The sequence below is a fragment of the Juglans regia genome, chromosome 8 (genome assembly GCF_001411555.2).
Source record: "Juglans regia cultivar Chandler chromosome 8, Walnut 2.0, whole genome shotgun sequence".
Classification (NCBI taxonomy): Eukaryota; Viridiplantae; Streptophyta; class Magnoliopsida; order Fagales; family Juglandaceae; genus Juglans; species Juglans regia.
Genome location: NC_049908.1, coordinates 26,515,200 through 26,576,147, shown reverse-complemented (window position 1 = coordinate 26,576,147; position 60,948 = coordinate 26,515,200). Strand labels below are relative to the sequence as shown.

The window sequence follows — 60,948 nt, the reverse complement described above, 5'->3', positions numbered from 1 at the left end:
TCCATCAGTCACCGCAAATTGTGGACTGTTCTAGTTATAAGAACTAAAACCAAAAAACAAAACAAAATCATCTCAAGGTTTCCTACACGTTTTCCTTCTTTTCATTATTGGACTTTTTTATGTCAGTGATAAAGCATGCTGGATTTCCAAGCTAGTGGAAAGTAACCCAAGATTCTGCAATGAAATAGCCCTAATAATTCTTGCAAGATAAACATGTTAGTTTTGTCATCTATATTATTTCAATTTCAGATTATGACAAATCAGATTAAACAGGCCTAATCTCTCTATGATTTCTTTTTCTTGTTCCTTTTTTGGGTAAGTAAGCCGCCTCTGAGAGTTAGTAGGGCTACAGGAACTATTAGGCCTGTTTCATTGGAGAATCTTGCTAGTTTTAAGGCATTCAAACAAACCAAGATCGGCTCCAAGAAAAGGAAAAACAATTTAAAAAAAAAAAAAAAAGAAGACAATCCAAGATCTGCTATGGGGTAAAGATTAGTGAAGAAAAAAAGGTATTTACCAACTGCAGAAAGAGTGCAATGGAAAGTATTGAGAAACCCCAAGTAAAACACCTAAATACATTCTAAGAGCGATAAATTAAAACAAGAAATCATGAACATTGTCCCCATTTAGTACAATAGCGGAAAACCAATAACAAACATATAAGCAACCCAAACCCAAAAAGATGCGAAAATGTAACTCAAAATTAAACACATAATCAATACATAACCCTATCCATAAATTAATAAATTGAGAGTGATGGGGGAGAGCCATGCTGAGTAAGAAACTAATCATGGCAGGAAGAACCTCTCAATCCGTCTGGGGGGCACCTATTACAGTTTCCCTTTTTGAATCCAACTTGCATTTAAAAAAAAATAGAAAGAAAACTTGGATGCTACCATTAAGTAGCAACCTTAATCAAATAGTAATATTAAACCATCATATCATGGTTTATTCGAGTGGTCATTAATCAGACAGATTCATCAAATAGTAATATTTTGAACAACTTGGTTTTTATAAGGAATATAAACTCCATTATACTGAATTTTTTACCAGGTTTTAATTGATCGGACTTCAACACAGGCTGACAAACTTTCAGAAAGATATCAAAATATAGATACTCGCAAGACAAGATGTGCATCTGAACATGACCACCATCCAGCACAGACTACCCTGTCATTTCTTTCCTTCATATTTATCGAATTCCTCCACCTTTCTTACCTGCTTGGAAGTCACATCTTGAGCTTGGTGGCCGGCCAGTCAAGAGTTCCAGAGATTAGCTAGATCCTTTTACTGGTCTTCTCCATGGCCCTGGGAGCTATGAAATAAACAGTACAAACTTCAGAGTATTACAGTGTACCCATCGATTGCAAATTTAATATCCGTAATGGAAAATAAGGCATAAAATTATTGTACATATCAAGTTAAATACACAAGTGAGAACTACGGATATGAATACTAAGTTGAAGCAGTCATTTCGTATTTGCTAGTCAAAATGCAAGAGTTAACCTTCACAACCAGAGAAAACTCAAAGGTCAGTCTCATTATTATTTTCAAAGGGCGACACTACTGCAACCATGCCTTCAAACACCAGACTTCAGTTCTAACTACTTTTAACAATGCACACACGCCACTGTTCATGGTGCAGAATCTACAAATCGATGAGTTAATCAGACACAATGTAGAAGCCATGAAGATATGATGGAGAATCTGACTCTTAAAATTTCTTAGGTTTATATTCAGAAACATTTCCATTTTAACATAATGGTTGGCACCAATACCTAAGTTAGTCATTCTACCCTTCAGCTTTCAAATCCTCTGAAGGGAAAATAAGTTCATTGCCAGATGTAAATCCTCCATTAGCATAACACTGACACTTCTACTGAGAGTTGAAAACATCCAATCACCAATCTGGAGGATTCATGTCCAAATTTCCATCTCTTTCAAACCCCCCACCCCCCCGGGCGCTTTTCAATTCCTCCAAAAGAAAAATAATACAAGTTGTTTATGTAAAAAATGTGTTGGGATGCGCTCATGATAAAACTTAGTCCAATTGAGTTATAAGTATTTTGGGTAGAGATTAGATTCAAACTGGATAAAAAGAATTGGAAAGTCGCAAATTCGCTAGACCTAATGAGATCAACCTAGTCGGAGTATAACAATCAACTTTTGATCCTGGCTGGATTAAGGTGGGCAATGGAAAGCTAACTCAAATACCGACAACTTCATTTTCGCACAGACTTCAAATCCCAATGTTTACCAAGCCAAAAGAGCTCGATATTGGCATTAGTGAAAATTAGAGGAAACACAATTTTACGTAGATTTGGAGTCTTTAATTGACCTAAGAGCAATCTTATTGGATTAGCCAAAGCTAACACAAGTTTTAGCTTTTGTGACATGAAAATGCGTTTGCTTATTTCATTCACATCTAATCCCCACATTGGATTATCTATTTATTCTTTATATAATATTAAATTAATATTTTTTATATTTTTTATTTATTTGTTTTTATCATATTTTACCATTCTACCAATTATATATTAATTAGTAATCATATTCTAATTAAATACATGGTTAATAATATTCATTTCACAGCATAGAACAAAAGTAATTTTATTTTAAGATTTGGTTCATCTACAGTAAAGAGCAAAGATGACTTTTATTTTGCATTTACTGTAGCATAAACTAACTGTTCATACACTTTGCATGATCCAACGCACACGATATTTTGTCCTAATAGTTCCCAACAGGCATTTTTTTTACCTTTGGCTAATCCATTGAGATTGCTCTAAACAAACCCAAAGTGTGTGTGTGTGTGTGTGTGTGTGTGTGTGTGTGTGTGTGGGTGTGTATTCAGGACTTCTAGGGTTAAGCGAGAGGCCACAACAGCTGATTTCATTGTATTCTTGAGAGAAAACCCTAGGGAGATTTATTGAGCCTGCTTGACACTTTCTCTCCACATACCTCAATCACTTCATTTTAATATTTGATGTCTTGTGAATCCATTAATGGGGGGGACAAGTTCGTTGGCTAGAGGTCTTTCCGAAGCTGCCAAGTTACAGAGATCGAGTAGGTACTCGTGGAGAAGCTATAGAAGAGGCTGGAGATCCGGAGTTGCCGAGATGCAGAAATCAAGTGGGTCACTTGTGCTGTTGAAAGCCATATTTAGATGCTTCAAGGGTTTGTAAGTGGTTCCAAATTGGTTGTAACAAACTGAACTTCTATGGTGGATTTTCAAGATTGTGGCTGAGCACCAGGAATGATTTTTCTTTTTAAGAGTTCTTCAAAAATTTCCCTTCATGACCAAAAATCTTGTGGTATTTGTGATTGCCTACATATATTCGTCTAATTTGTTAATTATTTTTCACTGCATATTGAAATTTTAAATTGTATATATCTGTTACTCAGGATCTCTGCCATTCGAGATTTTTCAGAAGGCAATACAGATTTCACTAGGCTAGCCATCAACAAGACCAACGATTACACATGATAATATTGAGCAATGAGAACCAATGTGCTATGCATACATGTGTGCATTCATAAAACATACATACCTAAGCCAATGGCATCAGAACCCCTCATGATTTTCAGCCTCTTGCACGATTCAATAAACATCCTGTAACAAACCAAGTTGCAGTCAGATTGGGAATACCACAACAGAAGAATATCAACATCCCAACAATAGAAGTAAACTTTCTTCAGGGCAAAGATTCATATGCAGTCATTTTCACGTAACAAAACATCTAACTTAGGCCAACAAATTCCTGTGCAATAGTTCAAATGTGTTAAGTGAAAAAACTATCTCAGCTGCCCCAGCCTAAAGTCATATCCGATGGTAAAATTACAGAGCAACCTGTATTTGAAATGACAAAATTATCAACCTTATGTACCTGCATTCTAATTCATCCAAATGATTCAACTTGTTGGAATAGGACTCTCAATCCACCTCATGACAAAATTCAGAGGCAATAAGCTTTTCCACATATATATTTGTTTAAATGAAGTGTAACTAAACTCTAAACTGTATGGGAATGGATGACAACTTGGGCAGTTAATAATAATTCTTCAAATTTGTTTCACCATGCAAAAACTGGAGATTTGAATAACATTATCACTCAAGTGTAAGAATTCATACGAATCTTATATTCTCTTACTGAATAGGAGTGAAGAAGAGGGTTGGATTGATATTGTGACTCTGATTTTACCATCATCATGTAACTTCCCTTTATCTCTAAAAAGCTGGTCCAAGAAGGATATATGTTGATAGTATTTTTAGCCTTTGTACAGGATCTCAAGTTCCATGTTGATAGGACACTGAGAAACCATACAACCACCATCTAGGATAAGGAAAGTTTATTGCATACCATACTCGCATCCCACTATGATAAAGTGGCATTACCCATCAACCTTTGAATTTTCCTTTGAAAAATATAAAGGATGATCCAAGGGTGATAAAAGTGTCATATTTTACATACTGGGAGGAAAGTGGAATGAGAGCGTGGTATGTAGTATTACTCCTAGGATAAAAACTAGACACTCAGTATTGGATAGATGGCTTCCCCTAAAATAACGAAATAAAGCACATAAAGCTTTTCCAAATATAAGGACCTATAATTGAACTCTAACAAAATGGTACACCCCTTTGACTGCTTTCATTTCTAGTAATCCTTGACATAGTTCAACAACACAAATTTTGTAACTTCTAATGATTGGGCATGTCAAGTTCACAGTGCTTCAACCGAAATCACATTTTAATTCTCCCCACCACATGTGGACGCACGCATACTAAAGGGGCTTTTTGACCTTAGGGAGAGGGAGGGGGAGGGGGAAGGGGCTATTGGCTGTGGCCCATCTGTTCTCTATAAGGCTCCACAACCAGCTTCTTAGAAAGATATGTATCCAAAGGTCATTCATGTTTGCCAACACATGAAAAAGGCAATGGAATATAGCACAAGGTTTGAGCATAGGTCTTTAGTTCTACACAAATAAAAACATTTTCTCAAGTTGATCATTAACAATTTTTTAACTCTTCACTAATTTATCTCAAAGGAAGCAATGAGAGAAACATAAGGCAGATAAGATGGATAGTACAAATGGATCAATACTTACACCCACGGTACATCCCCTACAAGCATCCAGTCACCATCTTTATCCTCGTATGTAAGCACATATTCTGATCCATGTAGAAGATCCCTTAACTTCCTCTCGCTCAGCATTTCCCTCCCCAGTGCTCCTTGGGATCCACATTGACCTAATGTCATAATAAAGATTTGTAATTGATCCCCATGGGAAAATGCAATGTTTTCCACTTCACAACAATAAGAATTCTCCCAATTTCAAAAATTGTACGATATAATTTTTTCAAAACTATGTTGCCATAACAATGAAGACTAAACAATATCTTACCAATGGTAAAACAGCTGAACATCTTCTCAAGAGCAGTTGACAGCTCTTGATATGTAGAATATGTTCTAAGATCTACCTTCCTCTGATAGGGAGCACTATCCATGCTGACCTTTACAAAAAGTGCACTGGGGCTGTTCTTTGGAGTGGTGGCCAATGAATTCTTCCTAAATGATCTAATTGGAGGCCAACCAACAACCTGAGCCCTGTCGTTGGTAGAAATTACAGACCAGTTATGAAAAATTAAAACATCCTTTTATTATAATAGTACTCTCTGTTACAACTAGGAATTGAGGACCATTTTTGTAGCATTCTTCACTTACTTGGGAGCTGGAGCGCTGCTGTTGTTTTTTGAAGCAGTTTTATGGTTGTGGCTAGTTCTATTCGTAGCACAAGGATCTTCCTGCAAAATCTTTCCAGAAAACTCCAATGTGTGTGAGCGAGCCCCAGAAGACATGGATGATGGCACTACCTTCATCCCTGAATTACCAGGAAACTTCCCTTGCCCCACAGATTGTGGAGGTTGGGAATCAGAAGTCGCATGAATCATCCAATTTCCTGCAGTATACACACAACCTTTAACATCTGAGAACCCATCTATAGTGTCGGAGAAACCTCGCTTATTTCCCGAAACAACATGCTTCTGTAACGACACGCAGATTCCTTCCTTTGAAGGATTTAAAGGAAACAGTGGCTTCTCATCGAGTTTCCCCGTGTTCAGCAAGCAAAGCTCAGGTGTTCGTTCGGGCGATTGGGATCCAGGAAGGCCAAGCCTCAGTTCCGTTGACTTCAAGTTCAGATTGTTCTTTTTCTCTTCTGACAAGCTCGAGACTGCAGAGCAATCCACTGAAGAACAATCTGACAAACCCATGTAATTACGTTCCTTTAGTCCTGAACCATTTTGGGAGATACAATCCACAGTGGGTGAAGAAGAGACATTGCTCTGCTCTCCCTCGTCGGCAGTCAGCAGGGGAGGAGACATCAGCCTCAAATACTTTCAACTGTTTTGGAAGTGAAAATTATACCTTAAATGAACCTACATTCACCAAAACGCCGTTAACCAAAACATGAAAACCCAATTGTAGTTACCCAGAAAAGAAAGACAAGGTTTGCTCTGAAAATTGACTTGGAAATCTAGAATTGAACTATCTAGCCTATTGATTATGACCTCATGTTAACATTTCGGACATTTCAACTGTGTAGAAAAAATAATTTTTATTACATTAAAACATTTACTAATAGAATATTTGATTATAATATTAAAAGAACTACAAGAGGTGGCAGACTCTTACCTCTCCCGAGGCAGCAGCTCCTCCAACCCAAGGGGTGGTGGATGGTAATCTCAATATTGGGGAGGGACTGGCGGTGGTCCTTATTCTTTCTTTGCAATGTTTAATTAAATTAAAAATAAAAGAAAACGTTTTTTTATTTAAAAAATATCTGTTGTGATTTAAAAAAATAATAATTATACAGCATTAGTATGGACATGGTGTTTCGATCAGTTTACTAACATTAGAGTGACAGGGGGACTGATTTAATCAATGGTAAAAATCCAATGAGAAAAAGTTAATTGTGTAGTTCAATGACCAGTTTTCCTATTAAACAAACCATATAGGCTATTTTAGTATTTAAGCATAACTTAAAAGATTAAAATTAACAAAGGAATGGAAACTCTGAATTTCTGCATACCTTAGGATTATTTTAGCTTTCAACCCCAACTTGAAAATCAATTAAGGGTCTGAAATTCAAAATTTCTGCACAACAAAATGAGAATCTGCTGAGCACACATCCCCAAAGTTCTTCTCATAATTTGTGATACTTTATCATATACATAGGATTAAACCATGGGCCACACCAATCAAATTACTGCTTTTAAATTTTATGTCTTTGGAATGATACCGAATAAATTAATTCATAAAGTAGACAACAGGAATAAGCTCCCATACCGGACACCATAGCTGTTTCGTTATATTTTAAAAGATTAAAAATAATTAGTAGAGTAGATCATCCGACAAAATCAGATTAATTATATTCCCTCACAGACAAGAATAATACCTAACTCTTATGACTAGAGACTGACTATGATACAAACAAACTGCTCATATCAATATATATATATATATAAACAAACTTGAAATGGCTAAAGTCAAAAGATTTTAATGAATAGGAACAAAAAAATAATGAACCGTGACCACGTCAAAAACCCTTTGCCGACCCTACCAAATTAGTAATTGCTTTAACCAATAAGTGAAAGATTATAGTAAAAAGAAAAAATTTAAGCGACATAATCTGATTCTATGCCAATATGAAAGTTGACAACAAAGGAAAAATTTTTTTTGATAAGTAAACGGTAATATAAATAAGAATAGGCCAAGCCCAGGTATACAAGGTGGAAGACAACAAAGGAAAATTAATAGACTCCAACCAGAAAAAACATCGGATTCAGACGATGAGATCAGGATATAATAAGCTCAACTAACGTTCTAAAACACAAAATAATATCAATTCAGCTGCGCCACCCATCTGCATGAACTGATATTTACGTAGCCAAAATAATTTAGAGAGATTTTCTTCCCCAAAATAATTTAGAAATTTGAAAAGCATGCATTTTTCTAATTTCCAGCTTTCTCGGAAACCAAACAGACTAACAGAAAAAGGTAAAAAAACAATGAAACTCAAGAGATCCACAAGTAAGGAGGAAAAGGAGGAACCGATGAGAAATTACTACTCAGAAGCTTAACATAAACCAGACAAAGAAATCTAAAGAACAACCAAAAAAAATATTGGAAAAAAAAAATGGAACTTGGTGATATTTCGAAAACAAAAAAGACAGAGACAGCTGAAAATCACAGAAGCAAATCAAGCAAGAGAGCCAACTCGGATTTCAAGCAAAATGAAGGCCCGTATCGCATATAATCGACTACAATAAATAGATAAAGGGGTAAATAAATAAATAAAACAGAAAGTGAAGACTCAAAGAACGTACCCCAGCTTTTCTTTTGTGAATCGGACAGAGAAGTAAAGGCCGATTAACACTCTGAAATCAGCAAGATATGCACGAAACGACGAGAGAAGAGCAGGGAGAGAGAGAGAGAGAGAGAGAGAGAGAGAGAGTCAAGGGCCTTCCATCAGGCAGAAAGCAACAGAAGCATTAGGCAGTGTTCGCCGAGAAACCCGAAGCTCGTGAAATTAAAAATTGCGGTAGGGCCAAAACGGAAACGAATGCAAAAAGTTGGCGTTGTTTTCTATTAGCTGACGATACAAAAAATTAATCCGATAAACGGTTCAGATGACTGCAGGGGAAGCCGTATGATACTATAAATTGGAGTCAAATCAATGCTCATAATTCTTTGAAGAGTAGCTTAGAATAAATTTGTCTTTTTATTATTTTTTTCATATATTTTTTTAATATATTTAAATATTTTTTAAAAATAAAAAAATTATATATTAATATATTAATAATCACTTTTTTAATTATAAAATAAAATAAAATACATAAACAATCAACATAAAGGACAAACTCAAACGTCATAAGTTAATAAGATTGTGTTTGGATGTTGAAGTAAGTTGAGTTGAGTTGAGTTGAGATGATAAATATTATTAGAATATTATTTTTTAATATTATTATTATTTTAAGATTTGAAAAAGTTGAATTGTTTATTATATTTTGTGTTGAAATTTAAAAAAATTGTAATGATAAGTTGAGATGAGTTGAGAGGAATTTGATAACCAAACGAAGCCTAACATTTCTCTTCTTTGAAATAGAGAAACCTTAGAGCATTGAAGTAAGAACATGACACTAGAGATTAGAGCTAATAGATTTTGAACAAAAAAAAAATTATTTGTAGTTTTAGGTTCAATAAGTACGTATTTTAAAAAAAACAAATAAAAAAAATTTAAGATTCACGTATAAAAAATTATTTTTAAAAAATATGCATAATTGAACACCGTAAAACTATATTTAATAAAATATGATAGAAAATAAAAATGATTGGTGAATACATGACTTGACAACAATAATATAAGTTTTATTATTAAAAAATTATTTTTTTTATTAAATATTATTTTTTTAATTTTTTAAATAATTATACGATACTTACACATTCACCACGTCTGACATCCATTCTCTTTAATGAAACTACGAAAAAGATGGAGCTAAGGTTTTTTATTAAAGTTGTGTTTGGATGTTGAAGTGATTTGAATTGAATTAAATTAAGATGATAAAATATTGTTAGAATATTATTTTTTAATATTATTATTATTTTAAGATTTGAAAAAATTAAATTGTTTATTATATTTTATATTGTGATTTAAAAAAATTATAATAATGAGTTGAGATGAGTTGAGAGGATTTAAGAAACCAAACGAAGCCTGAGGTTTCTGTTTGGCCGAATATTTCATTTCAACTACTCTCGCCCGTCTTTGACCTGATCCACTCCATTGTGTCAACATGTATTACCAAAATGACTGTAGACCCGTTGGAAGAAGTTTATATGCTTGTGACATGGACATAATAAGCGTGAAAAAGAAGGGTAAAGTGGGAAAAGAGGGAGGGGGGGGACATGGGAAAACAAAGGGTTAGAGGGAGACAAGAAAGCCGAATTAAAACTTGAGCTGCCGGGTGCTGACCCCGACATGACATCTCATTAACTGCCACTGCTTTTACACGCTATTTCCATTCTTTTATATTTTTCTATCCAAATATACTAAAAATAGATAAATACACCTGAAAATTATAATATATATTATCAATTCTTTTATACGCTTGTTTATTTTTTAATTTTTCTTTTATTAGAAAAAAAAAAGAAATAATTCGGAATGGTAAAGACTCAACTAGGTGATAAGTGTAATTTTTACATAATTTTTATTATTATTTTACTTATTAAAATTGTTAGTTTTCTTTTATTTATTTATTTATTTTTATTTTATTTATTTATTTATTTACTTGTGTTTAAAGGATTGAGCATATATGGTACGAAAAAAAGACATTTTGGTTCAATCAAGGAAGGAAACAAGAGCATAATTGAATTGTTCAAGATTGAATCAAGATAAGGCTGAAACAGAATGTTTTTTTTTTTTTTAAAGAAGTCCTAAATTGCTTAAGATTCACATGGAGATTAGGCTAAAGGAGAGGAAATATTGTTGTGACTAGGCAATCAACGAAGATCTTATCTTTTTTGTTTTTAAAAAAATAAAAACAAAAAAAAATTCCAATCTTTGTTTTGAATTTTGAAGGAAGATAAGAAGAGAATAACTTGGTTGCTGGAGAGGGTGACACCCTGTGAGAGGAGGCGGCTAGAGTGGATCATCTTTTTTTCCAAGGACAGAAACTAGGGTTGTACAACAAATCAAAGGATCGACCAGGACCGACTCAGACCGACGGGCCAATCTCGAAACTGGCAAGAAACCGGTCGGCGGACGGTGGAATTTTATCAAAATCGACGTCAGTCGGTTCGGTCTCGATTCAAACCAATAGAAAACTGTTGAACCAGCCAACGTCTTAAACCAATTTTTTTTTTTTTATATATAATCCATTCTAAAACAACGCCATTTCCAGGTGAAACAGCGTCGTTTTGTTTATACAGTTTAAAAATTAAAAAAAAAAAAAAAAGAAAAAGAAAAAATGAACGGCGTCGTTTGGCGTTTCTGCCTAGGTTTAAACAACCATGCTCTCAGTCTCTTCTTATTTCGTCGTTTCCAACCCTCAGCACTTAGTTCTCTTAGTCTCCAGCGGCACAGCGACTCCTTTCTAGCGTCCGCAGCGGTGCAACGGTGCAGCCCTCCACGTCCCTCCATTTTAAGCCCTCGCCCTCCACTCCAGTCTCCACTCTCCAGCGGCATCGACATCGGCAGCTTCCTCAGCCGTCCCCCTCATTTCATCCTCTCCACTCTCCAGCTAAAAAAATTTTTGTCTAGTGTTATTTCTATTTTTTGATTGATGATTCTGTTGTTTATTACTTTCTTGGATTCTTAGATGATTCTGTTTTTTACGATTTCTTGGATTGTTAGATGATTATGTTGTTTATGATTTCTATTTTTTAGATTTTTGAATTTGGTGGTTGTCTGGTTGGATTGAATAGCTACTTTGAGTAATTTTTTTTTTTAAGAGACGCAACTGATTTCCAACAAACCGCCAAACCAACCGTGAACCGGCCGACAACCGTACCGGACGGTTTTATCCCTTACACGGCTAGTTTTTGGCCGGTTTTCTTCCCCAGAATATCAATATCAGTCGGTTTCGATTTGTGCACAAAACCAAACCGAGGGGTCGGTTTTTCACCCCTAGCAGAAACTATTCGACATCAAGAAAGGAGAAGAGAGATCTTCAACAACATTGCATGCTTAATCAACCTGTTCCACCGAAGAGAGTTTTATTCTTCTTCTCTTTAGTTTTCTTTTGATGCATTCCAATAAGAATATGGTTGATTTCATATTTGTTATGAACTAATTTTATTTTTCAAGGGCTTTGATGTAGTCTAGTTTTGAATACAAAATTTAAATTCCAAGTCATTTTTTTTCTTTTTTTTTTTTCATGATGAGTGTTTATCTTGATCTTATTGCTTACAATTTTGTGGTCAATTATTATTTGATCTATTGAATCATAATGAAACCAATAGGTACTTTGTTATTATAAGTTTTTAGGATTAAACATCATTAATTGAGCAAAAGATATAAATATTTTACCTTAATTAGTGTGATTTTAGATTAAGAAAAATCCAAAGAACTTAATTAATCTTCAAATAATTTAATTTATACAGGGATATGATGGATTATTAGGTGGAGATATTTCTAATGTTATTTGATAGAAAACATTGAATAATTAAGTGATTTTTTTTTCATCAACTTGAAAAAATAAAATTTTATAACAATAAATAATAAATTGTGGGGGATTAACTAGGTGAAATAAAAAACTCTAGATTTATTTTTATTATCTCTACAACCTTAAGTTTTATTCTCTTTTCTTTTAATTTATTTTTGTCAAACACTTTAGTTTAATTTAGGTGTTAAAATCTTTAAAATCTTGATTTTATTTCTAAATAGTAAATAATTTGGAAAATTTCAATACTCAATAACATAATTAGTCCTTGTGGGTTCGACACTCTTTTCTTTAAAACTTTACTACTTGTTACGATTTTGTTCACTTGCAAATATTTTCACACCAAGTTTTTGGCGTCATTGCCAGAGATTAATTATTTATTATTGATATTGATACTAGCTAAATTGTTACTAATTTGGATCTTTTTTATTTTTATTTCAGGATTTAAAAGTGTATGCCCTATCTAACCATTAGAGTTTGCACTTTTTAATCCCAAAATTGAGAAAACTTTGACTCGAATCAATAAAAAGAAGAAGCAAGAAGTCACCACACCTGCCATCACTATAGTGGATCAGCGGAATGGAGAGGCAAAGAGGGCTTTTGAGGGACTATGCTATGCCTTCGGTTAATGGGCTTACATCTAGCATAAGGAAGCCGACTATACAAGCTAATAATTTCAAGATTAAGCTGGCTATAATTCAATTGATATAGCAAACTGTTTAGTTTGGGGGCTGTCCCAGAAGGATCCTAATGTTCATATCGCAAATTTTTTAGACATTTGCAACACCTTAAAGTACAATTGAGTAACAGATGATTCTATTTGTTTGAGACTTTTCCCTTTTTCACTCAAAGAAAAAGTGAAAGCCTAGCTAAATTCTCTACCACTTGGTGTATTATTACTTGGGAGGAGTTGGCATAAAAATCTTTGGCAAAGTATTTCCCTCCGGCCAAGATAGTAAAGCTAAGGAATGATATTACCACATTCACTCAATTTGAGAATGAATCTTTGTATGAAGAATGAGAGTGGTACAAAGATTTATTGCGAAAGTGTTCTCATCATGACCTTCCGGCATAGCTTTAAGTCGAAACATTATACAATGGTTTAGGAGCTACAAACAGGTCCACGCTTGATGCAGCAGCTGGGGGGCTTTAATGAGTAAAACTCATGAAGCAACTTATGAACTTTTAGAGGAATTGACATCCAACAACTATTAATAACCTTCGAAGAGTGTAATGCCAAGAAATGCGACTGTAGTTTTTTAACTTGATTATATTACCACATTGGCAGCACAAATGGCAACTTTATCTAAACAATTAGGTAAGATAAATGTTAATACTATTCAAACTAATGTTGTATGTGATTATTGTGCAGGAAATCACTCAAGTATCGATTGCCAAGTGGGGAATCATTTTGCTCAACCAAATTCTGAACAAGCTAATTACGTATCCAATTTCTAATGTTAAAACAATCCTTATTCAAACACGTTCAATACCGGATGGAGAAATCACCCAAATTCTTCATGAAGCAACAATCAAGAGGCAACTAGACCACCTCAAAATTTTCAACAAGAAAAGAAGCCGACACTTGAGGAGATGTTGATTCAATACATGCAAAAGACAGATTTGGCAATCCAAAACAATTCGGCTTCGATTCGTAACCTTGAGACTCAAATATTAATTATGTTTTGAATTTTGAAGGAAGATAAGAAGAGAAGGACTTGGCTGCTAGAGAGGGTGTCACCCTTGAGAGAGGAGGCGACTAGAGTGGATCATCTTTTTTCCAAGGGCAAAAACTGTTCGACATCAAGGAAGGAGAAGTGAGATATTCAACAACATTGAATGCTTCATCAACCTATTCCACGGAAGAGAGTTTTATTTTTCTTCTCTTTAGTTTTCTTTTGATGCGTTCCAATAAGACTATGGTTGATTTCAGATTTGTTATGAACTAATCTTATTTTTCTAGTGCTTTGATGCAGTCTAGTTTTGAATACACAATTTAAATTTCAAGTTATTTTATTTTTCAATTTTTTTCATGTTGAGTGTTAATCCTTGATCTTATTGCTTACAATTTTGTGGCCAATTATTATTTGATCTAATGAATCATAATGAAATCGAGATGTAATTTGTGATTAGAAATTTTTAAGATTAAATATCGTTAGTTGAGCGAAAAATAGAGATATTTTTCCGCAATTAGTGTGATTTTAGATTAAGAATATCTAAAGAACTTAATGACTAATGTCATTCGGTTGATTATTAGGTGGATATATTTCTAATGTTATTCGAGAGAAAACATTGAATAATTAAGGGATTTTTTTTCCATTAACTTGAAAAATTGAAATTTTATAACAATGAATAATAAATTGTGGGGGATTAACTAGGTGAAATCAAAGGCTCTAGATTTATTTTTATTATCTCTACAACCTTAAGTTTTATTCTCTTTTCTTTTAATTTATTTTTGTCAAGCACTTTAGTTTAATTTAGGTGTTAAAATCTTTAAAATTTCGATTTTATTTCCTAATAGTAAATAATTTGGTAAATCTCTATACTCAATAGCATAATTATTCCTTGTGGGTTCGACACTCTTTTCTTTAAAACTTTACTACTTGTTATGATTTTATTCACTTGCAAATATTTTCACACAACTAGCATTATAGAATAAAAATTAAATTAAATTGAGAAATAATCTTGAATAGTTGGTATGATGATACAATGACAATAATAAAAATTATGGAAAATGATATTTCCACATAAAAATTATCGATTTTTTTAATATTTGTATTTATTTTTGTTTTTTATATTTTCTTAAAAATATACACAAAAAAATCTTAAAACAAAACTACAGCTCAAGCACCACCCAAAAAGTATTGCCAATAAAGTTAAATCATCTCGACTCATCTTATTTTATTTAACTATTATAACTTCTCAATCTTCTAAATAAAATATAATAAACAATTCAATTTTTTAATTTTAAAATAAAATTGTATTAAAAAATTATATTATAATAATATATATAATTTTAAGTCAAGTCAATCTCATGAAAGATACATGGGTCTCCCAACCTTGATTGGAAGAGCTCATGCAAAGGCTTTTGGTACTATCCTGGACAGAGTAAAACAAAAGATTAGCAACTTTAAAGTTAGATATCTGTCACAAACAGCAAAGGAAGTTCTTTTGAAAGCAGTGGTTCAGGCTTTGCCTACATACAACATGTCAGTGTTTAAACTTCCAATCTCACTGGTAAAGGAGATCAACAGAATAATGCAACAAATCTGATGGAGACAACAAGAGCAGACTAAGAAAATTCACTGGATTTCATGGGACAAGATGGGCAAGTCTAAGGCTGTTGGGGGCTTAGGTTTCAGAGAATTGGAAAATTTTAATTTGGCATTGCTGGCCAAACAAGGGTGGGGTCTATTACAAGATCCTAATTCCCTAGGTTCCTCGGTATTAAAACAGAAGTATTTTCCCAAAACTCACTTCTTCCAAGCCAAATTGGGAAGCAAGTCTTCCTATATTTGGAGAAGCATATTGGCAGCTATAGGACTGATAGAGCCGGGCACATACTGGAGGGTTGGCAATGGGAGAGATATTAAACTATGGCAAGAAAAGTGGATCCCAGGTTCAAGTTCTATGCGGGTTCAAGGTAATGTCAACTTAGAAGAAGACCAGACTACTGTTCAAGAAGTGATTGATCTAGAGACAAACCAATGGAGGATTGATCTGTTTACAAGTTTATTTTTAGGTGACATTGCTGAGAAGATTTTGCAATTAGCCATTAGTTGCACAAACAAGCTAGACAAGATGATTTGGAAGGGTACAACAACAGGCCAGTTTAATGTGAGAAGTGCCTACCATTTTCAAAAAGATCTAAGGACTTTATCAAAAGGACATCCTTCAGTTTCTAATGACAGGAGGAAACTTTGGTCTGTGCTTTGAAAACTGAAGATCCCACCAGCAGATAGAATATTTGTGTGGAGAGCATGCTTAGAGGGTTTGCCCACTATGCTAAATCTTTTCAAGAGGAGGCTAGTTGAAAATCCTAAGTGCCCTATATGTTTTGCTAAAGAATCAGTCATTCATGCTATTTGGTTATGTCCTGCAGCAAAAGATGTATGGAGTCTATGTTCCAAACAGATTAAAAAATGTGCTATATAGAAGGCAACTTTTATTGAACTGTTTGATAATTTTTGTTCTGATTTTGAAATGGAAGTGATGGAGGAAATTTCAGTAGTGGTAAAAAGAATTTGGCAGAGAAGGAACAAGTTCATTTTCCAATCAGACTTCCAGCATCCTAAGGAGATCTTTTTGCAAGCTCAATTAGTTTTGAAGGAGTTGGTGGAGGGTAATGCTAAAAATATTCGGGCAGAGATTGAAGGGAGTAGACAGGCACCTGAGTGGGTTCCTCTACCTGCAAACATCGTGAAGGTCAATTGGGATATTGCTACAGACAAGGTCAGAGGGCTAATAGGTATTGGCATAGCTCTAAGGGATAGTGCATGAGCAGTCATTGCTACATCAAGATCAAACAGGCTTCTCAAACAGGACCCTCTCTTGGCTGAAGCTGTTGGAGCACTACAGGCCACTATTTTCTGCCTCAATGTAGGTTGCCAGAGCATCATTCTAGAAGGAGATTCTCTCCAAGTTATTCAAGACATTCCTAAAGTCATGGCGAATTTGTCAAGCTATAGTTTGGTGATTGAAGATATTAAAGCAAAGATGTTATGTTTCTCAAGTTGGTCAGTTAGTCATGTAAAGAGAGAGGCCAATCACCTAGCTCACTCTCTAGCTAGATCGGCTTTGGTAGTTACTGATGTAATTGTGCATCGGGCTTTTTGTCCCTGAGTTGTTTTTTCTTTCCAAGTTATTGAATGAATGCAACATTCCTTTCAAAAAAAAAAAAAAAAAAGGGGCCTAAATCATTTGCCGAATTGTTTTAAATCAACCTTTATAAAAACGCTTGACAACCAGAAGTCGTCACTTATTTTAATTATATTTATATCCTGTCAATAATTAAGATCTAAATTTTAAATATTTTACATTTTTTAATATAGTAGCGGACAACAAATGGTTTTCAACGAAAATAATATGAATAATACTATTTGATTATTTGAAATTTACCATTCCGGCACCATTATTTGATGTCATTTGATTTATTAAATAAATTAAAAATATAAATACAAAATAATAGTTGGAAGCTAAAATTTCAATCTTCTATTTTTTTATATTTTTTGATGTCCTTTTAATTTAAATATAACTTTTTGAAATTTCTTTTAATAAATTATATGATATTATATGGTAGTGCTAGTGCCACATCAAAAAATCATCTGAACGATTAATTTCAGAGAGCCGATAGCAATATTCAAATAATATTTGCGTGCTTTCCAAAAATGGATAAAGCGTTAAAAACGAATTTAAATAATATTTGCATGCTTTCTAAAGAAACTCTGATGTGGAATTATAAGGCTGTAAATAAATCAGTCTATTCGATAGCATGTTCGGTACTCGCTTGGTTAAACTCGAATCGAACTTGACTTGTGAAAAGAAAAAGCTTGTTCGTGAAAGCAGATACCCGCTCGATTTGTAAATAATATATACCCAACAAAACTCGACTCGACTCGGCTCGATTAAGGCTCGTTAAGACCCGCTCGTTTATGCTCGAGTCGACTCGTTAGCTCGACTCGATTAAAACTCATTTATATATTGATAAATATATATATAAACTTATGTATATATACATATATATATATATATATGTATATGTATTAGCTAATAATATATATAAGCAAAGGAGAGAAGAAAAATGAAGTAGTCCGTACGTATAAGTGGCCAGATTTAGAAATTAAGGTTTTGATTACCTATAAAAATATATATATATATATATAAGCATACCACTTTTATAATTAAATATACAATATATAATCTAATTAGTTATGTCTATATAGTGAATATACTTAATAGGTATATTTTATAATTTGTATAATAATTAGTTAATAAAATTTGATAATTTTATATACTAGTATGTGAGAACTATATATGAAATAGATATATGTTATTATATTAAGTGTATGTATTAATAATATATGTAGGCATATAATATATTGTTATTTTGGATAAATATCAACTACTTAGATATTAATTATTTATAATATTTTTAAAATTTTATAATTTAATAAAGGTTCTACTTGTTAGTTGTATAAACTCAATATTAGATTATTTATTTATTTATTTTATTAATTATTAAATATTATTCAAAAAATAAAAAAAATAAACAATTTGAACTCTAGCTCAGCTCGACTCGAACTCGTTTGTGAGACGAGCTCGAGTTAAGAGTTAAGCTTATCGAGTCGAATTCGAACAAAGAATAAAAAAAATCTCGAACTCGAGTTCGAGTATTTTGAGTTGAGTCGAGCTCGGCACGCCAAAACCCGACTCAGCTCGGCTAGGCTTGGCTCGGCTCGATTACAACCCTATGTGAAAAACTAAAAATGTCATAATCATTATTATTACTTTTATATATATTTGGAATGACAATAATTTAAAAAATAAAATGTCTATCATTATATAAACAAGTTATATTTTTAAATATCATTGCATATTTCTTGTCATCTATAATAATGGATGAGTAATGTTACATATAGTTGTGGAATACGTAAGTTCTGTGCAATCGTTTTGAAAATTATTATTTTTTATATGAATCCTGTATTTATTTATTTTTTTTAAAAATAACTATATAAAATTTACACACTCACGATTGCAACTATCATTTCTGATAATAAATACTAAAATCTTAATTTCTAATCGTTGGACAGTTCGATCCAAACCAAAAGTTTGGTTTTGGAGGTCCGTGCAAAACAAGCCCAAAGCAATATTTGCCCAACATTTCCAGGACTTTTGCAAATAATCAAATGCTTGAAGATGTATTGGGCCGGCGACTCAACCAACTGTATGCGGCATTATAGCATCTACTAGTTCACAACATCGAAGTGCAAAGATGAAAAAAAATTAAAATTGTTTCAGTTCCATCACATATGATATTGTGGAAAGAATAATATTTTTTATTTTCGTTTTTATTATATTTTTGGGGAAAAATGATATTCTTTATTTTAATTTTTATTATTTTTAACCACACAAATTAGTGTGATATATTTTAAGAAAATGGGTATTTCGGTATATAATTTTGATGATATAGCATATTGTGAGAAATTGTAATGAATTGAAAATCATTAGATAGTGTAAAGGTATATAAAAATTGTATTCTAAATCTCTTATGTATTATTTATTTTAGTTTTTATAATTTCTAGTCATACTAATTGATGTAATATATTTTAAGTGGTTCTATAAGTTAAAGACTTAAATAAAAAAGATACTAAAAATACACATACTACGTGGCATGACTGTAAGTGACAAAATCCAATATGAAGAACGACATTAATTTCTCTATATTGTGAGAAAATGTGCTTCATTTGTTTTCAGGAAACTTTTTAACTCATCTCATCTCATCATTACAACTTTTCTAAATTTTCATATAAAATAAAATAAACAATCAATTTTTTCAAATATCAAAATAAAAATATATTTTAACAATATTTTATTCAATTTTTAAGTTTGATTTCAACTCATCTTATCTCATCTACAAAAATAAACGATACCGTAATAAATTGATCAAAATCATTACATAGTCTTTGGGCATATAAAAATTGTATTCTCAATCTATTATAAAAAATGACGTATTCACAAGTACTTGTCTTCCCACTAATTATTAATTATCACTGTGATTTTAAAAATTGGAACGTACCAAGTATTTGACAGCCACTTGTTCATAAGCTATAGCAAGTAATGTACATAACATAAGCATGCATGCACCAATTCCTCCGAAGTTGACAAATATAAGCCTTGCACTAAGGCCATTATCACTTAATTGGGCTAAAAGTCTTGGACAAAGCTGGATTTTGCGAATCTTAAAAACAAAACCAATGGGCTAGGAATTAAGCTTCTGTTTTGCCTTTGCGATTATGTCACCAACACACACACACACACACATATATATATATATATATATATATATATATATATATTATGTTGTTTAATATGTTCGCTACATCAAAAGTAGTCCGGGCCAAGACATTTTCTTCTCTTCCTCTAATAATATGCATGTCATAGCATATATACACTGATTCTGATTGGGTCAGATGTCCTACCACCTGCCGTTCTACCACCAGATATTTCATTTAGTTAGGGACCAGCCCAATCTTATGGCGTACAAAGAAACAGACTACAGTAGTAAAGTCTCATGCTGAAACTGAATATCGAGCTATGACCGTCACCACCTATGAATTCACTTGGTTGAAGTAACTTCTCACTAATTTTAGAATTTCTCATCTCGAATCCTTCACCTTACATTGTGACAACTAATTTGCTCTCTACATTGTGCACAATCCCATGTTCCATGAACGTACCAAACACATTAAGATTGATTGTCACATTGCTCATAATAAAATTCGCTCGGGTCTCCTTATGGCAGTTCACACTTCTTCCATTGAACAAGTTGTCGATATCTTCACCAAAGCCTTAGGATGGAAACTTTTTCATCATTTTGCACGTAAGTTAGACATTACAGATCTCTATGTGCCAACTTGAGGGGGAGTATTGACAATTGCCATATTTTTCAAATTCTTCATCTCTAGAAAATCAATCACCTTAATTTTAGAAATTTGTCTAATTTGTATAATTAGTCTACTTATCTTTTGTACATGTTTTCATACTTACTTAGTAGTACATCTATATATTTGTAAAGTGATACACAAATGATAATTGAGTTTTGCATAAAAATAATTCTCTCTCTCTCAATTTTAACAACTTTCAAACAAAATATAATAAGCAATCCAAAATTTTAAAATCTAAAAATAAAAATAATATTAAGAATTTATATTCTAGCAATATTTTATTTAACTTTTAACTTTTATCTCATCTCATCTCATCTCAACTCAACTCAATTCAACTTACTATTTAAACATCTCCTTAGAAATGCTACGTTTGGATAGTGAGAATATCTTAGAAGTGTTGAGAATGTTTGTGAATAGTTATGAGTAGACATTGAAGTGGGTTTGTGGGTCCCATTGAGAGTATTTTGAGTTGTTTGGATGTATGAAGTATGTTGAGTTGTTGACTTTTGGATAGATAATTGAAAAATGTGTGAGTCTCATCAATGATTAATTTTTTTAATGATAATTTTATTTATATATAATAGTGATAAATATTATATTTTCTAAATATTTTTTTTATATATAATATATAATATAAATAAATATTATAGTGAAATTATTTTTTATTTATATATAATAGTGATAAATATTATAGAATGTTTGTGAATATTTATAAGTAGAGATTGAAGTGGGTTTGTAGATCTCATTGAGAGTAGCTTAAGTTGTTTGGCATGTGAAGTATTTTCATAAATATAAAAATACTTAAAGAGTATTGAGAAAACTTTACTATCCAAACGTAACTTAAATTTAGTGTAAAACTTTAAAATTGCATAAATGAACGGTACTCCTTAAAAAAATTGGAGAGAATGGCCACCCTTTGTATTTTGAGCAATGATACAGGTAAAAAAATTTTTTTTATAAATATTTATAAAACTATATTTTAAATTGAAAATATTATTATAAATTGATGGTTGTACGTGCATTATTTTTTTATTTCATGTCCATTAGAAAATGGTGTTGTCCTTGTCCAGTTGCAGTGTACCTGAAGAGGGCCTTGTGCTTTCATGGCCATTATTCTTGTCAATTTTCACCGACTGTTAAAGGATAATGTCAATAAGAAGCTACCAAGAAGTTGCATATATAATGTGCCCCTCTTTCTTGGGCAGCGAGCTGCCGGTGTCAGTGACTCAGTGGGCCTGCTGGACAAAGACGTGAGAAGATATGCACAACGTACACATGAAGCATCATCTGAAAATTGACATCAACTTCTGTTTTCATGGCTAGGATGTGCACAACGCAAAGACGTGAAATTGACACAAGGATGCGACAGACGTGAGAAGATAATATGCACAACACAAAGACTTGAAATTTGGTTTCCGACTATTCAACTTCTTCATAGCTAGAAGCCTATGTTTTCGTTCATGAAAGTTGATTTCATATTTTCAATTTGTTTAAAAAGTTTGAAGAAATAGTTTAAGCGCGCACTTAGATGTTAAGTTGAACTCAATTCTTTATGAATAATATATAATAAATTGAGTAATGAAAAAAATTATATAAGATCTATCTAAACTGAATTTAAAATGTATTTAAATGTTAAAATAAGTTTAATAGTACTTTTTATGAGAAGCTAGATTAAAAAAGATTGTGAGCCTCATGTTTAAAGATGTATTAAGTTAAAAAATGTTATGGGTCTTAGTATAATGAAGTTTTGAGTTGAGATAAATTTAGTAATTTGAGAGTTGAGTGTTTAGATATTAGACCCAGCTTAAAATTAGACTGAGCTCAACTGGGTCTTGCATGTAACTAAACGCAGCCAAATTATTCTTTTTATGTTGCAAAATTGATGTGATATATTATATTGCAAAATTCTTTTTTATTAAAAAATAGAATGTACGTATTACATCAAATTATATCAGTTTACGAGTTTAGATTATATATTACTTATAATCTCACACCACACATCATATATATTTTATTATTATTAAACTAATTAAATTGTTCTATTTATTATCCTTACACCATATATTTGTTATGAAAATAAAAAAAAAATTAAAAAGAATATATTGTATGGTGTGAAATGCGAAGTAAAATTATTATTTTTCCAGCATAAGGTCTTATATATTTTCTTGTCTTTTCTTGTTACAATAAAAAGAGTAAAATCTAATCAAAATTTTGATTGATATAACCCACATGATGACTTTGATGCGATCGAGTAACAAAATTAACGTGATTCACGATTACCGTTTTCTTCCGACCAACTACATTAACGCCGGTCTTGATACAAAAATCTCAAAACTTATTTTAATTCATTTCATTTAATCATTATAATTTATTTAAATTTTTTATATAAAATATAATAAATAATTTAACTTTTTTAAATTTTAAAATAATAATAATATTTTAATAATATTTTATTAAACTAGATCCCTAACCCGTACCGGCCCGAACCGTGTTAGTTCAGGATATGCAATCCAGATTATGGATCCATTTTGATCTGGGCCGGAATCCGGAACTGGAATCCTTAACAATTAATTCAGAATTTGGATTTGAGCATATCTTACACGATTGCAACATATTGATCACATTAACATGAACGTCGGGCGTCATAGAAAGGAAAAAACACATTAATCATATTGTGTGTGTATATATGTATATATTATATATCTAATATCATGACCTAAAGGTACTGCATATATAGTATATATTATGACATGTTTGTTCAATTTCAGAGCAAAAAGATAGGTCTGTGCATGGCACGTGCAAGCTGGTGGGTGCAAAGATGTACCTAATAAATTAATCGAAAACGACGTACGTACAAAACTGATAAAGGGAAAAACTATAGTTCATTGGATCGATTAATCTACTATTTCTTTTGAAATATGATCTAATAATTAGTTAAAAATATAAATTGCCATTTGTCAATGATCATTAAAATCTGATAATTAATTTGTATCATGTTACATCATTTTCGTATTCTTTTATAAGGAGAAAAGAAATAATAAATATAAATAGAAGTCACTATTAGGAGTATTCATTTTGTACACATGATATGGTATCATCTAGATCACACATCTTTCCAACTGAGTGCTGAGACAATCAATTAGAAACAGCTATGTAGTGAGTACAAAGTGTATACTGCTATAGTGACTTCTCTCTAGCATTACTTGAGAAGAAAAATAAAGTAATCCGTACGTATAAGTGGCCCGATTTAGAAATTAAGGTTTGCCGGACTAGATGACAGTACATGAAACAAAATGTCTAGCCATCGATGGCGAAATCCCAAGAAATTAAACGAACGTTATGGCCATGGTCCCGGTGGTCCATTAATGGATGAATGAAGTTAATTCCTTGAGAAATTGGACAAGATGAGATCGATCCACAAGCTGCATGCATGCTGCGGCTGCCAATTACGACTTGGCCGGATATTCGAAGTTTCAGGGAAATAAACGTTTTTCTGGACTATATATCTATCTGCAAAATGAGTACACGTACTGATTCACAAGAACAACCCTTTTTGAGACGCAAGCGGCCATGCATACAGTCACACTGCCACTGCTGCTAGTCCATAAATGACTTGAGAATTCATAACCCAAAAGGAAATTAATGATCGAAATTGACACATGCATGCATTTTGCACGGTGATTATACAACAATGCATGCATGCATGCATGGAAACCATGAATGAAGTATTTTTTTTCTTCTTTTTAGATGAAAGAAAACGAAGAACTTTAATTGTATACAAATTAAGACTGTGTTTAGATGTTAAATTGAGTTGAGTTGAATTGAAATAATAAAATATTATTAGAATATTATTTATTAATATTAATATTATTTTAAGATTTAAAAAAATTAAATTATTTATTATATTTTATATTAAAATATAAAAATTATAATATTTTGTACCTAAAAGTCAAGATTTGAGGCAAATCATTTGGACTTCAAACCCGGATCGGCTTAAAGAAGCCTGCACCATAAAGAAACTATTCTGAAGTCAGACAAACTCAAGCAGAATTCAGATTCTACACGGCATATCATCATCTTGGCTAACACGACATGTACTGGTCGCCAGTACTAACTACTACTGTTGTCCGTGCTGATAGATTTGTTTCGCATTTCTTTTGTCGGTAACAGCTGATCCAAGCAAATCGGTGATCCGTTGCCTTTCTGACTTCTGTCTTCATCTCTTCACATCCTATTAGATTGATTACTTCTTATCATTCACTTATCATGTAAAACGTGTATAGATCGATGTTTAATGCATTTTAAACTTTTGTCAATTAAATAAATTGAGCGGAAATGTTTAATTTATTAGATGTTGAAAAATGAAAAAAAAAAGTTAAAAAAATATATATTTTAAAATACGTATTATATTAGAGTCGGTGAAAGTTAATAGATAAAATTAAAAAAATGGTTTAAATGTAAATTTTTAATATTTTTTTATTGAAATTTATAAGAGTTATATTGATTTTTATATTTTATGTTGAAGTCTATAAAAGTAGTATAGATTTTTATATTTGAGTAATGATTAAGTAATAATTAAATAAAAAATATTAAATATTAAAAATTAAAAATTAAAAATTAAAAAATATTTTATCTTTGAGTAATATTTGAAAATGATTACGATAAATTTTAAAAATCTTATAAATTATCATTACCCAAACATGCCCTCAAACTCTTTTATCACTCATATTCATGCAATGCAAATATTTTAGATACGTAATTCTTGACAGCGCGAGCAAAGAAAAGTTGTCTAGTTTGTTTTTAAAGATGTGATGAGATTAATTGAGATAAAAGTAGGGGTGAAATAGGGTCAATCCGGACTAGAGAAACCTACTGGATCAGACCGAGACTGAGACCGGAGAAACCTACTGGACTGATAGCTATCTATCCGGTCCCTATTGGTGTTTGGTCCGGGAAAATGATGGAATGTTCGGTCCATCACCTAACCGGATTGGACCGACATATTAATTACACCTTAGATAAAAGTTAAAAGTTGAATAAAATATTGTTAGAATATATTTTTTTAATATTATTTTTGTTTTTATTTTGAAAAATCTGAATTGTTTATTTTATTTTGTATAAAAATTTAGAAAATTTATAATAATTAGATCAGATGAGATAAGATGAGAATGATTATGAAAACAAACGAAATTTAAGGTACTACCTGATGGGCATATTTTTAAGAGGTAAATAAAAGTAAATTCACAAATTGAGATTTACTTCATGTGATGTACTTCATGTGATATACATTAAATTTATTTTACAGTAAAAGTAACTTTACAATCTAATGTATTAATGATCAAGTCATATAAATTTGTGAGTTTACTTTTATGAAGTTTTTTTGTGGTTATAAAAATATATTTCTATTAAGAAAAGTATTATATGTACACAAAATTTTTATAAAAATAAATTTACCTGTTGATGTGCTTTAAGATGATACGTATCTATTTAAAAAAAAAAAAATCTATTTCATTATATAACATACAATATCAAATTATGTCCATTTGAATAATTTTGACTTAGATTTTAAGTAGAGCAAATATTTCTCTTCGTTTCATACCCATGTCATGCATTCAGATTTAGATCCCGTTTGAATACAGAAATATTTTTAATCTATTTCATCTCATTTCATTATTATAATTTTTTTAAATTCACATATAAAATATAATAAATAATTTAATTTCTTTAAATTTTTAAATAATAATAATATCAAAAAATAATATTTTATTTAACTCATATAAAATTAATATCGAAGCCGACAATTTATTTACAAAAAGGTTCTGCATTTTGTTTCCATCTTCAATACACTTCTTAACTACTTCTTTCTAATTATTCTCCCCACACAAAAACAAAGCAAGTGCTTTTGCTGAGTAGGTCCATCTCTTACCGTACCAATGGTCTAGACGTACCTTTTACCCATACTCACCCAGATCTCAACCCACCTCTTTTCTTTTATAAATTCCCACTCCCCTTCCCTCTTCTGCAAAGCGTACTCCCTCAGCTAGCTGCATCCTTTCTTTTTACGTCCTCTTTTTTCCTCCTGAGAGTCCTAACAGGCTAACACATGAGAGAAGGAGCAAGAGAAACTGCAAGTAATGATGGAGAGCCAGGATATTTCTTCACCCAACTCGGACGCATCTCGTCCGTCCCTGGGTTTCCCTCTCGGAACTGCCCTCCTCTTGATCGTCATCTTCAGCTTGAGCGGTATCTTCTCCTGCTGCTACCATTGGGACAGGTTCAGATCACTACGTGAATCTTTCTCCCATGACCAAGACCACGACGCTGATCAAGATATCGAGGCTGCTTCACCCTCCAAATCCAAACCCACATGCATGGTATATTTTATATATATATATATATATATATATATATATATATATATATATTCCTCCTCCCCCCGGCCAATAAAATTCACCTAGATTTTTCTTTCATTTCAAAGACCTTTCTTTTCAAGAGTTTGAAAACACTGCATGAATTGGATCATATTTGCTAATGTTTTGTTTTAAAACTGGGTTTAAAGCAGAATCAAAGCCAAAGTTTGCCTGTACTGATGCCCGGAGATCAGATTCCAAAGTTTATAGCATTGCCTTGTCCATGTAAGCCTCCACGTCCAGATCATGAAAAGACCGTCGTGGCCGTGAAAGTGCAGAAACCACCGAAGCCACCGCCTCGTTTCCCAGTGCCTTTGTATTAGCCAAAAAGACATTTATGAGCATGCTGTTGATCATCATGTATATGTGAAGCTAGTGATGGAATTAAGCAGATAATTAATTTTTACTTGGAATTTACCTGTTCGCGAGAATTAGATTCTACCTATATGTATTGTTATGTTTTGCCTAATAGAAAAGGGCAGTCACTTTGTAAATTTGAATCACTTCATTTACCCAAGTGGTGTAGTATTAATTAATTTTGTAGTTTTGTTCAAATGTATGCATGGAGGGGTGGGAAGAGTATTGATCCGTGGCAAAGTTGAAGGCTACGTTTAGAAATTGAGATCTGTGAATAGTAATATTTTATGGGATGAATTTAATTTTTTTAAGTTAAACTGTATGAAATAAGTTGAGATGAATTTAATTTTTTTTATGAAAAATTAAAAAAGTAATCGGCACAATCAATAATTAGTTTGAAGTGAGTTGAGTTCAATTACTTCAATATCTAAACACAATCTAAAAATCCAACTTTTATCTAAGCAATCCAATAAGCTAGATTTGCTTGTATATTTGCACTTTAGAAACGAGAAGTCGTTAGGAATAAGAGAAAAAGTAAGTAAAAAAATTGGAATAAATCACATATATGATACAATATAAGATTTCGTGATTTGGTAACGTGATTGGGTCTATAAAATTGTAAAAGATTTTATTCTGATATTTGATAATTATTAAAAATATAATGCAACAGAATAAGGGTCATAAATTAAATTAGCCTATCGGCCTAGATTCTGTTGATCTATGGCTACCGTCACAAACAAGACTTCACATTTAGTTCTTGAAATAAGTTCTCAACAGATCTAGATTCTTCGACTTGATTTTGACTTTCTTGGATGAGTTTTTAAATTGTTTATGAGTTCAAGAGATTCCATTCCCACAGATTCATATCAAAACCCACGACAACAAATTTGCCTAATTGGGCAAGAATTTTGCTATTCATTATTTTACACACTACACTTATTTTTATTTTATTTATACTAAATTAATTGAGTTTTTCTATTCATTATCTTAAGACCACGTACTTGCTAAAGGAAAAAAAAAAAAGAAGATAAAAATTATGTATAATGCATGATATAGAGATAATCAATAAAATTTTCTTTTAGGCAATCCTACGAGATTTACCATCCCCCCCCCTCTCTCTCTCTCTCTCTCTCTCTCTCTCTCTCTCTCTCACTCTCTCTCATTACAAGCATGTAATTTTGAAGTCAAGCATATTTGATATGGTCATGATTATATTGACAAGTATATCAAATCTTTCAGATGAGTTGGGTTGGTGTGGGTAGCTCCTTTTGAATCATGATTTATTGGTCTAATTTTAGTATTAGATATAGGGAAACTAGCTAGTTACCAATTTAGCTAGTATATTGTCCGCCACCTTCTAAGAACTTTTACGCGTCAATAAAAATAAAGCAAGCACGTTTCGATTAAAACTCCAAATTGGAGTGCAAATGCCTTTCCGACATCAAGAAACCTTGTGAAAAACCAATGAATTTAATGAGTTAAACCGGGAGTAACACTACTTGATCAGTGCATGAAAATTTTTGTACAAGATGTGACGTGAAAAAGTGGGTGACCCAAATCATGATCATTAGCATTATAGAACAAGCTCCACCGATTGTTCAGAGTCCAGACGCCAGCTCATGCTCGATCGTCGTCCCCACATCTCCTAATTTCACTGTTGCCAACAGATGTAGACCACTTTCTTCCCTGGCCGGCCAGCCAGCCAGCCAGCCAGTACAACAAGTTTGTACTCGTTCCGTGATTGTTGCCAGTACATACAGATCATCAATTGCTTTCCATCAATTCTGTGACAATGACTCTTCCTTGCCACAATCTTATACTTTATTTGAAGACGACAAATGCCCACCGCAGCCCGCATTTTTCTCTCATTAACTCATCATCATGCATGCGGGGGGGCTCAATTTTACATGACCAATCTTCAATTCTTCACTCAACACGCAAGGAATCTTCACGTTCTCTCTTCACCGCCCTTCTTTTTCAATCTATAGTACTCATGTGCTTGCATTGGGCCTTTTTTGCTTCATTTTCTTTATAAGTTGATCATATATATATGCACGTAACAGCTAGAGATGGAGAGCAGTACTTTATAGACTAGCTAGCTCCTGATCTTGATCAAACCAAAACCCATTTGGCAGCAAAAGTGGAAACGTAATTTGCCCCAAAAGATATTGGTTCGTAAAAAAGGTACTGTTTCCTTGTCAATCCTTTTAAGTATGTGTTTGTGAAAGTTTATTTGAATGCTTGGTTCCCAGAGAAAATGGATGCATATATGACTTGTTCCGGACAAAATTGGCTTGTGGATTTGCATGGTAATTACTATTAGAGTAATTCTAAGTACCAATTTTAAATGTATAAATTTTATATATTTTTTTTGTAAAAATGTGAACCCAAAAGAGATAATGAATTTCTCATACTTTTTCATAGTGTGAATTACTTTTTTGTAAAATACTTGTTCGAAATTTGTACATTTGAGGGTTGATTTCTCTTTTTCATACTATACATAACCGACACTTCTCTCACAATAAGGTCTCGTTTGAATTTAAAAAGTATTTCATCTTATCTTATCTCATCTCATCTCATCTCATCATTACAATTTTTTTAAATTTTTATATAAAATATAATAAACAATTCAACTTTTTCAAATATCAAAATAATAATGATATTAAAAAATAATATTTTTTTTAATTTTTATCTTTATTTAAAATCATCTTATCTTTTATATCTGAATCAAACAAGCAATCATTCAAAATAGATATTGAATACGCAATATTTAACCCAAACGAGAGCTGCCTAGCCGCTGCAATCTCGATCGATTGCGCCACTCACCTTTATGGATGGAACTCGTTTCATTTTGTGTCCATTCATGCCCAAGCAACAACCTACATACTCGAGAGCACAGACGCCGTGAAAACGCAGCCTGGCCCATTCGTTCGCTTTGCATTCAAAGAAAAGTTTTTGGGAAAACCAGGATTTGTAAAACGTACGGATGATAAGCTAGCAATGTTTCGGATGGGACCCTTTGTACACCGAAATCACATGGAGACACTGCCTTTTACGGGACAATTCGTAGTGGATTCTGAGTGGTCTTATCCCAACAGTGTTTGATGATGCAACAGACATCTTTTAGTTAATTTCATTTTTGTTTTCAGGCCAACCTGTTTCTTCGTGCATTACTGCCAAAGATGACTGTCTTAATCACATGTTTAACCTTCTCCCAATACCATGGTCTTTAATCATGAGAAGGTGAGAATAATTTAGCGTAAAGACGAGAGTTGTTGAAATAGTTCCCATCCTGATCATGTCTGTACTTATCAAAACAATAATCAAGAATCTTTCGAGCCCATCCAGATTCTTGATCTTTCAGGTGCAAATTATTTGGGTTTCTTGCACTGATAGTTAAAGTGGTAAACCAGATTACAGATATTAAAGATTATAAAAAATATGAAGAATATTAGAGAGAAGTCATTATAATAACTGTGTATATTTTATACTTATTGCATGACTGCTTCTAGTTGATTGTTTCCAACACTCACTTGAAGAGATATGTAGTTTAGATGATGCCACATCATGTATGTAAAATGGATGTTCCTAATAAAAATTTCTATCTATATTTATTCAAAAAATATATATGCCTACGGTTGCTACAGTGACAACAAAAAACATGAAAGAATCCAAGAGTTAGACTTTGTACATTTTTCGCAAGATATTGTGCCCAAAATGGGGTTGCCTTGGTAGATGATGCCAGGCTGTAGATGCTTTCCTCAATTAAAGTTTATTCCAAAGCATAAACAATAGGAGACTTTTTGTAACTAATAATGCAGAACTTTGGATGGTGCCTAGTGGAACAAGGATAGATATCTTAGGTTCCTTTGATTAATGAGATGAGATTGGGATGATTTTAGATAAAAATTAAAAGTTAAATAAAATATTGTTAGAATATTATGTTTTAATATTATTATTATTTTATAATTTAAAAAAGTTGAACTGTTTATTATATTTTATGTAAAAAATTAAAAAACTCTTAATGATGAGATGAGATGGAATGAGATGAAAAACTTCTTGTAGATTAACCTTGTCGGTTCCATTTAGGTAGGAAGAGATATCAGGTGGAGACTTTGTTCAATCGGGATCCGGACGATATACCTTGTTCATGCATGAACGTACGCACGCATGGGGAATGTTTTGATACCAAAAATGCAGCAGAAACAAGGATATATTACTATGTTTGATCATCTGTCGTAATAGGAACTTAGCGTGAGTTGTCAATTTTCTTTGTTAGTGCATGGGGTGCATATATATATATATATAGAGTAATGTTATATACATTGGTGGAATGTGTAAATACCATGCAGTTGCTTTGAAAAAGAGTAGGATTTACTATTAAAAAATTAATTTCTTTTCATGTAAATTCCATATTTATTTACTTTTTTCAAAGCGACTGCACGGCGCTTGCACACTCACAACTGTAAGTATCATTTTATATATATATATATATATATATATGCATGCATGCTCTAGTCCAACATATATGCATCCTTTTGATGATCTCATTCGTATTTGACGTCTGTTTTACTATTTCTCTTTGATCACCTCATTTGCAAGATAATTTAGGCCTTGTTTGCTTTCAAAACTAAAATTTAAAATTTTGAAAATTTTGAAAATCACTCATCTTATTATTATAATTTTTTTAAATTTCTATATAAAATAAAATAAACAATTCAAAATTTTTAAATCCCAAAACAAAAATAATATTAAAAAATATATTCTAACAATATTTTATTCAACTTTTTAACTTTAATCTCAATTTATCTCATCTTATCTCTGTAAACAAACGAAATCTTAATTTTAATTTTTTATTTTTGCAAATTAAATTCTAGCTAACATATCAACAGTACGTGTGGAGAGTCACGTCATGTATTATTCACACTGGCTCAAGCAGAAAAATATATCTATTATTATTGTTATTTTCATATAACATGAGTTTTTTTATTTTATTTTATACTAATACCGATAACAGGTATTAAAAATGTATTTCAAGATATAAACTCATGAATTTTAGAAAAAGAAATATCGGTTGCCACTAGAATTAGTTTTGGTAGAAAATCTTTTAGCTCAAAAAATGAATTTATAACTATTTAAAATTATTTTTAGATTCATAAGTAAACTTTTCTTTTGATTAGTTTCTAATTAAAAAAAAAATGGAAGCGAAGGATAAAGGAATAAAATTATAAATGGAATTATTAGTTTTTATTTGAAACCATAAAGGGTTGGCCCATTACAGAGCTCCGTAGCCGTAACGCCTAGTGTTTTGTTTTCTTTAGCCTTTTCTGTTCGTGGCAAAATAAAAGCCCACTGTCTTCCTAGTTAGAATAGCTGGATTTTCCCTCCCAAAACAACATGATCTACGTCGTACGCGTCATGACCGCCAACGGCGCCAAGTATTCGGGAAAATGTCCGGTACAAATTCCAGCGGTAGCAACGACCTACGCCAGACACTGTGAAGATCTCCGACATCTCCGACATCCCCGGAATTCACCAGAAGAGTACAACTTCAAAACCCGAAGATCCCAAAACCCCCAAGTCCAATCCTGAAACAACCCAGCCACAATGTTGACAGCTCTCAATGCTAAAAGCAAAACAGGTTTTGTGGATGGTACTTTCTCTCCGCCTGTAGATCAATCTAATTCCTTGTATATTTTGGCAACAATATGGTTCTTTTATGGATTCTTGATTCTCTTACAAATGAAATTGCTGACAATGTTATCAGTACCCCAATCACTGAAGAAGTTTCGAGAAACTTGAAGACTTGATTCGCTCATGGAAATGGTCCTAGCTTATTTCAACTCAAGAAAGATCTTGCTTCTTAATTTGACTCAAGATCAATCTTCTATGAGTTTCTCAATTTGACACAACTTGAAAGCTGTGTGTGATGAATTTTATACTATAAAACTAGAGTAATGTTAGAGAGAAGCCACTATAGTAGTGCACACTTTGCACTCACTGCGTAGCTGCTTTTAGTTGATTGTTTCTAACACTCACTTGGGGAGATGTGTGGTCTACATGATGCCACATCATGTGTACAAAATAGATGCTTCCAATAGTGACTTTTATCTATATTTATTCATAAAACTAATTCCCAGTTTTTCTTGTAACCTGAGGTGTTCTTGTGGGGAGCCTTTAAAGATTGATTTATCAATATGAAAATGAATATATTGTTCAATTTTTTATGGGGTTAAATGATTCATTTACGCATATTTGATGACAGATCCTATTAATGGACCCAATGCCATCCATTGATAGGGTGATATCTCTAACTTTGCAAGAAGAAAAATAGTGAAAACTAGTAGGAGCCTCTGTGATAATTTGATCGGCTGCTTTGCTTAGTAAGAATATAGTTTCTCCTGGATCAAACAACAAGCATTATCCTAAGTAATGTTCTACGCTTGTTTGTATCCATTGTGGCCTCACAAAACACTCAGTTGAAAGGTGCAACAAATTACATGGTTAGTTGACTGGATTTCGCCAGGAACCAAAATATCTTTTGTAACCGAGGCTTCTTTATCTTCTACTGGCCTTGATAAAGCAACCACGAATTCAGATACCACTCCTTAATTTCCCTTCTCCAAAGAACAATGCCTTCAGCTTTTTGCCTTCCTTCAATCTTCTTCACAATCATCTCAACCCACAACAATGAATGCTATGGGCCATTCTAATTCACCTTCCAATTCATCTGATTCCTCGAATAATGCTCTTGCTTTTGGTACTCAGCATCCACTTTCTTATGTTATTTCATATTCCAAACTTTCTCATTCCCATAAGGATTTTGTCATTTCTAATTTTTTTTTCCGAAGTAGAACCTGCATCTTTTCGTCTGTTACAAGATTTCTTAGTTCCACAACCCAAACCAGTAGTACTTTTTGTGATAACTAAGCTGCTCTTCGCATAGCAACAAACCCAGATTTTCATGAGCGCACAAAACACATTGACATTGATTGTCATATTGTTCCGGAAAAGCTCCTAGGAGGTTCTCTTAAAACATTGCATGTTTCCTCAAGCCACTAGCTAGTTGACATCCTAACTAGGCCTCTTGGTTTTGCTTCATTTTCTAATATTCTTTTCAAGATGGTTGTTATTGACATATGCACTCCATCTTGAGGGGGAGTATTAACTTATATGAGTCTAGTTGGCATATAAAATCCTCTACATGTGTAATACACAAACTACAGTTAGCATAGTTAGTTATATTTTTTCTTGATTTAATTTGTGTATATAAGTGACTCAAGATATGTACTTTGGTTATCAAGTAATACAATACACGATTCTTTGTTTCTCTGTTCTTGTACAAGCTTTTGCACTTCTCCCTCATTCTTGTGATTTTTTAATTGATGTTGGGTTGATTCTCTAATAGGGGTTGTGGGGTTTTGGGAGTCCTAGGCGCTCTTTGAGATTTTATAATCAGCTAAGTGTCATTGATGAAAGCGTAACACATTTGGAGAAAGTTTTAGAAAAATGAGGAAATTTGATATTGGCCTGAGTTGTGGGTCCTGCAAGTCTTCTAGATTCGATAGTAGTAATGAGGGAGTTGGAGGCCGCAGATGATCTTAGAGGGTTTATAATTAGCAGAATGCTTTACATGAATATGTCGAGAAGAGTGGTAGCATGAGTAGCACTTTGGATAAAAAGGGAACACATTTCTGGGCTTACGAAAGGCTGGACAAAGGAAGAAGAATGGGCATTGCAAAGAGCACACTTTGCATCGAAGACAACACCCCATTTAGTTGCCATGTGTGTCTGTTGACTTTTGAATCGTGTACAATGTCACCAAGCCCATTTTTGAAATCCTATGTTGGGTAAATGTTTTTTTTCCTGCATATATAATGCTAAAATTGACTACCCTTCCATTCATGCATCTAATAAATTGTGATTCTCTTCTTTTCTCCCTCATCTTAGAAAATTATAAGGGTCAGATGTGACAAATTTGGGTTGGTTTGTGTTAAGACAATGATTCCTACTGTCTCAGGTCAGAATCGGGAGGATAATTCGAGAAGGATCAGCTCCAATGCAAGGATATTCAACTAGGCCTTGAAGACTTTAGACTGATTCCAAATAATAGAATTAAGTAGATTCTTTACAACAGAAATGGTGAGGCGTAACCAAGTGGTCCCGAGTCTGAAATGTAATTCTCGCTGTGGTGAATCTGACTGTATATATAGGTCTTGGAAAGTCTTTGTAAAGATAGAATGAAAAATAGAGTTGTAAAACTATGAATGAATGAAATTCTCTCTAAGGTATTTATTCAAACATCTGCCTTGCACTCCTTTCATCCATTCCCGAGTCCACATCATGCCCACTACTCCTCGAGACATCAGGCCCCTCTCTCTAAGAGATATCAAGACCAACCCACTCTGCCTTTTCTCCTTCTTCTTCGTCGACTCCTCTCCCTCCCGAGTCTTCCTCAAGCCCTAGCTCTCCCATCTCATCTAAATTGGCTTCACCTTCCCCTGCATTTCCACCCTCTCTCACCCATCCTATGGTTACTAGATCTAAATCCAATATCCATGGTCCACTTATTCGATCTGATGGTACCATCCATTGGCCTCCTCCCAAGCCTTCTCTCTCACTCACTGTCTCTGCCTCTAGATCCATTATATATAGAAGAACCTTCATCGTATACAAAAGCCTCTAAATTCCCAGGATGGCGAGCTGCCATGGACACTGAGTTCCAAGCCCTACTTCCCAATCACACATGAGATCTGGTCCCTTTCTCCTCTAATCTTAATATCCTAGGTTCCAAATGGGTTTTGAAGACCAAACATTAGGCTAATGGAACCCTTGAGGACCGCAAGGCTCGTCTTGTGGCCAAGGGCTTCCATGAACAACCTGATCTTGATTACACCGAGATCTTCAGTCCCATAGTTAAGCCAATAACCATTCGTTTACTTCTTTCACTCACAGCTACTTCCAAGTGGTCGTTGCATCAGTTGGACATTCAGAACGCATTTTTACACGATGATCTCGAAGAGGATGTCTATATGCAGCAACCACCTGGGTTTGTGAATCTTGATTTTTCCACTCATATTTGCAAATTGAAAAAGTTTATTTTTGGGTTAAAACAAGCCCTAGGGCATGGTTCTCTAAATTGATCTGACAAATTGTTATCTCTAGGCCGTTTCCATGGCTCTCGGTCTGATTCCTCGTTATTTATTCTCTGAAATTTATTTGACTTCCTTTATGTTTTAGTTTATGTAGATGATATCGTAGTGATTAGTTCTAATGCATTGCTTATTTCTAATTTCATCACTGCACTTGGAGCTTTTTTTCCGTTAAGGATCTTGGCCCTTACATTATTTTTTGGGTATTAAAGTCTGTCGAAATTCCACTGGTTTATTTATTTCTCAGTCTAAATATATTTCTGATCTGTTAGTTCGTACTAATATGCACAAGCCTAAGTTTGTCTCTACTCCTATGTCATCATCCATTAAACTCACTACACTGGAGAGTCCTTCCTTTGAGGATCCTCAAACATTTCATTCGTTGTTAACAAAGTGTGTCAATTTATGCACCATCTAAGGCTTCCTCATTAGCAAGCTGTAAAAAGAATTCTTCGGTATTTGAACCTTACTCATCATCTTGGTCTTTATTTTGGCACATCTTCTTCCTTGAAATTGTATGCCTTCTCCAATGCTGGTTGGGCTGGTTGCCCTGATGATCGCAAATCCACATGTAGTTTTTGTGTTTATTTTGGCTCACATCTTATTTCCTAGGGCTCTAAGAAGCAGCCCACCATAGCTTGGTCTTCTATTGAAGCCGAATATAAGGTAGTGACTAATAGTGCATGTGAGCTTCTCTGGTTGCAATCTCTCTTAAAGGAACTAGGTGTATTTCTTATTGAACCATCGATATGGTGTGACAATTCGGGTGCTACTTATTTGACTGTTAACCCTGTTTTGCATTCTCACACTAAGCATATTGAGCTTGATTATCACTTTGTTAGAGATCGTGTGGCAACTAAAGTTCTTCAAGTTTCATTTGTGTCTAGTAATGATCAACTTGCTGATATTTTCACTAAGCCTCTATCTTCAGCTCGGTTTTCTCAACTACGATCAAGCTTTACCATCTGTCTTGTGTTGCTTGACTTGCAAGGGGCTGTTAAGACAATGATTCCTGCTGCCTCATATTAGAACTAGGATGATAATTCGAGAAAGATCAGCTCCAATGCAAGAATATTCCACTAGGCCTAGAAGACTCTAGATTGATTCCAAATAACATAATTAAGTAGATTCTCTATAACATAAATGGTGAGGTGTAACCAAGTGGTCCCAAGTCTAAAATGTAATTCTCGCTGTTGTGAATCTGACTGTATATATAGGTCTTGGAAAGTCTTTGTAAAGATGGAATGAAAAAAGAATTGTAAAACTATGAATTAATTCTCTCTAAGGCATTTATTCAAACATCTGCCCCGCAATCCTTTTATTTTCGCCTTAGCTTGTGTTTTGTATGGATTATTGCATCATTAAGTTACCCAAACGCAGAATATGAAAGCTGTACTGATGGGAGATATTTCGGCTGGTGTTTGACAAACCAAGCTCTACAATGAACCTGAATTTAAGCACGCAGCCTGATATTGAGGGCCTGACGACAAGAAAAACAACGACAGTTGAAGTTTTCTTAAGCTAATAAGTTAATAATTTGAAGAAAAAGGTTTGGCATTCGTAGCCATGCATCTTCCTGTGCTTGTTTAAATTATTATTCATCTCATTCCAAGTTCAACTGTTCAAGCATGGTGTCATTGAGTATTTGGTATATAAAGGACAAAAAGTCTTTAGACTTAAATTTAAAAATTGTTACTTGTGCAGGATTTCAGTGGATCTGACATTTTTTTGCGATGAAAAATGTTATTTACGATGAAAACAGATCCATTTTAATTAAAAACGATCATTTTATTAAAAATAACTAATAATAAATAAATAATTTTTTTTTTACAGTGGAATAAGAAATCAAAGGTGCCTTAAATTTTGTTCTGACATTTCGATTGCATAAATAGCCGCAAAAGTTCAGGAAAATTATTTCAACCCCCTTCCAACTTTTAAAGACATCACGTTTCAATTCTAAGAGGTCTTACAAAACCTTGTTCCAATAAATTAACCTCGTGCTGTTGAACCTAACATCTAGTGCTTTGACGTTGCAAGTTGTGCTGCTAGCAATGCTCACTCATATAGGTGATCCTTTCTACATTGGGACCTTTTTTTCTTAAAACAGAATTCTGGACTTTGCCAGTACAAGTTGGGGCTCATACATCCACCACCTACCTTTAGAATGAGTTATTACAATCTCTCCCCTTATATTCCGGCGTCCATATCAGGCCAGTGAGTCGTGCCATAAAAGGCCGTCCAAATCACATAGTTTATATTCTAAAAAAACTAATCAATGATATAATTGAAATCCAATTATAACATTATAAAGAGTAATAACTTCACATTTTTAAATAATGTAAAATTCCATACACCACCTATTTTATCAAAAGAGAAGTGTTACATTACACAAAAGTAATTCTACAAACTAATGTGTTTTCATGCGATCTGATCTATTTTTACAACATTGGAGTTAAAAAGATCAATTGGAACAACAAAACCGAGCCCTCTCTCTCTCATGCACATGTACGCATACAAACTCATTTAGATTTGAAACTCACCTAGACTCATATTAACTCGTCATTACAATTTTATCAAATTTCTATACAAAATATAATAAGCAATTCAACCTTTTCAAATCTCAAAACAATAATAATATTAAAAAATAATATTCTAATAATATTTTACTCAATTCATCTAAAATCATTTCAACTCATCTCTAAATCCAAACGGGCCGTAATCTTCTATTAACTTGAGTTTGTAATAGGACCACCGGATTTGTGGCAGCTCAATCCAATTATTGGTGAATGGTCACATATATTATATAATTTAGCAATAAGATATCAATAGCTATTTGTTTTTCAGCTCCCACAAACAACTTTAATTAATCTCTAACTTCAGTATATATATTTAATATTCCATATGCATTCCGATTCCAATATAAACAACTTCGACAAAACTCTTTTATTATTTATTTAGATCCGAACAGATCATGAGTTAAATATCATGATTGGATCGACCAGATACTTAAATTTAGAGAAAAAAACAACAACAATTGCAGTAGACAATACATTATTACAACGTCTCTTTCGAAATTCCTTGAAGGAGAACAAGTTAAAAAATCTCATCCCTTCAAGCCCTCCCTGTTAAGTAACCCCTCCTATGTTGTTTCTTTTCATCGGTTTTTTCTACAAACATCTTCCTCCATATCCGGCATTTCTAAATAATGCTTCTTTTATTTCTTCAGAACTTATCAATGCTCGCTGCTGTGTTCCCTAAAATCATTATAACAAGAAATATATATTAATTGATTCAAAACATGATGAATGATGCACATTACTATAATTAATATGAATCATTAATTGAGGCAACATAAATACCTCAGAACAAGAAGCATGCATTGAAAAATCATTGAAACAGCTTATAACACAATGTTGAATTTCAAGGCCCAAAGCTTCGAGCGTGTTTACTGTTGATAACAACAATCCTGGCTTAGCTGCACAGCAAATACCGATCTGAGTATCCATGTACGGCCTCCTCTCCACATTAAACTGCAAATTAGCCAAACGGATTCAGAAAATTCACTTCAAGAATTGAGTATAGTATAGACGTATCACATGAAATTGGATTTCAGGGTCTAGATGGGGGGGCATTAATTGCAAATTGGAGACATTTTACCTTGGGGGAATTTCTCACCATAACTTCATTTTTCTGTATCTCCTGGAAGCCCATCAAATTAAACTGATTTTCACCTCCTTCAATGTTTTCTTCTCTCAACTTATTGATTCTTTCCAGAAGCTCCTTCATATAATCTATGGTGTCTCCAAGTATAGCTGTTCTGTCCATCTGCAAGCAATAATATTCACATTCTTCTGTAAATCTTACAAGTCAAAATTAAGAGGGAACTTATGCGTTTTAGGAAGTGTATCTTTATGCAAAACGAATAGCCACACTTGAGAAAGCAAACAAGAAATTTATCATTAGTGATATAACCAGAACGAGGAAATGGAAACATTGTTGTCTGCAGATTTAGTATAAACAAGCTTTAGCAGAAAAAAAGAAAAGAAATCTTAGATCACCTTGCTTATTTTAGGGACAATTGATCTGAGCATGGATAGGCGGTCATTTAAGCGCTTCCTTCGTCTTCTTTCTGCCATTAGATTCTTTGAGGGCTGCCCTTCCAATCTCTTGGCTTTGCACTTTCTCTCTCCACATATACCCATGTTGAAAGCTGGAATATCAGCAGCCTGGTCCATCTCAACTTTGCAGCCATTATTTTTCTCTCCCATACTGTGACTTTCACTGCCGAGAAAACTGAGGTCCTCATCCTCCACCATCGATGGGTAATCTTCTCGGGAAGGAAACAGTGGTTTTTCATTAATCTTGGCGTATGATGTTTCAATCTCTGTAAATCCATCAAGAGATGGGTAAACCTGGTCACTGAAAGGACATTCAAAGCTGGGTCCGGTTGGTGTGGAGAATCCTAGTAATGGAGGATTTGGAGTAGCCAGGACTGGGTTATCTTCCAAAGAATCAATGCTCCAGTCATTAGGGAAGAACTCATTCACTCCATTAGGAAAAGTGTTCCAAGTGTCTCTTCTTGGAGCCAGTAACTCCTCCAAGAAACTATGTTGAGTAAGCTCCATTGCCCTTCTCTCTCACTCTGCCCCCCTCTCTCTCTCTCTCTCTCTCTTATAAAGTGGTGAAATGGTCATCCAAAGAGCTTGAATGACATGAAGTTGCACCAAATTGAAGCAACACATAAAACATACACAAAAAAGGACAGTTTTTCATTATGAATGTATTATAGTATTCATTATACAGTGAAGTTTGTACGCAGTAGCTCCTAGAGCTAGCCTAAGACAGAAATGGAATCTGCTTTTTCTACTCTCTCTGTCATGGCGGATTAATGTCTCTTTCACCGAAATTATCAACAGACAATTTCAATATTTTAATTCCCATACCCTTAAAGCTTTGACCGGTTAATCTGTCCGGAAGGAAAATGAATGGCTGACATAGTAGACTGTCAGCTTCTTTTTATATATCTGCATTACATCTTAAGATTTTCTGGTTTCTTCTTTGGCTTCTCAAGATTTACTTATGAAAAAAAGAAAAAAGATTTACTTTACTTTTGGATTTAACATAAATAATGCCTTGGTGGGGGTACTGGCCGGGTTTTTGCTCATCTTCACTTTCCTCACGGATCATAGGCATGGAAATGGTGCTTGTCATCTGCGTCTATGAAAAAACTCCTGTTCACAGAAGTACATATATACGTACTAATGTGGTAAAGTTTTGTAGAGAATTTAGGGCATAAAATCAGAATCAAAAGGATATTCCCTTGATCAGAAGTCATAAACATGCATGCGTAGGCCTGGTATCCTCCAAATCATAATAGTAATTTGTAGAACGTATTGCTCTAAAAAAAAAAAAAAAAAAAAGATTTCTTCATCTTTATTAAATTAAAGAAATAATGGAATATATTTCGGGTAGTGCATTATTACAAAAAAAATTATTTATAAATGATAATTATTTAATATTAAAATAAATTTAATTATTTTTATCGTAAATAATTTATAATATAAATTTAATTTTTCTTAATTTGTAGTGCATAAAGGATTGAGGTAAGTAGCTAGCTAGCCATAATATGACCGACAAAAATAATCACTCACGTACTCAATCATATATGACGAAACCCGAAAGAATTAACGAGAACATATATCATGTATGGCTGCATCACCTACAGATCCATTGTCGCCCTCTTTACTGGACAAATGGCATGCATTACTATTTGATCTTTAACACTACTGGCCAGCTGCCTTTTTTTTATAATATCAGTCTAATTATTAATAGTATTGCATGATCTGCGGAGATCATTATATATTTAAATTAATAAATAATATCCATCGGATAAAATGTGCTGTATAAAATGTACGTAGATTTCCTAATATTAGCAATATTTCCATTGAATCTTAATAATTTGAAAAAAAGTGCCAACATTTGGAGTTATAAAAATGCGACTCTATTCACGTGATGTTTACGTCTCGTTTGTTTTCACAATTCTTTTCAACTCATTTAATCTAATTATTATAATTTTTCTAAGTTTTTATATAAAATAATAAAAAAAAACAATTCAACTTTTTTATATTTCAAAATAAAAATAATATTAAAAATATATATTCTAATTATATTTTATAAACTTTGAACTTTATTTCAACTCATCTCATCTTAAGCACTCCAATTAACGCCGTCCTATTTTTGTTTCACATGATATACATGATGAATTGTAGTAATCAATGTTAGATATATTTTACAATAAAAGTAACTTTATAACGTAATATATATATCATATCAATTCACGTCACATTGTAAATATACTTTTATATAATCTCTTTGTAGCTGAAGTGTTTTACTTAATGCTATTAGGTACAATTTTTCGTAGGATCGGACTAAAAGAAAGTTTATTCTCCGAAGTAGGTAAACGATTATTGAGAGTCCTCTTGAGTAGATCAATCAAATGACCTATAACATTTTATTGATTTACTTGGTCTATTTGTTCATGCAAAACTCAATAAAGAGTGAGAATAATAATGTTTTTGGGTATGGGCATGCAGGACTAATCACCGATCATCTTCAACTACCGGTGCAATTAATAGCATCTTACATAGTTTTTATGCTTAGTATAATATGCCATTAGAACAATCATTTTTTTTTATGGCCCTTGTTTTATCATTAATGGCTGCCGGCTTAGTACTTTTTATTATTCATGCTAATAGTGACATAACAACTATAATGTGCTGCTTTTCTCTAGAGAATAATAATTAGTCCTTGTTTGGATTCAGAAATGATAATCTCATCTCATTTAATAATTATAATTTTTTCAAGTTCTAAACAAAATACAATAAACAATTCGATTTTTTCGAATCTCCAAAACAAAAACATATTAAAAAATAATATTTTAACGATATTTTATTCAATTTTTAACTTTTATCTTATCTCATCTAATTTCGACTCACTATTTAAACCTCTCAAACAGTTACAGTATGATTCACCTAAAATATGGCAAGTTTGATTTCAAACACTTGAATATTAATCATGGTCTGTTGTGGATCATTTTGAAGAGTTCATTAACCTGGCTTAAATTAAGTATAATAAGGTCGATCGATGTTGCATCATGTTTTTAATTTGAAGTACTACATTTTATTAAAAAATGATTTTATAAACACTTATTCACTTTGTCCAAGAAAATAATATGTTTTGGCCCACAGGTACTTATCCAAGTGATCATATTGATAATTGCTCAATGATTTGCTCAAACTGTGCACAACAAAATGCGAACCTGGTTTTGGGTCTTTGCCTTTGATTATAATTGAAATTTAGAAGGAATTGAGAAAAATGGCTTTGCTATCATATCTGTTTTAATTTTTTTTATTAAATTAATTAAATTTTTCTACTCATTATTTATATTTTACATATTTATTAAAAAATATTTATTAAAAAATAAAAAATAAAAAATAAAAAAAAGTATATGATATAAAGATGAAACTAGAGTGAATTTTTCCAAGAAAAACCAGTCAGCCAAGTTTTGCTAGTGAATTTCTACTCATAACAATTTGCTCAGTAAATCAAGGCAGACACACATCTCAAGGAGACAATGACGACAAAGCGTTTTGAAACTCGACCACGTGAACATAATCACCAGGTGATTGATTGATTTGTGTCGGACGAGTGATACGCCCATGTGTTTGGACAACCAAAAACCAATACTGCTTTTATTTTTAATATACGGTATACGGAATAATTCTCTTGTTATTTAAATTCAAGTATTAGGCATGGTTTGCATATCAAAATATTATTGTATCATCTTTATTTCATTTTAATATTTTAATATTATAAATATAAATATTTTTTTATTTCAAATTTTTTATTTAATTATTAATTAATTATTATAATTTTTTTAAAATTTTTAAACAAAACATATAAAATAATTTAACTTTTTTAAATTTCAAAATAAAAATTATATTTTAATTTTACAATATTTTTAATCAATTTTTTCTTTCTTATTTTTTAAAACCCTTTAAAAATCTTAAAACAATTTTATTACTATTCATAAATCATTTTATTATAATTCATATATAATCTCATCTCATATTATTGTTATAAGGTAAATAAAATATTGTTAGAATATATTTTTTTAATATTATTTTTATTTTAGAATTTGAAAAAGTATAATTGTTTATTTTATTTTATGTAAAAATTTTAAAAAATTATAATAATTAGATGAGATGAATTGACGACAATTTAAAAAAAAATAAGACTTTACTTGTATGAATTTGTTTATTTAAAATTTGTAGCTAATATTATTATGTTATTTATTACCTGTATGGGCATGTGTGGTATTCGTACACCCTTGTGTGGTTTCTTTGAATCCAATAGGCAGCGCCCACAAGATTCAAGACTCTCTCTCTCACACACACGCACCAAAACCAAAACCGCTTTAATCTCATTCCTTTTTTTTTTTTTTTTTTCAAAAATCTTTTGGTTTGCTTTAAAATTGGACTAGATAGCTCCTATGTACCTCCATTGTCTCTGTTACGGACTGTCGTGGAGTGCCTTTTACATAAGAGGAACTGAGTCATGGGTGACTGGTGTCCCCAACATAACTGTTTATTTACGTGCATTCCTCAGAAAAAGTTGTACATATCATTGCAGCAGCAGCAGCGACTGCTTAAGAGTCAAGATTGATTAGCACTGCATATCCGCTCGCGCCCTAGCTGCTACCTCTTCCAGATTAATTGCACTACTTATTAGCATTTAAAGAAGGATGATCACGGAGGTTTTGCCAGTGACTAATGTATGTTTGAAGCGGGAGGGAGGGGGAAGGTGGCGGGGTTGGTGGGGGCAGCCAGAAAATACAGAAAATTATAAGGACAGGAAAGGGGTATGGTCATGAGTGTTGGGTGTGCAGGGAAAGAGGTTATGACGTAAGTCACTGTCTCTCATTCATGGGTCACTTCATCACAAGAAAACGAGGCGGCAGGCGCCACCCAAAAGAGCGATAGAGCAAGAGAGAGACTGAGAGGAACGTACATCAAAAGACGTGTAATTGACTAACAGTAGTTTTGGGCTTGCTGTCTCCTTCGGCACGTAGCTTCTGCGTGGGGCCATATCAAAACTAGAAAGAATTTCATCCCGATTCCCCGTCCCCTCAAATATATTCGGATTATAAATACTTCTTTCAGTTTTAAACTTAATTTTGCATGTCACTTTTAAATTTACTGGAAGATATTATTTTTTTCAGTTTTTATATAATAATATAATAATAATGAAAATTGTTTTTCATTAATTTAAATTTTAAATTTAGTGATAATTAATTTTACATAGTATCAAAATAGAGATTATGAATTCAAACATTAACTCTACACTTTATACCATTTAATGAGGATTGTTAGAAATATAAAAGAGATCTCACAAATGGATCCTATACACTGATGGTAGTGTGCCACGTCTCTCTCTCTCTCTCTCTCTCTCTCTCTCTCTCTCTCTCTCTCTCTCTCTCTCTCTCTCTCCCCTTGTGCCTCCCCTACTCCCCCTTTCCCTCTCTCTGTTTATCCCTCTCCCTCCTCATAGGCGTTGTTTGCCCTCTCGGGATGGTTCCCGACCACCACAGATGGTCAAATGACAAGCCATTGGCTCAGATCCCGTCACCCCAGCCACCTAGCAGCGCGTGATTGACCACACACATGGTGTGCGTGTGCGAAATGTGGTCCCTGACCACCAATGTGCATGGCGAGTTGCCGTGAGCTCCATGTTGGTGGTGCCGCTTGAACTATCGGTGTCTTCCATCCATTCTGAGGTGGTCCCCGACCACCATGGCGTGATACACTAGCAATCAGTGTGTGAGATCTCTTTGTGGGATTCCTTTGTGTCTATAATATTTTCTCCATTTAATTAAAAACTTTCAGGTGAATGAGACTGTTAAGAATATAATATAAATAATTAATTTCTTTTCATTAATTTAAAATTTTAAGACAAGCGATAATTTCACATTTTTCAAAAGAATTATATAGAATTTAGTTATGGCATGGATCTAAAACAAAATTAATAATATAATTTATCTATTTAAGACTTATAAAAATAATTATTCAGTTGAAGTCTATTTGTCATAGGGTTGAATAAAAAATCATCACTCTTTTTTTTTAAAGAGTAACGGAGTAGTGGGTTAATTAAAGTCGATGTATTTCTTGTTTTTTTTTACAAAATTATGAAACAATGATAGACAAGAAATTCAGTGGGAGTTCCAAATATAAATATATATATATATATTATATAAGAAAATCGGAGTACCGGTGGAATAAATTTTTCTTACTCTAATGGAATTAGAGACCAATCTTTTATTATTACATGTCCAATATGATCCCACTTTAAATATTATTCTATATAATATATTATGCACTTACTACTTATGAGCCTAGCGAGAAAGACGATTATCTTCCAATTTTACCACCAAAAGGGCTCGAACGACACGACATGTTTGGAGAGGATAGAAAACTTGAAAACGTTTCTTTTTTTTTAAATGAGTAATTCTTTTCATTAGTCATTATTTACTCTACAATTCACACTTTATGATAAAAAAATTATTAGGTGTGGAGGTGAATAGTGACTGATGTATAACAAATCACTTTTAAAAAAGACTCTCACATATGTTCAAATCAAATATTTTATTTTAGAATTCTTTTCTATTTTTACAAAATACATCATTTTCACCCAATCTTTTTGATTTATGGTTATAATATACATCTAAACACTTTTCTTTCCTTAAAAAAAAAAAAAAAACTCTCATAAATGTATTTAAAAAGTTTTCTCTGTTCAAACATAATTTCTAAGGGAGTAAAGATAGTCTGCCGCTCCATTCTCACTATAAGAAAAATGAGTTTTTGTGACTAATTTATTGCAACCAAAAGACTATTCGAAATCAATTTTAGTTGCAAATAGTCATTTCGCTGGAATTAATTGATCGCAAATAAATAGTTTTCTTGTAGTGTCTTACCGCTCTAGTTGACTGCTTGTATATATATATATATATAATTTTACTTAGTGATTAAGGAAGTAATTTTAAGTGTATTGGTGTATTTTTATTTTTATTTTTTAAAAGTTTTTAAATGTATTAAAAAAATATAAAAAAAAAAAGAAAACAAAACAAAATGCTGAGCGGTACGGCCAGCGGTAAGCGCCCCACTCTTTCTGAGGATCTCGAAACTTTCACATGGCTATACGTACAAAAGGTTCCATCTTCGATCGTTTGAAAATTACACGTACACACAACCCTATATATCCGACTAATCTGTCGATCGAGCTGAGTGTGAATGCGATCGATCGTCGGTACCAATCATAAAGATACATAACTCATAATGTAATAAATATATGGTTGAGGATTTTGGGATTTAGGTGGGCAGAATATTTAATTCTGGACATTGTCTGGGTCAATCCATTTCATCAGTTGAGAACTGTTAAGACATTCGTGCAATCAAGTCATACATATATACAATCAGGAGTGCCTTGGTCGGTATGCAATTCAGATGGGACAACAATTGTTTTGACTTGTGGGTGCAGGAGACTTGCCAAAATGTCCATGATCCACATGAGCAAACGAAATAAGACCACAAGCTGATTGCATCCGGTAAGCCAGCTAACACTACCTACCATTTTCTAGATTTTTTTAAAATAATTTGTTGGCTGTTTTTTCAAATGTCAATTATTGGTTTTGAATTTATGATTTTTTACATGAATTTTTATTAATTTATAGGTGAAATTTTTTAAATACTAGCACACTATAAGAAAACTTATATATATATATGTGATAAGTTATTTTCAGTAAAAATAATTATTTCCTGTTAGAATGAGTATGTTTTTATTACAAATAGTCGTTATCGTCGTAAATAATTCATCACAAATGTTTGTTTTTCTTGTAGTGACATGGCAAATATATTAAACTTGAAGTTTTGATAACTGCTAATTTTCGAAATTCATATATAACATGATAACGAATATTAAAGTAATTGTCATTGAAATTAAAGAAAAAATATACCCAATAGTTATCTTAAGATATAGATTTTAATCCAATTGTTAAACTTTTAAAGGTGTTCTAATTAACATATTGTTTGAATAATGAGTTGAGATAAAAGTTGAAAAAAATATAGTTAGAATATTATTTTTTAATATTATTATTGTTTTGGGATTTGAAAAAATTAAATTGTATATTATATTTTGTATGGAAATTTGAGAAAATTGTAATGATGAAATAAGATGAGATGAAACACTTTTGTATCCAAACGGGGCCTAGCCAACATGAGGTGGTGAACCTACCCATTTTTACCCTTTTTTCGAGGCTCTAACATGTTTAAATGACTATATTTTATATTTTATAAATGAAAAATGTTATCATCAGAGTATAGTATAATAGCTAGATGATTTAAGGATGATGAAAAATATCGTATTACTTTATATAGAGGGATGAAATTGAGATATTAGTGTCCTTTAGAGTTTTTATTTAAATTTAAATTCCACATTAGAAAGACATCGAACCATTTTAATTGAGTGTTTTTTTTTATATACTTTCACATTCTTATATGTTTATGTAAAAATTCTTTACAACTTTTATAACCCATACATGGCTAGCTAGGCCATATAGAAAGCTATGAGAATTAACCGTAGAGTATCCAAACAGATATATGGTGGCCAAGAGCATTGGCATTAGATTAACCATTTCAATCTTTAAAATTTGACTAATATGTAATCTTTTTAATTTTAGCTAATCACTCAAAACTTATAGTCTATATTAAATTAGCCATCATACTCTTTATAATAATAAAATATTATTATTTTTTATTACTTATATTTCTCTAATTATTTTTTTATTTTTTAAATACTTTTTATTTTTATTTTGATAATTTCCAATAGCGTCCAAAAATGATATTCATTTTCATCAATTGAATCCAACTGAGGGTGTAAATAATTTGGTCCGGACCGGCAAAACCGACTGGACCGAAATCTTGGTCTGGACCAGACTAGACCAAATTTTGGACTAGCCGGTCTTGGTCCCAAAATATGTGGACCAATGACATTCGGTCTGGTCCAGGGGTCTAATAATTTCTAACTGGACTAGATCGAATCGGACCTAACTCCTATATATATATATTTTAAAAATATTTTTAATAATTTAATATTTTATTTTTAAATAGTAATTATATAAGTTAATGATGTAATTTTCATCTAATTTATTATCATTGACCATATAAAATATAAAATAATATATGCTATCAATTAATAATAAATCATAAATCATGTGATAATTTATGTTATTATATTTAAATAGTTAATACATCATACATTTATATATACTCTACTACTCACTTAATTAAAATAATTAGGTAATTTTTCTTAAAATACCTAAGTTACAAGCAAACATGAATAATCTATGTATAATGAAATTATTTGATATTTATTAAGCATATATAAAATGTATGACATTATTAATAATTATGCATACTAAAGAGTAAAGTCTAAGTTAGTAGGTAATAATTATTAACGTCATAAATATAAATATAGTAAAATATTTTTTTAATGAGTTAATTACATAATTCATATTAATAATTAACTTAATTTTAATTTAGTAATTTAAATATATTTTTTTTATTAATTTATTTGAAAAAAAGATGAAAAAAATAAAATGATTAGGCTGGCTCAAATGGACCGATCGGACTGATAGCTATCGGTCCGGTCCCTATGGATATTTGGTTCGGAGAAAATGATGGATCCATCATCAGACCAGATCGGACCAGACCGATTTACAGCTCTACATCCAACAATCTATAAAATTAGCATCTCTAGTTGATAGTTTTTGCATATGTTAACAAAATTAACAACCGAACGATCAGGTATGGAATAAAAACGTCCAAAACAACACATTAAAATTTCTAAGAAGTGCTCCTAAACTGAGTAGTGATTTAGTAGTATGGACAAAATTTTCTTTGCAGCTGAAACCCAAAACAACCAATATAAGACAACTACAAATCAAATCACAAGATTTACAAAGGGAGAAAAACAATATGCAAAGGAGCAGGACCACTATCACCTCATTATCACAAAATTTAACAGCAGCCAATAGATTGGTTTGAGTTACTGGAGTTCACAAAATTATAATAGCAACATATACATTCCAACATATTCCAACATCATATGAATAACAAAAAGTTCAGGAATTAATCCACCCACTTCTCAATTAAAATATTTTATCCCTAGTTGTAACCCACTCAAACCAATGAAACCATAAGCCTCCCTTGCTACTATATTCTCATACTACCATAAACCTCCTTGACCCCTCTCCCAACCAAAAAACATGCACAGTAATGGAAGTAGAGTCAAAATAATAACATCTCGTCAACATGCTTAGTAATGGAAACAAAGCAATGGAACTAAAATAAATGATAGACTCCAATATAGTAAAGGTTTTGGATATGCCGTAAATCTATGCTTATATGGATCACCGTTGGTCTTGAGCACCATGCAAGTTTTCCTTTCCTTAATCACCAAAGAAATGTTATATACTACAGGATTCATTTCAATTATCTATTAGTATTTGAATATACTTATTTTTAAAAAATAAAATCCGATCTAATAGTTTGTAACTATGTCACAGCTATATATAGCACAACTCTCGACATTTCTTCCCCTTTCTATTTTATGCAACTCTCTAAAATCAAAGGAGAAGATACAATGACAGTGCATATTTTGTCAACCTTTGTCATCAACATAAACAACAATTTATGGCAAGTGGGCAACAAATAGAAAACCTAAAACCAGGCTTATGAAAAACCATTGATGGGAAAGAAACAATAAAGAAAATACAAGGAAAACCATGAAGAACAATTTATGTCGGAAGTTGGGAACGCCGCCGTATTTTAAGAGTCCCACTTGAATCAAGTTGCTTCACAAAACTTGTAGTTCATTTATTGGCAAGAGAGAAGGATCAATGTCATCCAAATCTGGCTATTTGTTGCACAAATATTGTAGAAATAAATCTGACTATCTATTGCAAAATAACCCAACGAAAATAACATTAATGGCACCCAAACAAACCCAAACAAAATGAACAAAACCAACAAAACAAAAATAACATCAGTGGCACCCACAAAAAAAATCCAAAGAAATCCAAAAATGGAGTAAATGAAATTTGCGATTGAAACCCAAACTATCAAACCGAGCAAAATAAATGAGAAAAATCAAGGTTAGGGTTTCGGATATTACCGTGTTGTTGGTATATGATCTAGAAAGAAGATCTGAGGAGCTGCTAGAAAGGAGCTGTGGGAAACCCAAACAATCAAACCGAGCAAAGAGCCATGCGGGAGATTGGGGGAAGGAGATGTGTGGGAAAAAAGATGTGCATGAGAAGGAGATGTGCAGGGAGAGTTGTGCGATTGTAAAAAAGAGCTACTGTAGGAACGGAATGTGCAAGAGATCTCCCGCACTAGAGAAGGCGAAAGAGTCGTGCGAAGAAGGAGATGGTGGCGGGAAGGAAAAGGAAAAGAGGGAATAAGAAGATGGTCATGGGAAGGAAAAGAAAATAATAACATATTTGATCTTTGCAATGAATTTATCGACGTAGTTAATGTTTTAGATAAATTGTGTTTAGCTAATTCAATGTAGGCTCAATTTAAAATATATATGACTTTCACTGGTATTTGGCTAAGCCAATGCTAGTGCTCTAATAAGTGTTCTTATAATGTCCATGAGTATATAAATTCTGAGGCTCTAATTATTACCGGACTACGTTATGAGCTGTATTATTCAGCTATAAATTAAACTCATACTTATAATATTATGCTCATGACTACAATTAATACTTAGCGCATTTTTTCTTGAAAAATATAAAAAGAGATATTACAAAAAGGTGGGGAGGCAATGAACAAAACAACATATATACATGATATTATATGATTTGTCCTGATCAAAGAGTTTCTAAAAGGATCTGCATGGTAGATCCACCGAGAAAATTAGCCACCGAGAAAAGTCACCGAATATGTAAATTTTATTTTTTATTTTTTTAAATATTTTTTAAACCCCCATAAACATTTAAAAAAAAATCACAAACTGATCATTAAAAAATATTTCTTTAACCATTGAGTAAAAAAAAAAAAAAAAAAAACAATCGGTAGCCTTTCTCGATACCCACTCTTGGTGGGACAATCATTTCCCTTTCTAAAATGAGCCAGGGGCCCAAATTAAATGAATGAGAATGAATAAGCTGTGTCGTGAGACTATATTATATGTCACTATACTGCTCATGTAGTACTGGAAAAATATATAGGAACCATACAAGGCCATGCATATTGAAGTTGCAATGATCTATTTAGTAAATATTTTTATTTGAGGTTGTATTCATTATCTCGAAGAAGACATTTTCATGAATAATGTTATCTGCAGTACGCACGGTACTAATTTGGAAATTTGGTCCAAGAAGTGTAATGCGAAATTTGTACAGCATTTAGCTGCGAGTTTTGATATTGTAATAAGAGTCATGTAGAGGTTTTGAATGGATTGAAAGAAGATCTTCATTCATTCTTTGTAAGGAAAAATGGTTCTAAAATACTCCCATTTATTAAGGGACTATCAACACTAGAGAAGATATCCCAAATTGTAAAAAACCTGGACCTCTTTAAGAGATTTGAATTGGATTCGAAGATCTTTAATATAGAGGTTGATAATGGTGGTGATAGAAATCAAAGAAGGAAGAGGAGGCAGATAGAGAGAGGTGATCGATGAAGATAAGTAGGAATGAGAGGTAGAGGATAGGATCATGGTTAGGCACCAATTATTCTTAATTTTGTGGTGCCTAACCATCTCATTTGAAGCTGGTGATTGGGCTCACCTCTGATTGTTTTCTGTAAATATTATAAATCAAGATTAAATTTTGAATTTTGTGTGAGCATATATATTAATCTCCATATATATTTGACGATTAAGTGAGGTGATCGGACTGCTACAGTACTGGATTGATTGTAAAGTATGCAGCATACATGCAAGTCTTTGTAGTAAAATTGTTTGTAATTGGCTTGACATTTTCCTTCTGTTAAAACAAGCTTAAGATTGGCCAAAAGATATAAGTAAATGGAGCTGGTGGTGCTCGAAACTGCTGGCCTGCAGCTTTTGAAGAAAAGTTTCCAGATACACCAGAATCTGATCACGTGCATATATGTGATCATCTGGGTATATATATAATGATGAGAGGAATATTTTTTGTTTGTCAAACTTCATAGGATATCATCATTATGGTGATTGATAAAAGAGAAAAGTAGTGATCAGTAGTACTATATACATGCCTTTTAATCGAAGTCAAGATGGGTAATCTTGAGGTTGAGTACAGGTAACATGTAGAAGTCAAAACAATTAAGAGAGACAATATGCCATTCTATTCTGATATATATTGGCATTTTAATGGCTGATATGCATCCCCTAGCAACCAATAGAAGTACGTAGTGGTCTCTGAAGAAGCTCCCAAACCTTGGTAATGATCATGTCTGGCCGATGATTTGTTGGATTTATTTGGGAAAATGAGACACCGAGCTATTTACAGCTCTCTTATATAGACACGTGACTCTGACATCTTTACAAAACTCCAACTTGAATTTTGTACATACTCCTCACTAAAGCCTTTTCATTTTGTTTTGTTTTGTTATTTTTTCCGACAGTGTTAATTATTAACTCAAGAAAGACATTTTATTTAATTCCATTAACGCATGGCATGCATACCTAAACCACCTTCTGTGGTGGAAACTTTCCTAGGGTTCTAGCACACTCCAACCCTATCTAAGTTCATCATGCAAAGCCGTTGTGCTGTCAATACACATATATATATATATATATATATGTACACACACACACATGAATTGGATACAAGGTAATTAAAGGGAATTGTTGGACTTGGGTCATAGGGGAAGATAGTTGGCCGCATATGACATTGAGTAACTTGGAGGTTAGGAAAGATATTTTGAAATTGGTGGAAGTAGACTTTAATTTACGATGGAGGCGAGACATGGATGCTCTTAGTAATTTTATAACTTTGTAAACAGTAAACATAATACATAAAGCAAGTAAATAATAAATATACTTTGAAATTCTACTTTTATTAAAAATAGCAAGATTATTTACAACCTTAAGCTTCACTTGAATACATTACTTGTGGCTTCAACTTAGGTTCAAACAAATAGGGATACATGAAAAAATAAGGGAGGGCTTTCTCTATGATTATCTCTCTTTCCAGTTTGCTCTTTGGTTAATGATGTTTTTCACCGTAAATTCTTCTTTTACTAATTCTCCTTTAGAATAGGGTTGGCAGCTGGGAATGCTCTATGGATTCCTGTAGTCATGGTCTTTTATTTTTCTTTTGTAAAATTATTTTCTGTTTGACTGAACATAAGAGTGCTCTGAAGATTCTTGCAGTTATCACTTTGCTTTTTCTTTTGTTGAATTATTTTACTTTTAATTTGTAGCATCAAAAATTTCTTATCTTGTAGTAACAATCTCTAGCACTAAAAAATTTTGCAGACTTGAGGATAATTTGATCATGGGATGACGTATTGTTCATGAATAGTATTTGGTGACTTGATTTTTCTGTTACACTTTTACTTTTTACCTTGTCTTCCTTCGGTTTTTTTAAAAATCTTTACTGAGGTAGGAATTGGGATCTTGTGCTTCTCGAAAAATTTCACTGAGTTGCGAATTTGGCTTAGTTTTAAGAGTGTGACTTTGGATAACCTTTATTGATGACTCATTTTCTTGTTCTGGGCTTAGGGTGGGTTTGGATAGAGAGTTCAGATGAGATGAGATGAGATAAGATGAGATGAGATGTTTTATTGAAAGTTGAATAAAATATTATTAAATATAATTTTTTAGTATTATTTTTATTTTGAGATTTGAAAAAGTTGAATTGTTTATAATATTTTTGTATGAGAATTTGAAAAAGTTGTAATGATGAGATGAATGAGATGAGATAGGTTTGTGTATCCAAACCCACTCTTAGTGAAGATGATGCTGTGGAGATTGGAGATGTCTCATTTTGTGCTCCTTCAATTTGTAACAGGGCTTTTTTTAAAAGATCAACAAGGTCTTCCTTAATCTTGACTTGGGTCATGGTTGAAGCCATAATTGTTTGAAGTCCTGCTTTTTCTACAAGGAACTTGGATTGGTTTGTTGGTGATGGGAACTCTTTCTGAGCCTGTAACTTGAATTGATACAACCATTTTATATAGAACTTCCGAATAGAAGAATCTTTGTCTCTGGCAAATTCCCATTTCAGTATCCATGAGACTCTATACTTGTGAAAAGAAGGGTAGTAGGAAATTGGGAATCTTGTTTATCAACTTGGAGGACAATAGAAAACTATATAATGACTTCTAGTAATTCTTCAGGGTAAATTTTCATAACTGGACCATAAATAGTTCACCATCTTAAGAGCCAACTTGGAATTTTGCTTTTGAAGGAGTTGTCTAAATTTACAAACCAAGAATGATTGTAGGTCTCATTTTGGTAGAGAATTACTTTGAACCATGTTTCCATGTAGTCATAATAACTAAATGGTTCTTCATGATCTTGTAATTTCATGAGAACGGATGTGTGAGTTCTCCATTCATTTTTAGAAATTATACTTAAAATCTACAACTTGTGAAATGCGATTTTTTGACCAGTGGGTTCAGATTTATCCATGATGGGGTTGAAAACAGCTTACTTATTTTGTTAAAGGATTAACTTGTAATACTTGATAGGCGTAGTTGGGTGACATGAGGCAAAATACCATTTCGGGAGATACAAATCTTTGGCAAGGTCACTTGGATTTTTTATGTGACTTTGGTCAAGTTTTATTCTGAATAGGTTACTTGCATATCATTTAAAAATGTATAGATTGGTTCTTTGGAACATAAGGCATTCTCTGAGTAATTCTCCGATATGGGTTTTTCTAAGTGGATGGTCTTAAGCTTTTGTTTCTTGAAGAAACCAAGGCAGACTCATAAGTAGGTCTTGAATCTGGTCCAAGGGCTGGTCTTGTAATTAGTCCAGGGAATTGATATCGATTTAGGTTGCATGGTGAGTTGGGGAGACTTTACTGGTATTCTATACCATGTCCATGAATCACTATAAGTTTTTTGAAACTCTTATTTCTTTGGTGTTTTGGTTCTACTCTTACTTCCGGGGGAAGATTTTTTTTTGTAACTCATTTTTGCCCTGTAAAAATTCATAAGTTAGGAAGTCTGGATTTGAGTTCTTATTTCCCTTTATATATATTATATATCAAAATAAAAAATACATAGAATGGATTGCTATCTTGTAAAAACTTGTTTTGATGCTATATTTTTTTACATTTTTTTCAAAAACAAATTTTGCACCGTTACAATCTACTCTTATTAAAAACGTTTGGGTTAAAAGATCTTGCACGAACTTTAATGCACATAATATTATAGATAAAATTTTCTTTTTAATAGTGTTATAATTATTTTCAGTAGAATTCCATATGCCATAATTTATTCTAAATCCAGGTCCAAGCTTTTGTTTGATAATACCACCATAACTTATGTCAGAGTCATATATTTTTATGACTTTGAAGAAATCTGCAGAAGGAATGCCACGACAGGGTAGTGTTTTGACATATTTTTTAATTTATTCGACTAGGGAAGTATGTTCCTGTGTCCATGGTGGAAGATTACTTTTGAGCATGTCGAAAAAAGATTTACACTTTTTTTGGGACCTTGGTAGAATTCTGATATCACCATCCGTAATCACCATCCTTTCCTAAGTGTACAGAATCATAGACCTAAGCTCTGATACCATATTTTTAAAGAGAAATGCTATTTGCAGTCATAGAGTGCGTGAGTGCCGCGAGTAGTACTTTTTGAAAAAAATTGAGTAAATATGAGACACATATGAAAAAATTAATTTTTTAATACTGGATCGACTCTTTTTAAATAGGAGTGCGCGACGCTTACACAACCAATGATTGTATTTAGCATTACTCATTTTTAAAACTTTATCATTGTTTATAGATATATATCTAATACACAACCTCCAAACTATTCACAACTATAATACAATGATTCTAAAATATTTCATTCACAGTTCGGACAGAGCCATTAAATTCTAAATAAATATAATACAGATAATTCGACAAAAAATGTAAAAGTAACTAAGATATGACACTAAGAAAACTCTTTGTACAACCAAAACCGTCTTCAAGCAACAAAAGCATCAAGTCCCAAAACTTCCATCATCAATCAACTAAAACCAAGTCCACTCTGGAGTCTTGGGCTCAAAAGCTATCATCTCAAAGGAATGAATTTTTTATAACTTTGAAAAAGAAGTGAAATGGAGTGGTGAGCTACAACATACTTAGTAAGTAGCAAATTAATGGGGGTTTGAGAGTAGGAAATTTCTTGACTCTAAGGGAGTGAATAAGTTTCCAATAAAAATAATTTGAGTGATACAATTTTATCTCAAACAAAATGTTTAGCCAAATATTATATTCAAAACCATATGATAATAGGAAAATCAACAATATACCACCAAGATATTATGTCACAAAGACATCATGCCACGAGGGGCATCAATATACCACAAAGATATTATGCCAAGAAGAAATAACACCATGAGGGGCGTTAGACATATCACAAAGACATTTATATCATAGGCTCAATAATATATATCATACTCACATTTAACTTCCAAATTTTAATAAGCCACATAACATTTATCAAACATTTCAACCGTTACGAAATTTGCATAATTCCCAAGAGCAGTGCCAACATAGTATAAAATGTGTACAAATCCAAGGTTTACACAAGTTTAAAATATAACACCAAAGTGCACAATTCCAAACAAAAGCAAATTCAGACTTCTTTCCATTTCGTACTCAATCCATGATCTTTAGTAATTTAGCATCATTGCTCTGATTCCCTTTAATTTTTTCAATAAAAGTGGGTTGTACACTCAATCTAGCTAGGTAAGATCGAGAATCCTCTACTATAATCTCAATATCATACTTCTCTAAATCCAATATGATTTGCATCTGAGTGGTCACTAAAGTAGTAGTAGCACCAAATGATTTTCTATTAAGTGCGTCTGCCACTACATTAGTCTTATCAGAGCGGTAGTTGATCGTACGATTGTAATCCTTAATTAATTCTATCTACTTTCGTTGCCTTAGATTTAATTCTTTTTGAGTAAATAAATATTTTAGAATTTTGTAATCGGTGTAAATTTCTCACTTCTCACCATATAAATAGCACTTCCAAGTTTTTAATACAAATATTATAGCAACCAACTCCAAGTCATGTGTAAGATAATTTAGGTCATAGCCCTTCAATTGGCGGGAAGCATATGCGATCACTTTTTATTGTTGCATCAATACACAAACTAATCCTTTATAGGAGGCATCATTATAAATGACAAAACTACCATAATCAGAGGGTATGGTTAACACCAGGGCAGTAAAAAACTTATGCTTAAACTCTTGGAAACTACTCTCACATTCACTAGTCCACTTGAACTTAACATTTTTCGTAATTAGTTGAGTCAATGACATTGCTATACAAGAAAAACCCTCTACAAACCTCCTATAATACCCTACAAGACTTAAGAAATTGCAAATTTCACTCAAATTAGTTGACCTAGTCCATGTAGTCATAGGCTCAACCTTACCAGGGTCTACCACAATTCAATATTTGAATACCACGTGTCCTAGGAAAGCGACTAGACCAAGCCAAAACTCACATTTATTTGATTGGAAATATAATTGTCTTTCCTTCAAAATTTGTAATACCAACCTTAAATACCCTTTATGTTCATCCCGTCTCCTATTATAGACCAAAATATCATCAATAAAGACAATTATTATTAGCATGGTATGCAACTAACCAATTCATTCCTAGAATAACATCAAAATGATACATATATAAGAGTATCAAGTCTGATAACAATTCCCTATCCTCAATAATAATCATGCATGACCTGAGTAGAAGATTTGCAATTAATGTAGTGCTTGCAGGAGTTGAAACTACTAACTCATAATCAAGTAGTTTTTGTTCCTTGTGACAAGTTTTAGTAAATACCCTGGAAACAAAGGAATGATCCAGAATAAAAAATTATGTTGGCATTTAAGTAAAATATATTGAGTATACTTGTGACCATCTCATCCGTAGCCTGGGCATCTTGCGTTGTCATAGCATATACTGGCCCTTGAACTTGTTTTCCCGTATTACTATTATTTTTCTGAGCTGGCCACAGTTGTTTATTATTTGGGCATTATCGTTGTTTACAGATGTAATATAAATTAACCCAAATAGTGCATGGTTGCGTTCCATAGTATTTTACATAGCATAAATAAGGTCTTCCACTCATTTACTAGGAAGGTTGTCCTTTTTGATCACCTCTACTAAAAATTCTCATTTTAAAGCCTTGCCCTTGGTCCTTTGCTGGTTGGGCACTAGGTTGCCAGTATCTCTACTTGTACATATTGGAAGCATCTCTCAATATAAGATCTTACTCTAATGCCATGGTCCTCCTAACTGGTTCAATATATGTGCTAACTTTTGAAGCTAGTACGAGGTGACGTATGCTATTACTCAAACCCTTCTGAAATTTTTTCCCATCATCGAAATCAAGTAAGGGGCAAAATGGGAGAGTTCAGTAAATTTGGCATCATATTTCTCTATGGTCATAGCCCCCTTAACTAAGTTTGCAAACTCACTTTCCTTTCGATCCTTTATCACTTCGAAATAGTAGTTATCATTGAAAGTTTCTTTGAATTTATTCCAAGTAATGGTGGTGCCTTCACCAAGTTCTTCCTTTAATAGCAATTCTACACTATCCCACCATCTCTCAACAGCATCTACTATGGTGAAAGTATTATATCGAACCTTCTGTGTGTTAGTGCAATTCAATACTCTTAAGAGTTTCTCTATTCTCAATATCTTATAGATTTTCATATCTCCTTGTACTTCGAGCAATTTTAGAATATATTCTATCAGCCACTTCATCAACTTCAACTATTTCAGCTGCGACAGACATTTCTTCCTCTAAACGTTCCAGGGCTAAAATTTGAATGACACTTTTATTCATTTGCCTTG

General features: G+C 32.6%; 3 protein-coding genes and 1 non-coding gene across 5 annotated transcripts; 1 reads left to right on the top strand and 3 right to left on the bottom strand.

The window, feature by feature from the left end:
• Positions 1-571: 571 nt before the first annotated feature.
• On the bottom strand, positions 572-8,632 carry LOC108985560 (auxin-responsive protein IAA9-like). The gene is made up of 7 exons (XM_018957902.2): positions 8,387-8,632; positions 7,090-7,154; positions 5,724-6,436; positions 5,404-5,606; positions 5,107-5,248; positions 3,552-3,613; positions 572-1,315 (listed from the first exon to the last, which is right to left on the bottom strand). The coding sequence occupies exons 3-7, from the start codon at positions 6,380-6,382 to the stop codon at positions 1,278-1,280; spliced, it is 1,104 nt and encodes a 367-aa protein (XP_018813447.2). The 5' UTR covers positions 6,383-6,436; positions 7,090-7,154; positions 8,387-8,632; the 3' UTR covers positions 572-1,277.
• A 4,543-nt stretch (positions 8,633-13,175) lies between these two features.
• Positions 13,176-13,282, bottom strand: LOC118349358. Its single transcript, XR_004802328.1, has one exon. It is a non-coding gene; the product is annotated as a small nucleolar RNA R71 (small nucleolar RNA).
• Positions 13,283-26,842: 13,560 nt separating this feature from the next.
• LOC108985537 (uncharacterized protein At5g65660-like) lies at positions 26,843-27,958 on the top strand. Of its 2 annotated transcripts, none has more exons than XM_018957880.2 (2): positions 26,843-27,254; positions 27,440-27,845. In XM_018957880.2, exons 1-2 carry the CDS (start codon positions 27,015-27,017, stop codon positions 27,611-27,613), a joined length of 414 nt encoding a protein of 137 aa, XP_018813425.1. In that variant the 5' UTR covers positions 26,843-27,014; the 3' UTR covers positions 27,614-27,845. The 2 variants fall into 2 exon arrangements, with proteins under 2 accessions (XP_018813425.1, XP_018813426.1); XM_018957881.2 differs by having other exon boundaries at positions 26,871-27,254; positions 27,443-27,958.
• An 11,761-nt stretch (positions 27,959-39,719) lies between these two features.
• Positions 39,720-41,560, bottom strand: LOC108985538 (transcription factor bHLH93-like). Its single transcript, XM_018957883.2, has 4 exons — positions 40,858-41,560; positions 40,457-40,624; positions 40,159-40,329; positions 39,720-40,053 (listed from the first exon to the last, which is right to left on the bottom strand). The coding sequence occupies exons 1-4, from the start codon at positions 41,422-41,424 to the stop codon at positions 39,967-39,969; spliced, it is 993 nt and encodes a 330-aa protein (XP_018813428.1). The 5' UTR covers positions 41,425-41,560; the 3' UTR covers positions 39,720-39,966.
• Positions 41,561-60,948: the final 19,388 nt, after the last annotated feature.

Bases quoted from the DNA above. Each gene is read 5' to 3' on its own strand.
- LOC108985560 (XM_018957902.2), bottom strand. From the start codon at position 6,382: ATGTCTCCTCCCCTGCTGACTGCCGACGAGGGAGAGCAGAGCAATGTC. The intron at 5,249-5,403 runs GTAAGATATTGT...TTATGACATTAG, and splicing joins GTTCAGCTGTTTTACCATTG to GTCAATGTGGATCCCAAGGA. The intron at 3,614-5,106 runs GTAAGTATTGAT...GGTTTGTTACAG, and splicing joins GTAGGGGATGTACCGTGGGT to GATGTTTATTGAATCGTGCA.
- LOC108985537 (XM_018957880.2), top strand. From the start codon at position 27,015: ATGATGGAGAGCCAGGATATTTCTTCACCCAACTCGGACGCATCTCGT. The intron at 27,255-27,439 runs GTATATTTTATA...CTGGGTTTAAAG, and splicing joins AATCCAAACCCACATGCATG to CAGAATCAAAGCCAAAGTTT.
- LOC108985538 (XM_018957883.2), bottom strand. From the start codon at position 41,424: ATGGAGCTTACTCAACATAGTTTCTTGGAGGAGTTACTGGCTCCAAGA. The intron at 40,330-40,456 runs GTAAAATGTCTC...GCTAATTTGCAG, and splicing joins TGGTGAGAAATTCCCCCAAG to TTTAATGTGGAGAGGAGGCC. The intron at 40,054-40,158 runs GTATTTATGTTG...TAATGATTTTAG, and splicing joins TGCATGCTTCTTGTTCTGAG to GGAACACAGCAGCGAGCATT.